General features: G+C 42.4%; 2 protein-coding genes across 2 annotated transcripts in view; one reads left to right on the top strand and one right to left on the bottom strand.

Moving 5' to 3' along the window:
* Positions 1-34,303: 34,303 nt before the first annotated feature.
* LOC113024604 (uncharacterized) lies at positions 34,304-42,428 on the bottom strand. The gene is made up of 4 exons (XM_080303219.1): positions 40,900-42,428; positions 40,438-40,754; positions 40,170-40,319; positions 34,304-35,251 (listed from the first exon to the last, which is right to left on the bottom strand). The coding sequence occupies exons 1-4, from the start codon at positions 41,526-41,528 to the stop codon at positions 35,187-35,189; spliced, it is 1,161 nt and encodes a 386-aa protein (XP_080159345.1). The 5' UTR covers positions 41,529-42,428; the 3' UTR covers positions 34,304-35,186.
* A 19,832-nt stretch (positions 42,429-62,260) lies between these two features.
* Positions 62,261-72,089, top strand: part of LOC113024601 (somatostatin receptor type 3-like) — an 11,714-nt gene continuing 1,885 nt past the window's right edge. Inside the window, exon 1 of the mRNA XM_026171781.2 lies at positions 62,261-62,395. The gene's annotated coding sequence lies outside the window, so the exon portion shown is untranslated. The remainder of the gene's footprint in view (positions 62,396-72,089) is intronic.

The following is a 72,089-nucleotide window of genomic DNA, read 5'->3' as shown; positions in this document are numbered from 1 at the left end:
TAGTTTCATCATTTTTATTTTAGTTTGTTGTTTTTGGTGAAGGAATGATGAAATTATACCTTCAGCAACGACTAGTGAGGCGAAAATGAAAAGCTGTTGTGTTTCGGTGTGACCACACGGGGCAGTGCTGTATAAATGTTGTGTTTTCTTACCAGGCATGGTCTCTTTAAAAATGCCCAACAGAGCAACAAAATGACTTTAATTATATGCTCTGTGGTCAGTTGTCAGTTTGTGTTGTTTGTTAAGCTTTTTGTATGTCAGTATGTCCAGATAAACTTTGTTCCTCGTGGTTTACTTGATACAAACCGTCGTATTATGTGTCCTTGCATTAGTGTGATCAGGGCCGTGCAGAGAGGTTTAAAGGGGCGGGTGCTCAAAGTTAAAAAGGGGCACATTGAACCAGGTTGAATAATAACAACACACATTCATCAAGAATCTAATATGGGAAGGGCAGGGGCCTGTTCTTCGTACCTCGCTAAGTAAGTTAGCTGGATTAGATTGTTGACGATTTCGCGTGATCCTGGATCGTTCGGTTCCCCGAAGCTCATCCGGGACTTGCTGTCATAGCAACAGAGCCGTAAGCGTAAACCTGCTCGGGAGCAGGTTCACTTTATGTAAACAGGATTAGATCGCGGCCACGCAGGTATGTCCGCTTCATTTATACGAAAGCAACAGCGATATTCCACCACTGTTTCACCATAAATAAATAACATCAATGTAACTAAAGATAATGCAGCACCTGATCCTTTTATTGATGTCACACAGATACATACAGGTCATTTCCTAAAAAAGGGAAATGTACTATTAACATTCTATTACATGTATGTGATTATTACAGATGTAATTCATATTTCAGAGTAGTAATTGTAAATTACTTCGTGTAATCAAGATGAGAGACCACGGCTATAAAAGCGAAGGTGGATTTGGGAAGTCTGTCGCAGTCATATCCTGTCCGTTTACGCGAGCAACCCATTGCGGAAGGTCCAAGATTGATAAGGAGAGTTTTCAGAATTCAGCGTATATTGCGGGATAGACAGGATCCTTTAGCTCAGCGCGACAGTGTGCTCATTGAGAGATATCGATTTCCCCGTGAGGGTATTATTTACTTAACCAACTTGTTGACGAGGGGGTGCAGGACCACCACCTGTCTTTTTTTGCTCTGCCCTTTTCTTGGTTGCTGTTATGAACAAACAAACAGATTATTTCAGGGTCTCTTTCCAAGAGACAACAAGCAATATAAGTGATGGATATTACCATTCTATAGAATATTCTTATATTTCACTTTTACTTGTTCCCATGTTCTAGTGGGTCCTGTTGTGGCTCTAATGTGAAAGAGGATATAATATAACAATATAATATAATGTAATATAATATTGGATAATATGGTGTGATATGATAAATCTACCCTACCGCCTACTGGTGTTGGCCAGAGGGGCCGATGGCGCGATATGGCAGCCTGGCTTCTGTCAGTCTGCCCCAGGGCAGCTGTGGCTACAACCGTAGCTGCCTCCACCAGTGTGTGAATGTGAGAGTGACTGAATAGTGGCATTGTAAAGCGCTTTGGGTGCCTTGAAAAGCGCTATATAAATCCAATATATTATTATTATTATTATTATTAAATTACTTACGAGTTTAATTTGTCAGCAACTTTCTGCCAGCCCTCTCTCCTTGCTTTTGCAGCCTTTGCAGTGTTCCCTTGCGTTCTGATTTAACTCTGAAACTCCTGAAATCCCTCACTCAGGAGTTCTTGCTCTGCTGCCGAAAAATACCGAGCCGAGCGCGCTCCTTCGACATTTTCGCCGACCAATCAGAGGGTTGCCGATCACTGTTTCTGCTATCGATGCGTATCCCCTTTTACGGCACCCAGTGATCGCACATTACTTCATCCAGCTGTACTAATCGTCAACAGCAGGTGTGTTCGGGGAACCGGATTAGCGCGCTCACGGTTAGCGCGATGGTTTGGTCTTGGATGTTTCATTTGATCTTGGATGTAGTAAGCGACGTACGAAGCACAGGGCCCTGGGCTGTGTTGATCTGAGACTTTAGACATTAAAAAGTCCATAGGAGAGATGGTAGCTGATTAAACAAGTGTCATGAGATAATAACAAAATGCAAAGATTGGTGACAGCGCTTGGAACCATAAGGCAACAAAAAACTGTGAGAAATAATTTAGGCTCTGCCTGTGAATCACTCTTTGCTTCTCTTCTTCCTTCCATCCCATCTTTTCATATATCACTCTCCACTTGCTGTCTATCTGAGAACAAGGCACAACTTGCTATAAACTACAATCTAATTATCCACACCTAACAACTCTTGCACTTAATCTATAATAAAATGATGACAGTTTAATGTTATAGCCCTGCCTTTAGTAGCCTCACACAGCTCCTACTGTTTCCTCCTCATGTCCTTACCAGCCATGTCTGGACAATGTTATATCATGAGTAATATTTTTTTTTAAATCCATCTAAATAAAACAAACACATGCACGCACACACAGTGACATTTTAGATCTTCTTCAGAATACTGTATATACTATGGGCATCATGGTGCTGATCCAGAATCCTTACATTATTATTTATTACTAGAGCTACAATAATAAAGCAATGAGGAGGGGGAAGTAATAAATATGAAATAATGTATTTATGATGATTCCATTTGTTTCACTATCCACTCTGTGCAGGGCAAAGCTTATTACATTTTTAAACTGTAGAGATACAATCATTTTACTGCTGTAAAATCCAACTTTTGTCTTATTTAAAATATAAATCTAATATAATCTGCTTCTTAATGTATGTTCTTTAAAATACAGCGTGTGTTTTTTTAATATATTATAATTATAATAATGCATAATTATGTGGACATGCATATTAGATCGTTTTTTAGTGAAATATAATCCCTCCAGAAAGGCAGGAAAAGCTCTGTAACTTGCTTTAAAACTAAATATGTTTCTAAATACTTTAAAACTAAATATGTTCCCTAAAACGGTGACAGAGCTACAGACCCATGACAGCCTTACACAGGTAGCCAGCAGCTATGACCAGCACTACTTGTGCAGTTAATAAAAGGACAGGTAATGTTTGTCGCGCTGTTGCACACACAGCACGCTCGTTTGTTTCAGTTCGTCAGTTGCAACAAGACAGCTTACTAACGTGTACGTAATAAGCTAATACTCCTTTGTGCTACACACTACAGTGTGCGCTGTACACCTACTTACTGGTTTTGTCGCATCAGTCTGTGTCTCTGAGTTAACTTGTGTTTCTCCTACAGCTCCGGACCGCTAAAAATGCGCGTGCTCTTTGTGAGCTCGTTCCCGGCTCGTAACCAGCGCGTTCTGCCGTCAAGGGCGATCATTGGTTAAATGTGATCATGTGACTGATGCAAGCCAGATCCTTTTATTTAGCAAAACTGTGATTAATAGTTAAATATTATTGTTGAGGGGCACAGACAGGACTCCGCACGCACACACACATATAAAAAAAAAAAAATTTTTTTTAAAACTTGCCTCAACAAAAGGGCACTTTGGGCACCCATCAGGAAAGGGGCGGGTGCTCAAGCCCCTCTAGCCCCCCTCTGCACGTGCCTGAGTGTGATGGTGTCTGTGGCATGTCAAAATCAACTGAAAACAGAAACTTCTGACTTTCTGTTCCCCACAGATTTGCCAGCTACTCAGCTAATGTGATGCTGCCAAACAAACATTCTCATTAAACTTGGATGCACCAGTGGAATCACTGTTAGGAAATTTAGGAGTAAAGTAATCGCTTTCTGTGCCCCACTCAGGCATTGACCCATGTGCCTGTTCATCTTAGCCGCTATGATTCCTAACAGGAGCTTCAATGTGGTGCTGAGGCAGGTTATTGGTCGGTAGTTGAATGGGGCCGGTCCCTTCTGGGGTTCCTTGAGGATCAGGACTGTCCGGCCTTCAGTTAGCCATTCCAGGTGTCTCTCATTGACTAGCAGCTGGTTCATTTGTGCTGCCAGACACTCATGGAGTGCAGTCAGCTTCTTCAGCCAGTAGGCATGAACTATATCGGGGCCTGGTGCTATCCAACTCTTCATACTGGAGACCCTTTCTTGCCACTGTAATGGTTATTGGACCGTGCTTAAGGAGGTTGCTGTGGTCTGCTCTCAGATCCACTAGCTACTGAGCATTGCTGTGTCTAGACTTACATCTGATTGCCTATCCTGCCCCATGTCATGCTAGCAGCAGAGTTTCACTGTTACAGTTCAGTGTATTTTCCCGGGCTGCAGATCCTGAAGAACACTGTGTAATGTAAATATACAGCATGTAGGACTACTCCAGGATGGAATATCAACACGTGCCACTGCCAGAAGACACGTGTTGATGCCTTCTATGGACAGGGTCATAAAAGGTCCTTAACCCATCAGGACCAGTACAGTCTCCTCCTTTGTGCAAGGAAGAACAGGAGTCCCAACAGAATCTTACAAAATGAACTCCAGCAGGTCACTGGTGTGAAGTTCTCTGACCAAACAATCAGAAACAGACTTCATGAGGGTGGCCTGAGGGCCCAGTCTTCTGATGTGCCCTGTGCTCACTGTCTGCCACCGTGGAGCCTGATTAGCATTTGTCATAGAATAGGAGAGTTGACAGGTCCAGTACTGGCATCCTCTGCTTTTTCACAGATAGAGCAGGTTCATCCTGAGCACATGTGACAGACATGAAAGAGTCTGGAGAATATGCTGCCTCTAACATCGTTCAGCATGACCGGTTTGGGCTCCACAGAAAGTGAAGAGATCCATTGAAAATTTACTGTAGTTTTGTTATGTCATGTGAAATTTGTTCCCCATAAATATTATAAACATTAGAAATGTTCAGATTTTAATTGTGAATTTTTTTTACATGTTACAAACATTAAACCATGAATCGTGCTCTACAAGCTAGATTTCAAATGGACATGAGTGCAGACATCAGTCAGATTTATATTATATTATATGATATGATATGATATGATATGATATTATATTATATTATATTATTATAGTCTATATATAGAGAGACTAGATTCAATAGGAGTAAAATAAATTTGATAGAACTGAACAGGTTTATTACAACTTTACAATGGTGTGATAAACCAATGTAAATAAGATCAGATCCAGGATCACAAAAATCCAGTCTACCCATACAGTACAGAGCAATGAACAAAATAGTTCTTACAGTTGTTTCTAAATAAAATGAAATCTCATAAAGTTTTCAAAATCAAGTACACTGTTGTTTTAACATCTTTTCAGTTTCTATGAATTCGTATTGCTTTGCAGCATTACAATCAAATATATTTATAGATCCCTTTTTAGGGCATGTGTAATCAAATCATGAAATTTTTGTAACTTAATTAGTTTTAAACAACTTATTCATATGAAATAACTTATAACTGAAATGACAATGTCCCGAAAAGGCACTGAATAACAACTAAAAGAAAAGTGCATCTTGCATTATTTTGGTGCATTTGTGAAGGTGCTTAATCAAATAGACAATAAAATAAAACATAACACTCCATTTCACACACAGGTCAAGTACTCCAACTGGTTTTCGCTTCTTTTTTTTTTAGACATTACAGGGTTCACACTGTTGCAGTAGTTACCACGTGTAAAGTTAGCATAGGTTTTCCTGCTAGCTTATCAATTTTAGTAACTCACCATAGTTTCCAAGAAATAAACACACGCTCCATCTGGTTTGGTCAAGAGCAAAACACATAAAAAGCTTGCGTAGCTTGTTAATTGCTTTCTGTCTTGCTCTACCACTTTTAGGACTCCATAAGGGCTGCTGAAAGGCCAAAGGATGATGCAACTGTTCATCATTTTTTTAACATGGTGTTATATTGCTAACATGCTCTTAGAAACTAGTACAGGTTCCTAAGATCAGTGCAGTTTTACCTATAGTATAAACATATCAGACTAACATATTGTCTTTCCACTTGGGTTCCTTGGGTTAGGGTTACAGGACAGGATGTGTGTTATGTTGAGGATAGAAAGGCAAGTATGTCTGTGCACAATGTTTCTTTACAAGTGTAACTAGAACCACTAAATAACATGTAAGGATACTGTGCCCCTTCAATAAACAGAAAGATGGTGTTAAGTGTATTTTTATGATGAAAATTGTGCTTGTTGGCTCTGCTGTGTTTTACTTGCAGGAGCTACTTTACTGTAAAACTTTCTGCATTTCATTAGTAAAATAGCCTCTACTGCTGTTGGCTTATCAAACAGAGGCAAGCAGAGACAGTTTGTCACCTTCCTTGCTAAAGTTGATTAAATTTACCTCATTGTAATAACGTTCATAAACAGTAGTCGACGACAGAGAGACAAAAACGAGGTGATGAGGGAGTGAACAGGGAGTGAACAGGTTGAACACCTGGTAACAAACCGTCTATTTCTCATGACACTTCTCTCTCTCTTATTCTTTCACTGCCTGTGAAAACAAAAATTATTAGAGTTGTTTGTTAGCTTTTAAAGATTTTTATTCACTTCTGTTTGCGGGACTATTTTGGGATATTTTATTCATTAATTTACTTATTTATTCATTTTGAACTTTAATGCTGCACACTTTGTAGGAAGAGAAGGAAATTGTTGCTAATATTCTTTGTGTCAGACTGTGGCATGTATGTCAGCATAAATTCATTCAAAAGTCATGTGTACTTTTCTAAAAGGACACTCTATATGTGCACTTTTGTACAGTGGGTGCTGCACATTCTCCTGTTGTTACATCTAATCGGTTTCTTGGTGCTACATGAGTCATGCACACGAGCACCCCATTGTACTGCATGTTTATCTGAATCTATGCATATGTGTGGCTTGGAAAAGACATTCTATGACCACATTTACCTCCTGTCAGTTTTATAATAGGAAATGTGGGTGAAGACAGCGATGTGGCCTGGATGCTAGCTGGATCCAAATCCTTGAATTATAGGAAGCAGATTCCCTGGAACGTTAACTAATTTTTGGTCCATTTGTAACCGTCAGGTATTTATCAGCTTGATAAAAAGTTGATACACAAAATGAATACTTTGTCCTCCTGCAAGGTTGTGACCTCTCGCTGTCGGCATTAATGTTATAATGTCTTTGTAAAAATGCATGCTGTGGATGTTGACTTGCGAGATCTATTCTATTTATCTATCTATATTTGTTAAAGAAACATCATAAGTTCAATAACTGCAAAAGTTTGTTAAATTATCCTGATAACGACACTATAATAATAATAATAATAATAATAATAATAATAATAATAATAAATACCCTATAAATAATACACCATATATGGTGTCATTCATCATTCATTCAACATGTACACATAAGCACCCCATTGTGCGATCGCATATGTGCAATCACATATCTGTGATCTGTGATTTGGGGAAAGCAGATTACATTCCAAACTGTTCTGTGAGCTTATTATTTTGCATGTCTTATTCTACAGACTTGGAAATTTTCTCACTGAGTTTTGATTGTGAGAGAAGTTTTGTAATAAAAGTCTGCAGTGTGGCTGTGACACAGACCAAATTTGAAAAGCCAGTTCTCTTTCTTTTTGACAGTTTTAAAACTTTAAAGTTGCAGTTTGACTAAGACGTCCCAAAGGACCCACACCTGGAGGTGACAGAAACTTTATTTATCCCCAAGCATCAGACAGGGAAAGGCAAAGGGAGCAAAATCATTTAGCTTAACATACAGGGACAGCTAGATAGATAGATCTACATATTAAATTTTAGCTGTTGTTGTACACTGTTGTAGACACTATTGAAAGCAGTGTTCTGTCATGTTGTGTTGCCTTGACCTCACACACGTGTGCCTCCATAAAAGTGTTTTCAGTGAGTAAAGTCAAGAAAAGAAATTGTGAACAAATCCCACACACAGTAGAGACTGTTGAGGAAGTGATATTTTATATATATATATATATATGTTTTTTTATTGTTTTATTTTTTTTGGGGGGGGGGGGGGGGGGGTTGGAGAAATGTGCTGATCCAGTTCTTGATCCCAAGCAGATCAAATTTTACACACACTGATCAGGATAATTAAGCTGGATAGCTAGTTAGCTAGCACTTTAGTGAAGATGACTTACAGAGAATGTGCTGTTTTGACTTTTCATCCTGACTTGCAGATTGAACAAACAGATTTCAGATGAAGAAAAAGAAGAACAAAGAACAAGGAGTCACTCTCACAGAAGAAGTTGGCATTGAGCAAATGTTTGTCCACATCATAAGTTTTGCTTAGTCATCACCCAAATGTACAAAAATATTTACACATGCCAACAAATAATGAGAAATGCAATAAAGGCTGTAAATAAGTTCACAAATTGTTTTGATAACTTCTGCTGCCATGTTATAACTAAGCCAGAGTGGACACTAGTATAGATCACCAGGTTCAGTATGTGATACATATGCTGTAAAGCTATTGCTATTGCAGAAGCTTGGTACTGAATCTGCCCTGGGCCCTTTGCTGTGTTTCTTCTTCCTGCTCTCTGTCCTGGCTGTCTTTCCACTTTCAACTGACAAAGGCCCCAAAAGATATATATAAAAAAGAATTAATCCAAAGAAACTGGAAAAAAGTCAAAATGATTTGTGTCAAACAAATATTATAAAACAAAGAAATTCAAACTCTTGGGACATTTGGGATAATTCATTTAGAAAAGTACCATTCCTCTGGCATCCACGAAACTCAGACTTATCCATCGGTTGTCAAACGGAGAAGCGTGACTCATTGCTCCAGACAATACATCTGCACTTCTTTAGAGTCCAGGGTCAGTGTGCTTAACACCACCGCATCCAACATTTTGTATTTCACTTGGTGATGTGAGTCGTGAATGCAGCTGCTCAGCCATGGAAGCCCACATTCAATGAAGCTCTCTGCAACTGTTCTTGAGCTAATCTGAAGGCCACATGAAGTTTGGAGGTCTGTAGTGATTGTCTCTATTGAAAGTTGTTGACCTTTGCACACTATGCACACCAGCAGCATCCTCTGACCCCACTCTGTGATTTCATGTGTTCAACCACTTCGCGGTTGAGTTGCGTTCATTCTAAGTCACTTCCACTTTGTTATAATACCACTAACAGTTGACTGTGGAATATTTAGTAGTGAGTCAATATAATGGCATCTCAGTATCACGCTGGATTTCACTGAGCTCCTGAGAGCGACCCATTCTGTCACAGATGTTTGTAGAAGCAGTGTGAATGCTTAAGTGCTTGATGTTATACACGTGTGTACATGCAAGAGACTGTAACTCAATTCAATGATTTGGATGGGTGGGTGAATAGTTTTGTCAGTGTAGTATATATACATACATGGTGATTTGGATTTCTGTGTTAATGTTGTATTTTAGTTCCTCTTGTTTACAGCGAGCTTGAGAACATCTGCTGTTTATCTTACAGATTGAAGAAGGTGATATCAGGGGAGAAAGAATACCAAGAACTAAAGTACAGACACATTACACAGAAGTGAGAAGATGTTTTTAGAAAGAGGAAATATTCTGTAATTATTCAGAGATCATTCACATAAGAATGGACAGATGTCTAGTTTACCACTAAAAGAATGTCAGAACAGAGTAAAGAGGAGCTGATGTCTGATATCCAGAGGAGAACAAAGTTACAGCAGACATCTAATGTGTCATGATTTTTGAATGCAAACTATACCTAACTATAATGTGATATTTAGAATCTCCATATAACACAGGTGTCAAACTCCAGGCCTCAAGGTCCGGTGTCCTGCAGGTTTTAGATGTATCCTTGATCCAACACAGCTGATTTAAACGGCTAAATTACCTCCTTAACGTGTCTTGCAGTTCTCCAGAAGCCTGGTAAATCATCATTTGATTCAGGTGTGTTGACCCAGGGTGTTATCTAAAACTTGCTGGACACCAGCCCTCGAGGCCTGGAGTTCGACACGCCTGCCATATAACATTATCTGTCATAGGCCGGTGAGTGGCTGTGTTTCTCCATGTTTTGGCTGTGGTTCCACCTGTGGGCGGAGCCCTCATCAGTCCACCTGGCAACTCACCTGTCCATGATCTGGGATAATCAGCAAGTAGTATTTAAGAGCAGCATTCACAACTATTCTAACCCATGCTAGAATAGGTCGCCTTAGTTTTTTATCTTCAAGTTGACTTACCTCGTTTTCCCTGTGTCCTTAGTAGCTTCCTGGATAAACCATACTCATCATTTGCAGATGCTCACTCACCTGGACACTGGTCATCTTTGGAAACAGTATTTGCTGGTTCATGCTCACAACTCCACACCTACCTGTCTTCCTGCTGCTGCAATCCTGAATCACTGTATTATTCAGCTTGGACTGATGAATCAAACCCATCTGTCCGGACACTCACTCGGCCAAAACACTCTCCTCCTGGTCTTAAAGTAAGTCATAAAAGATCATAAAAGATCAGACTACCACATCTCATCTCGTCTCCATTCCCTGGTGCCCCTGCTAATCACTCTCTCCCTGTGTTTCAGAGACCCACGTTCGAGTTCCACACGCCATGCGCATTTCCCTCATGAACTGTTTATTTGCTGTTTTGGAAATAAAGTTTAGTTAAATCTGATTCCTGCTGTCCGTATCTGAATCTGTGTTTGGGTCCACGTTCACGTCCTGGCTTCCTGGCCCAGCTTGACAATTGTCATTTCCTACATGTTGCTAATATAAACAATGGCAGTTTAAGCACAATTTTAAAGATAAAAGATGTTTTATGAAAGTTTGACCTTATTTGACCTTGAAGAAGTGATCAGAAGTCCTAAGTCAGGGGTCGGCAACCCTGGGCATACATGCCACAGCTGGCATGCCAAGGGTTAACTGATGGCACAACCATAGCTGGACTGGCCATCAGGCATACCATTTGCCCGGTATGCCTGATGGTGATTTTTTGTTTTTATGGGCCGATGTGTTTTGGGGGGGTTTCGGTTTTTTTGTAACGGTATAAACAATGAAAGGTGGTAGATTGGCCAGATGCTGTCATGTGTTTCTTTGGTGTACTAAGAGTTTTTTCATGTGCTATGTGCAGAGGTGTTTTTCTCTGTTCTCAAACTGATCTCCCTGTTGGAGCTCAGACTGCGGGGAGTTATTTTTTTCTCCTTATCTTTCCTCATGTGGTGCATTTTCCATTGTTATACCTCTCTGACCTGTCTTCCCCATGTGATGTTTTGTGTAATGTATGTATGGTCGGAGGGTAAGATGGCACCGCCATTGCGTGCAATAGGTCGGCAGCCTTATGAAATTTCCCCTTGTGGGACTAATACAGGTATATCAATTCAATTCAATTCAATTCAATTAAGAGCAGGTAGAGAGTGCCTAGGAGTGAGAAGTGTTGGCCGTCTGAGTGTCCGGACAGATGGGTTTGATTCATCAGTCCATTCATCAGTGAATCTGCTGGACATTTGACAGGAAGTCTGTCAGCAAAAGATTAGGAGCACGTTCCTACAGCCCACTGTCATTTTAACAAACTCTAGACCATTTTTCCTGATGTATATATTCTCCTCTGGATATCTTCAGACATCAGCTCCTGTTTACTTGATATCAACTTCTTCAATCTGTAAGTCAAACAGCAGATGTTCTCAAGCTCGCTGTAAACAAAAGGAACTAAATTGCAACATTAGAAGAGAAATCCAAATCACCATGTATGTATATATACTACACTGGCAAAACTATTCACCCACCCATCCACACAGTCAGTGTGCTGCCCTGACATTAGCATTAGCTCATCTATTTGACAAACTAAGCAAGGGTCTTCCTCAGTACCTTCATGCTGATTTACCTGTGTTTATTATGCTAAAAGGAAATTATACCAAGTTTGTTTGATTGCTAATGGGCAGTTGTATTGTATTAAACATATTTAAAATGTATAAACATCTAATCCTCCCCAGCCCCCTTTTAATGCCAATTCAAATCAGTGCTGGGAATTACAGTTTACAAATAACCACATACTACAGCAACAGCATGGCTTCATCGGAGAGGAGCCTGGGTGCTGAATCGTCCAGCCTTCAGTCCAGATCTTTCACCTGTAGAGAACATTTGGCGTATCATTATATGAAAAATACATCAAAGATGAGCACAAACTCTTTAGGTCCTGGAAACTAACACTCCAGAAACTCATAACCTCGATGCCCAGATGTCTTCAAAATGTTTTGGAAAGAGGAGATGCTACACCATGGTAAAAATGGCCCTGTCCCAACTATTGTTAGAGATGTCTGACATTTACAAATCTTTTGGAGTGTGTAGTTAGTTTGTGTTTGCCTTGTGTAGTTAATGTGTAGTTTAGTGGTTTGTTCTGTTTTGTGTGTCAAAACAGTGAGGGAACTAGTGAATGTCACAGTTGTTAGCCAAAAAGCCACTAAAGACAGATTGCAATGCAAACGCTGAGTCCAGGTGGAAAACAGGAGTTGTGCACGGATCAAATTGCTCATAGCGACGGACCAGGTGGCTGAGGAGTGAGATCCCCCTCATAGTTGGAGCACACCCTCCAGACCAGCATTTTAAAAGACCTTCCTGATGCAGTCCTCAAAGGTGATTTGTGTTTCTGGCTGAGTGAAAATGTAAACCAGTACATTATGGAGGCACACAAGTACACGCAAGTATACTGAGTTTAAAATATTAAGAGTATTTATTTTTTGCTAGAATTAGGTTGGGATTGATGAGATTTATATTCCACCTGTGCATACAACACATTGAATATAAAATTCATTACATCTTATCTGCTTGGGATCAAGAACAGGATCAGCACATTTCTCCAAAAAAAAAGCAGGATCACTTCCTCAACAGTGTGGGATTCATTCACAATTTACTCACTGAAACCACTTTCTATGGAGCCACACGTGTGCATCACTGTCTAGGGACCCAGGACTCGTGTGTATTTTGTGTTTCATTGGACTGGCGATCCTCGCAGGTCGTCCAGCCCAGCAGTCTGGATAATGTACTATTTACTGTGTGCAGTGTTTGTTCTGTTCTCTCCTTCTCCCTCCATCTCTGCCTATGTTTATGTTCGCTCCCGGATGTTTTGGGTCGCCGGAGGGATCGTGACCCTGGAAGTGCTCCCTTACTGGATGCTGCCACACCTGCTGCTCATCACCCATAGCTGCAGCAGATGGCCTCGTTAGGAGCGCCCTACTGAAGAGCAGTGTTGGGGAGTAACGGAATACATGTACCGCCGTTACGTATTTACAATACAAAATATGAGTAACTGTATTCCGTTACAGTTACCGTTTAAAAAGGTGGTATTCAGAATACATTTACTTTGCTAAAATAAAGGGATTACACGGCGGTATTTTCCTGTTTCATATGTTTGGCTATGCCCTCTCTATTTTTGACAAAACACGCATTAAGAGGCTCTAATGTCTGTGTCTCAATCTTGCAGTCCATGTCACCTCTACTTGCGGCCCGCATAATGGCGTGAAGAAATATTTTTAAAAATTATTCACAAAAATTATTTAATATGAAGGCAACAGGCAGAGTGTTACAGGCATAGGCCTAGAGAATGTAGCATCATGGGCAATGTAGTCCGTGCTGCAGGGAGAATGGACTGCCATTCCCGTTATGGTGTCTGTGAGCGAGGGAGGGAGAAAAAGGAGAGTCAAAAAGTACGAGTTGCCACCGAGCAGAAGCGGATGATGGAACCATGCAAATATAATAATAACCACTGCAACCAAAAAGAGTGCCTGACGAGCCCAGTTGTAAGTAAGCTATCAAGACTCGACTGTACACTTTTTTCGTGTTTTTCTCTCACAGTCTGTTCTCTAAAACCTAAAAGAGGAATTATGGATTGGATCAACTGGTCCCTAAATGCAATTGACCCCCCTTTCTCAACAAGAAGTCTGGGCTTGGGTGAGCCTGAGTGCTGAAGATATTGTAACGATGGTTAAGTGTTACTGGACAGTGACATGTTGGTTTTCTCTGCACACTGTTGTTGTTCCTTTAAGATTCATGTTTGGTTGGGCTGCAGGAAGTAGTGAGGGTGGTGTACAGGAAGGGGTGGGGGGACCTGGTTGTTCTGTGTGTGTGCCAGGCTGAAGAGAGGTGTAGTTCGAGAGCGCTTCCCCCTGAGTTAACAACCCGCTGGCTTATGTGCCGAATAAACGGACAAACTGAGACCCCAACCGTCTGGTTCTTGTGAACGTTACATTGGTGTCAGAAGTGAAGAAAGAAAAAAGAACCCCAGAACGCCCGAGACCCTGTTGCCGGCGACGCTTGCCGTTACGAGACGAGGATGTTGCCGGGCAGGATTAAGAAGGAGACGGAGGAGAGGGAGGAGAGGGAGGTTCGTCCGCGCTCGCCCGCCCATGGAGTGAGGGAAACGGCGCTGCGGCTGTCTGCCGAGGCTGGATTTTCTCCAGGTTTGACTAGGCTCGGGAACTGTTCGCACAGCGGCCGCGATTCCGGCGGGAAGGAGTCGACCTCGCTTGGCGCGCCATCACGTGATGTAAACAAACATGGCGGCGCCCAGCAAGCTGCAGCGAATATAAAAACGCCTAAGTTCAGCGGCAAGACGCCATGGGAAGTGTTTATCGCACAGTTCGAGCTGTTAGCTGTTGCAGCTGGCTGGTCTGAGGAACATAAAGCTCTCCAATTGGCTTTGTGCCTGTGTGAGGATGCAGCTGCATGCCTGCTGCTGCTGACCGAGGAGCAGAGGGGAGATTATAATGCTCTGGTCGGAGCACTTCAGAGGCGCTTCGGGCAGTATAACCAACCAGTGCTGCTGAGGTCGGAGTTCCACAACAGACGCAGATTGCCAGGTGAGCCCCTCCGCATTTTGGCCCATGAAGTCGAGTGCCTTTGCCGGAGGGCGTATGACAGCATGCCACCATCAGTGCAGGCGGAGTTAGCTCGGGACCAGTTCCTGCAGGCCCTGAGCCCTAAAGAGCTCCGCATGCAAACTCAGCTTGCTCGGCCGGCCACACTCAGTGCAGCCCTGGAGCTAGCGTTGGAGAGGGAGATGCTTGCAGGATCCTCTGGGGGCGCTGACGACGCACACGTGGTGAGGGCTGTGTCAGCACCTGTGGAACAGATGGAGACGCCAGCGGGCCTGTGCAGTTTGGTGCAGACAGCTTCGCTGCAGTCGCCTTCCCCTCGGGCTGGCCCACACCGCCGACCTCAGAGCTGCTGGGGATGTGGACAAGTCGGACACCTCATCAGGCAGTGCCCCAAGCTTGCAGCGGTTCAGGGAAACGCCCACGGGCCCGTGTAGGCGGGAGTACACGGGCCTGGGAGAACGACATCCCCACACCACCGCCACCTCCATCCGGTGCGGCCATCACTGTGGGCTGGACCCAGGTTGGCGGCTTTTGCCATGTTCCAGTGACGATTGCGGGGGTGTCCTGTACGGCCCTGCTGGACACGGGATCCAATGCAACGCTGGTCCGACCCGATATTGTCCCAACCGGAGCTGCTGTACAACCGACTAACGTGCAACTTAAGACTGTGACCGGTGATCTGGCCCCAATGAGAGGGAAGGGAGTGTTCCAGTTCAAGGTGGGGGACCTCGGTGTGTCTTATGCTGCCTGGGTGGCTGACGTGCAGGACGCCTGCATCCTTGGGCTGGATTTTTTACGAGCCATTGGTGGTGTACTGGACTTAGGCAAAGGCCTCCTCGTACTCCCTGATGGGAAGAAGGTGCCGCTTATTCCTCCCCCGGTCTGCACAGCATCTGCCGCGGCGTCCACCTCCACCGCAGAGACCCCTGCAGACCCGCCAGCAGAACAGCGAGCGGAGGAGGAGGAGGAGGAGAGGCTCTCAGCAGTGAGGAGTATCTGGTCAAAGAACTGTGAGGGGCTGACTCCACAGCAGCAAGAGAGTCTATGGCAGGTACTAAAAGAGTTTAGTGACATTTTTGCCCTGAAAGAAAGTGATGTTGGCTTGACACACTTGGTAGAGCACGTCATTGAGACCGGGGATGCCCAGCCTATTAAAGTGCGCCCCCGCCGCCTGCCCCTGGCTCATCAGGAGGCTGCAGACAGGGAGCTGTGTGAAATGATGAAGGCGGGCATCATAGAACCATCTGATAGCCCGTGGGCCTCCGCGGTGGTGATGGTGCCTAAGAAAAAAAGTCCTAGGATGCGTTTCTGTGTGGACTACAGACCACTCAACAAAGTGACGAAGAAAGACTCTTACCCCCTTCCCAGGATTGATGAGTCCCTCGACTTAGTAGCCGGGTCCTCCTGGTTTTCCACCCTGGACCTGCGGAGTGGCTACTGGCAGGTGCCACTGTCCCCGGAATCCAGACCGAAGACAGCCTTCTGCACTAACAGGGGACTATGGCAGTTCAAAGTCCTGAGTTTTGGCCTTTGCAACGCTCCTGCGACCTTCGAGAGGCTCATGGACAGTGTGCTGGCTGGCGTCCCACGGCAACGGTGTCTGGTTTACCTGGATGATCTTCTAGTGCACGGGAGCTCCTTTGATGCTGCCCTGGATGCCCTGAGACAAGTGTTGGAGAGGGTGGCGGCTGCAGGCCTGAAGCTGCATCCCGACAAGTGCCACTTCATGAGGAGGGAGGTGGAGTTTCTGGGCCACAAGCTGGGTCGTGAGGGCATCAGCACTTTGGAGGAAAAAATTCACACCATTACCGAGTGGCCCACACCAGCAGACCAGAAACAGCTCAAAAGCTTCCTAGGACTGGCGTCTTATTACAGGAGGTTTGTGAAGGGCTTTTCCTCCATAGCCGCACCACTCTTCCACCTGCTGCAGAAGGACCGTGACTTCATCTGGACCCAGGACTGTCAGCAGGCGTTCGACACCCTCCGCAGATCGCTGACAGAGTCCCCAGTCCTTGCCCCCCCTGACCCCGCCCTGCCTTTTGTCCTGGACACTGACGCAAATAATGTGGGGCTGGGAGCGGTGTTGTCGCAGGTTGGACCGGAAGGGGAGAAGGTGGTGGCGTACTTCAGCCGGGTCCTGAACAGGAGCGAGCGGCACTACTGTGTCACACGACGAGAGCTGTTGGCTGTGGTGGCGGGGGTGAGACACTTTAAATACTACCTGTGCGGCACAGCATTTGTTGTCAGAACTGATCATGCTGCCCTTCAGTGGCTGATGTCTTTCAGGGAGCCAGAGGGACAGGTGGCTCGCTGGCTGGAGGAGCTCCAAGCCTTCAATTTCACAGAGCAGGGACGCACCATTCTAACGCAGATGCCCTCTCTCGCCGCCCATGTGCTGCAGCTGGCTGCCGTTACTGTGAGAAGCGAGAGGAAATAGAGCGGGAACTCACGACAATAGACGGAGCAGCACAGCTCGCCTGCAGGGTTCTTCTGGTGGTGGATGCAGCGGAGTGGAGGGCACGGCAGGAACAAGACACAGACCTGCTGCCGGTCCTGCAGTGGCTGGAGAAGGGGGAGCAACCCCTTTGGGATGAGGTCACTGGGTTTTCCATCTGTACCAGGGGGCTGTGGGCCAAGTTTGCAGCTCTCAGGCTGAAGGAGGGGGTGTTGGAGCGTGCCTGGAAGGATCCTGCCACGGGGGAGGAGAGGTGGCAGGTTGTGGTGCCAAGGTCGCTGAGGTCAGCTGTGCTGGGAGCCTGCCATGGGAGCACTGGCTCTGGCCACTTTGGGGTCTCCAAGACTCTTCGCCACCTCCGCCAGGGCTATTACTGGGGTCAACAGCGGAGGGATGTGGAGGACTTTTGCCGCAGCTGTGATGCATGTTCCTCACACAAAGGGCCACAAGACCAGTCCCGGGCTCAGCTTCAGCAGCAACCAGCAGGAGCCCCAATGGAGCGAGTAGCTGTGGACGTCATGGGCCCATTTCCTCGCACAGACAGAGGAAACCGCTATGTTCTTGTGGCCATGGACTATTTTACCAAGTGGCCGGAAGCATACGCCATCCCAGATCAGGAGGCTGAGACGGTCGCTGATGTATTAGTGGAGGGGATGTTCAGCCGCTTTGGAACAGCAGAGACCCTCCACAGTGACCAGGGGCGTAACTTTGAGTCCAAGGTATTTGCTGCCATGTGTGAACGCCTTGGGACTAAGAAAACCCGCACCACCCCACTTCACCCCCAAAGCGATGGGCTGGTGGAAAGGTTTAACAGGACGCTGACCCAGCAGCTAGCCATCCTTACCTCAGAACACCAACGGGACTGGGATTACCATCTTCCCCTTACCCTCATGGCCTACAGGTCGGCAGTGCAGGACTCCACCCAATGTACGCCTGCCCTGCTCATGTTAGGGAGAGAGCTGAGAACTCCTGCAGAGTTGGCTTTTGGGAAACCCCCGGACGCGCCAGAGGCACCACCGGGCCGGGACTACGCAAGGAAGCTGCAGGACCGGCTGGATTCTGCACATTCCTACGCCCGAGAGCAGCTGGCGAAGGCAGGCCTGCGCCAAAAGAGGAATTACGACATCACCACTAAAGGGAGGCACTTCCGTGCTGGGGAGCTGGTGTGGGTCTACAGCCCAAAGAGGAAGAAGGGACGGTGTCCTAAACTGGATAGCAGCTGGGTGGGGCCTTGCAGCGTCCTAGAGCGAGTGGGGGAGGTTGTTTACAGGGTGCAGTTGCCTCCTAGGGGGAGGATAGTAGCGCTGCACAGAGACCGGATGGCCCCCTACAGAGGACAGTCCCTCCCCTCCTTTCCAGAGGGACGTGTACAGAGCGTCCATGACCCTGCTCAGAGGGGCCCCCGACCGGGGCTGCGTTCCCCCCCCCTCGGACTCTTCACCCCAAAGCCCCGAAGCTCCGCGTCCTCCTCAGGGGCTCAGGAGGTCAAGGAGGGAACGTAGGCTACCGCCCCGCCTCAGAGACTGTGTCGTTCCCTCGGGGACGAGGAACTTATTGCTGGGGGGGCAGTGTAACGATGGTTAAGTGTTACTGGACAGTGACATGTTGGTTTTCTCTGCACACTGTTGTTGTTCCTTTAAGATTCATGTTTGGTTGGGCTGCAGGAAGTAGTGAGGGTGGTGTACAGGAAGGGGTGGGGGGACCTGGTTGTTCTGTGTGTGTGCCAGGCTGAAGAGAGGTGTAGTTCGAGAGCGCTTCCCCCTGAGTTAACAACCCGCTGGCTTATGTGCCGAATAAACGGACAAACTGAGACCCCAACCGTCTGGTTCTTGTGAACGTTACAATATCTACCTATTCGGAACCATGGTAACAGGGTTCTGGCGGATCGGAGCTGGCTTGGCCCTGACTTATCAAAGAATTAAGAAAGCGTAACCGGCTGTTCAAACCTCTAACTAATTACTGATTACTTCCCCCCAAAAGTAATCCTGTTACTTTACTGATTACTTATTTTCAAAAGTAATTAATTACTTAGTTACTTTTTAAAAACACGATTTACAACCTGAATAGGTGATAAAGCGATAGATCTTTCAGCCCAATTCTACTTTTTCTGCATAATTCATCATACAAAATGTAATCAAATGGAAAAGTCTCTTTTTAAAACTTGTTTTATTAGTTTTAATCTTTTAAATTTATGCATCAAACAAAAATGTAATTATATGCAACATTCTCTGACTGGAAGAAATTAGTTTAACATTTAAACTTATTTTCTGCACATTCCAGCACATAAAATAATTTTTTGTGTGTGTTTACACTCAGTCTTTCAAATAGATGCAAGTAAAACACAGCAGAAAATAAATAAAATCAAAGACTTGCGGTCCTGTTGCTCTATTTTCACCTGTAAAGCAGGAGTGGGGTAGGCGGAGGTTTACCCTGGTGCAGGTGTGCCGCAGCGAGTCCAAAAACAAAACATGCGTAGAGTCCACCAATAATTCAGGGGGCCGACCGTGCAGACGTGCCCACTTTAACCACGTGCCCAGCGTTGATACGACTTGTTAGTATAATGACCTCTTCTTGGCTTAATGTATGATGGTGGATAAATGTAATGTACAAAGAAAATTTACTATATTACAAAAGAACATCTATCTTGGTAACATCAAATGACCGGAGTATAATTTGTCAACTAGTGTGAAAATAAGTTATACAGGAACAGTCAAAGACACGCTTTCTCATGTGTCACATTTCTATTCATTCAAAACACCATGAAGACATCATCATTTTTCTGAGAGTAGGTCGTGGAAGCACCGGTCGACGAAATCTTGGAGAGCGTCTAAACTCTCCTCATTGTCCTCCAGGGTGTTGGAGATAGTTGGACAAATGTGGTTAGTTAAATGACAATTGATTAGTGTATTAGTGTACCTGAAGTTTTAAAGCATTTTTTAAATTCTATGCTACCATTTACTTTTTTCCGCCAAATCTCCGGCGTCTGACGTCACCTACAGCATAATTCGCTTACCTTCTCCCGTCACTTCTGTCACTTACCTGTCACTCGCCTTCTCTTCCGTCACTCGCCTTCTTTTTAAAATATTAAGAGTACTTAATTTTTGCTAGAATTAGGTTTGGATTAGGGAGATTTATATGCCACCTGTGCGTACAACACATTGAATATGAAATGTTATCTGCTTGGGATCAAGAACAGGATCCAGCAGCACATTTCTCCCAAAAAATAAAAACAATACAAAAAAAAAAACCAAAACAAAACTGTTAGATTTGTATTGTTGATTGTCATTTATGCTTAGAAACATTTACCCACATATGCTTAGAAGTGTATAATCATTTGTAGATTGAAAGAATGTCTCATCCTAGGAGGTCTGTAACAGCTCTGAGTAGCATGAAGGGGGAGGGTGTTCACTCCCTCTACAGAGTGTTCTGGCATAGATCACACACCTCCTAGGAGAGGTCGTATCTTCTCTTGCTGATATATGGTATAGCAAACACACGTATATCTGTTTAAGTATAAGAGTCTTTTGTTCAGATGGACCCGCTCCTGGCACCAGCGTTTGGGGAGTCTTCACAGGGTCACACCTTGACCACACACACACACACACACACACACACACACACACACACACACACACACACACACACACACACACAGTATTCTTTGTTCACATGTATACCTATGTAAGATGTCATATGTTAATGACCCTATGCATATTCATGTAACCACAATAAAAGGAGTGCTATGGGGAGCCTGGCTGAGACTGACGGGGGCTAGGTGGTGGGACGACACTTGGCCCCAGCCAGGTTTCCCTCATGCATGAGTAAACCAGCCTGCTTGTGTCTTGCTTTGCAGTGTAACTATATTGTCTTCAACGTTCCAGCGGATAGGTACAAGCTACAAACCTATCAAAAACAAAAAAAACCCCTCACAGCAGCAGCTCAGGATCACTTCCTGAACAGTCTCTATGTGTGTGGGATTCATTCACAATTTCTTTTTACAACTTTACTCACTGAAAACACTTTAATGGAGCCACACGTGTGTGAGGTCAAGGCAACAGAACAAGACAGGACACTGTTTTCAATAGTGTCTACAACAGTGTACAAAATAGCATGTTTCCCCTCCTCTTCCCCCTGTTTTTATCTTAGCTCATCTCTGTCCTGACATCATCCCTCCTCCAACAGACTGATCAGAAACTGTCTGACTGAAACTTATCCATCCATCCATCCATCCATCCAACCAGCCAACCAAATAAATAAACTGGGTGGTTAGGAGCTGTCCCTGTATAGATGGATAAGCAGCATCGCACACAGTTCAACTTCATACATACTTAAATGATTGCATTCCCTTTTGCCTTTCTCTGTCTGATGCTTTGGTATAAATAAAGTTGCTATCACCATGTTTTTGGGTGTTCGTATGTCATGATGTTAATTTACATAATCATTTAAATGATTTAATTAACATTATATTACAAATTTTTATTTCTTACACACATTCTTGTCAAAAAAGCCATATTATACTCACAGTAACTCCATTCATAAAAATGATAAAAGAGCAAAACAAATTTACCATGAAAACAGGTTATAAATAAAGTAGATGTAAGATATCAAATAGGTCAATTTAATTACAATAGTTTATAAATTACTGCAACTAAAAACAAACAAATCAATCAGCTAACCAAGTGTGTTCATATTATTGTACAAACACCGCGTGTTACCCATGATCACTGCTGGAACATCTCCAGCTCCTAAACTCTGTTTCCTTCATAGCTCCTCTGGGATCACAGGCCTCGCTCCAGGCAGTAGATCTGTCAGAGTGAAAGTGTAAAGTATGGAAGGTGCAAGTAAATTACAGTATTACATTATAAACTACTTTTCCCATAAATATTATTCCCATAAATATTAAATAAATACATTATAGATAAATACATAAATAATATGTATTTTATTTTTAAATGCACATTCATTTATGTGTTAATGTTTCACAGCAAGACTGTGACTGAAGGGGACTCCAATAAAAAATGAAACAAATAAATAAATAAAAACTCTAGAAAGAATCAGCTGTGCTGCACATTAGCTGCAAGGCAGAGTCTGCTGTTGTTATCAGACACAAATATAAATGTGCCAAATTCTAAATGTTGCACACAGGAAATATTTCTAAACCCACAGGACATTAGGAAAGAAAATGGGGCACTCAACATGTTGGCTGGACTAAATAAATAAAGTTGAAGTCTTTAGAAGTCCAAGGAGCTTGGAAAGAAAAGCAACTGGAATTTTCTTAGGACATCTCACGTCTCATCCGAGAAACTTCTTCAGTTCTAGACCAAATTGTCATGATCTGAGTGAGTGGTGGGTGTGCCTTCAAGGCTGGCTGTGTTTTCCCAGGATGCACCTGGAGGCAGATCCCAGGAGAATCTGTTTCACCTGTGTCTCATCAGCTGCAATCAGTAGGCTGCATATAAACCCAGGTGTTGTCTTCTCTCCTTTGAGAGTCTGTCAGCTACTAAATGGTAAATGGACTAGTTCTTATATAGCGCTTTTCCACTCTTCTGAGCACTCAAAGCGCTTTACACAACTTGTGCATTCACCCATTCACACAAGCACAACTGACATTCACACACATTCATACTCCGATGAATGCATCGGAGAGCAATTTCGGGTTAGTATCTTGCCCAAGGATATTTGGCATGCAGACTAGGGGAAGCCGGGAATCGAACCACCAACCTTCCGATCAGTAGATGACCTGCTCTACCACCTGAGCTACAGCCACCCTAATGGTGGTATCAGGCCACATACCTCAGGTGTTTTCTTTGGGTTCATGTGCATTTGTCTTAACTCATCTCCTTGTGTTCACAGTCCTGGTTTTACCACTCGCCCCGACAGTAGTCTGCTGCCTCCAGCACAACACCACATCAACCGTCTAGCCTCGCTGTCTGAATTTAGGATTCTCTTCACCTCAGCTGCCTGCCCTCCTGCTCTCCAGTCAGCTCTGGAAGTTCTCCACCTCAGGACAGACAAACTCACTGCACAGCCAGCTACTCACTCTGTTTGCGATTCCCTCCTCTAGCCGGAGAACATCCTCCACTGCAAAGAAGCAACCTCTTACTCTCAAACATGTCCCAGACTCTGGGACTCCACCACTAATCCTGTTTTCCCTGCTTTCTAGCCATTCTCTGCTCCAGCTCCGTGACAAGTCAGTTACTTCTCTTCAGTCCCAGTGTTCAGTCTACCTCACCCCATTCATTTCCCACACATTCTTAGTGTTGTAAATAGTGTGTTCAGTAAGGATTTGTGAATCTGATCGCTGTTCCTGCATTGGTGTCTGCACTTCTCAAGGTGGCCTTCGGGCCGTATGACACAAATGGTGGAGAGTCCCAGATTTTAAGATGTGAAAAAGGGTGTGGTTCATTATCAGCAGAGAGGTTTTGGGTGAAACCATTATGAGACCTTGCCTCACCCTATCATGTGACTTGCTGAGGTCAACTGAGACAAGATGTGAGTGGGTGTTAAGGTGCCTGGGTAGGGATCTCAAAACTGGATTATAAGTGGCAGACAGCTGGTGTTTTAGGCCACCCCCTCTGTTCAAAGATGGTCATTCACAGTGGACAAAAAAGGCTTGTTTCACTCCTTTTTTCAAACTATCTGCCTTCTCTGTCCAAAATGTGAACACTGGCACCCTTGAAAGAGTGACCCTCCTTCCGACACATCTTCACTCTAACATGGGCACACATTCAGTCGATTAGAAAAACTTTTTTTTCCCCTCAGGAAACATGCACACCACCAAAAGTTCTTGAAATACTCCTAAAATTGATGGATTTTGTGATATTGAAATATTGTTTTGCTGAAACTTTCCTGAAACATAGATGAGTTTAGACCTTTTGTGATATACAAAAACAAGATTTATGGTGTGCACATAGCTAATAATTACACCAGCTGCTTCTGTAAATGTGTCACGTGGTGAGAGGAGGACGACCCAAATGCAGACACTGAGGTGTGAGTGAGTTCGATCAGAAGGTGAGCCGTTTTTTTGGGCTGATAAAGAGTGATAAAGGTGTGGATACGAGGAAACCTGGAGACATGGCGTGAACATAAGAGATGACCTGACAATCACTGAATGATAGCTACACACAAATACACACGAGGGTGATGAGGGAAAAGGGAACACAGCTGGGATAAATGAGCGTAATGGGAAGGAGGAGGAAGCAAACTGGACACACTGAATATGGGACGCAAGACTGTCAAAATAAAACAGGAGACAATGGAACGCAAGACTGACACACGAGCTTGACACAGGAGTGGAGGAGAGGCAGACGAGAGGGAGCGAGGGGACACGAGAGAGAGAGGATGAAAGAGACAGGACGAGCTGGAGAAACATGGATGAAACCCACTGAGGGGAACACGGGAACAGAAGATGGAACGCAAGACACAAGGAAATCCACAAGAACACACAGAGAGGGACGTAGAGGACAGAGACACAAGCAAACCCAATAAACAGGGAACTAAACAGAGAATAGAAACTCAGAAAGCTGGGTGAAAATGACCCAGAACCATGGCAAAATGTGTGTTCTTACATTGTTTGGATAAATAAAGAAATTAGCAAGTAAATGAAAAAAATAAACATTCATAATAAACAATCAGTTTACAGAAACAACAAGTGTGATATGTCCTGTTTAATGACCAACCAGGCACATTAGCCATTATATTCTGTTTGCAACCTCTGGCTTAGTGCGTCTTTTCTTTTTATTAAAAGTAACAGTGGAACAAACGAGTTCTGTACGAGAGCTCTGCTGCTGACAAACACCATGTGCACTAGCTGCATGTTAGCTGCATGCTGTGTGCTTTTGGTGCCCATAACAACAACTGTGGTTTTCTTGTTGTCCCTGCTAGCATATGTTGGAGCTTAAACTAATAACGCTCAATCAGTCATTTCGTTTTATGTCCACAGCTGGACTTCACATGGAACAGTCTCTGAAAAACGTTGCTGCCTCACATTGGTGAACCGTCGTCCTCTCAAAGTTCTCATAGTTTGGTTTCATGGGAGGCTAAGTCAGCCTCTGATTGTTGCTGTTTGGTTTTACTGAAAACACGAGGCTGAGGAGTAGCAAAAGATTGGGAACACGTTCCTACAGCTCACCGTCATTTTAACAAACTCCTTTAACAAATTTCCTGCTGTATTTATTCTGCTCTGGATATCTTCAGACATCAGCTCCTCTTTACTCTGTTCTGACATTCTTTTAGTGGTAAACTAGACATCTGTCCATTTTATGTAAATGACCTCTGAATAACTGCAGAATATTTCCTCTTTCTAAAAACGTCTTCTTACTTCTGCGTAATGTGTCTGTACTTTAGTTCTTGGTATCCTTCCTCCCCTGATATCACCTTCTTCAATCTGCAAGTCAAACAGCACATGTTCTCAAGCTCGCTGTAAACAAAATGGCCCAGGGCAGATTCAGTACCAAGCTTCTGCAATAGCAATAGCTTTACAGCATACGGATCACATGCTGAACCAGGTGATCTATACTAGTGTCCACTCTGGTTTAGTTATAACATGGCAGTGGAAGTTATCAATACAATTGGTGAACTTACTGACAACCTTTTATTGCATTTCTCATTATTTGTTGGCATGTGTAAATATTTGAGTACATTTGGGTGATGACTCAGCAAAACCTTCTGCAATGAGAACAAACATTTGTTCAATGCCAACTTCTTCTGTGAGAGTGACTCTTTGTTCTTTGTTCTTCTTTTTCTTCATGTGAAATCTGTTTGTTCGATCTGCAAGTCAGGATGAAGAGTCAAAACAGCACATTCTCTGTAAATCATCTTCATTGAAATAAAACAAAGGTTGTTGTGATTCACTGTGACACACAAATACCTTGTTACTCAGGAGCCTCACAGGCTGTGAGGCTCCTGAACTCTCTGCCCCCCTCTCACGGACAATAACCATATCCAACTACTTAATAGCAATGAACTGGTCTACATTGGTGCATCATATCTTTATTCTCTTCCCCCTCCTGCCCCCCCCCCCCCCCTTTCTTAAATAGATAACTATCATATCTGATATCATATCTCACAGTACAATAATATTGAATGGGTTGCATTGTTGTATTTTGTCATGTTTCTCAGGTCTTTGTCTGAATTTCTACGAACATTATTGCTAAGGATTGTCTTATTGCATTGGAGTCACACTGGGTTAAATATGTACACTTGGGTTTTAAGGGGTATTTATTATTTTCTTCTCTTTTTTTTTGGGTTGTATGGAAGCCCCAAACGCAATTTCATTGTTCTTGACAATGACAATAAATAAATAAATACTAAATACTCATTAGGAGCAGCAGCAAAGAACAGAGTGAACGACCATTTTAGCTAACAGTAACAGTGCTTGCTAACTAGCTAGTGATTCACTGTAGAAAACTATAGATTTATTTTTCATTTTTTGGAAGAAATTTTCTATATAACTTCAAGATGACTGCAGGTACATTAAAAATGAAACTGGATCTTTAAGTTAAAGGATGCTCTTAATGAGATGATGATGTTAGCAGTAAATCCTGCTGTTTTGAGAAACCGTTGGTTTCAGTAATTCAGTGTGGATTCTCATCATTCAGTAAATCTGTTTATTGATTAAAGCTGTTTACTGTTTTGTTGTGCCTTCCTTATTTAATAAGCTACAACAACTGAGTCATTGAAGGTTAAAGGGTGGTTTTGTCTGCTGCTACCTTCCTGTTACAGTCCATGCCCGTCTAGTCTTTTAGGTGAGGGATTTCAGCAAGAGCTGAAAAAATCAAAATGTCTGCTGTGTGAAATGTTTACGACTCTGAGTGATTTGGTGAAGAAGATGATGAAGATGAAGAAACATGTAATGTAATCATGTAATGATCGCTTATATCAAGCTGACATCATGCCCTCTATAACCTCTGCCAATGAGGAGATGTTTTTGGTAGCATAGCATCTGTGTCATTCTGCCTATAAACACGATAGCTGGAAAAGTTTTGATTGAATTCTGATAAAACCTTGTAGGGATGTAGAGTGGGCTGATGTTTACAATGCATTAAAATTTTCTTTGCTTCCACTGAGATTGTCAAGATCTACATGATCATTTATTGGTCACAAATGGACAAAAGCATCATAACTAAAAAAAACAGTGATTCTTACAGGTGTGGTGAGTATTGTCAACATGTCAATAAAGGTCATACAAAGTTTTAAAATGTCATGTCATCATAACAAACTCCATGGCATTTTTCCTGATGTATTTATTCTGCTCTGGATATCTTCAGACATCAGCTCCTCTTTCCTCTGTTCTGACATTCTTTTAGTGGTAAACTAGACATCTGTCCATTTTATGTAAATGACCTCTGAATAACTGCAGAATATTTCCTCTTTCTAAAAACGTCTTCTTACTTCTGCGTAATGTGTCTGTACTTTAGTTCTTGGTATTCTTCCTCCCCTGATATCACCTTCTTCAATCTGCAAGTCAAACAGCACATGTTCTCAAGCTCGCTGTAAACAAAATGGCCCAGGGCAGATTCAATACCAAGCTTCTGCAATAGCAATAGCTTTAATATCTTTATTAAATGATCTGTGTTGCTGCTTAGGTGTAACAATTAAGTTTAACATTCAGGCATCCATGAAAACAGAATTTATGAAATTTAACGGAGTTAGAAGTTAGCAGGAAGTTAGCGTGCTAGTTTCTACCTAAACATGATATACCATGTTCTGACTGAGAGATTTCTGAAAAAAATAAAACGTACAGCTCTGCTATCACTTCCAACATAACCCATATGGAAAATATATGTATAAATCTTATAAATTTTGTATCTGTCTTGTGTGAAACTTGTATGAAAAGCACACAAGAGTGAAAATAGATATAAGATCCCTTGAAAAATTCTATAAATGAAACTGGTATGTTTTGGATACTTACTAAAACAATATATGAAAGTAATGAGAAAGTGGCCACTTTCATGAGTTAATCATATAAGCCTTATATGACTCACTATATAAAGTAGGCCAAATCTGATGCAAGTCTTTTATAAGTTTTTCCTATTTCTTTTCCATATGGGAAATGAAGACAGAACACTAAACAGCAGTGACTTTTGTAGGGTTACTGAAGTCTGACTAGCTGGTATATAATGATGTGCTACATGATTGCTAGCGACACAGCTTTGTTAGCATAGAAACACAGTGAAGCTGTAAAAGTTAGCATGAGGGTTTCTGGTGGTCAGGGACAAATGCAATCGCATGGCAGGATGCTGTAAACAGATCAAACTTCAGTCAGGAGAATAACTGAGATAATCCATCCACAAAACGAGGTAAGTCATTAATATACTGCAACAACATGGGAATAGAGCAGCTGCGAGAGAATTCAGCATTAATTAATTAATTACAGTGTGATAATGGGGCCACATCCTGAGCATCAAATAAGTTTGTTTCTTATTTCGGTCCAATCCAATCTGTCTTTATTTATAAAGCACTTTAAAATACCCGGCACAGGATGAAAGTGCTGTACAGTAAATAAGTTAAGAACAATGGAATAAAACAAAACAGTAAAAAATAAAACATAATACATAAAAATTAAAACAGCCCTATATTTAAAAACAAGATAAAACAGCATTGAATCAACTAAAACAACTGAAGTAAAACTAAAACTAAAAACCAACATCTCACAAGGAGTGAAAGGCCAGGGTGAATAGATGGGTTTTCAGGAGTGATTTAAAAACAGGCAGAGAAGGGGCCTGTCTTATCTCTAAAGGCAGATCGTTCCACAGTTTCGGAGCTGCTACAGCAAAAGCACGATCTCCTCTAAGTTTACGCTCAGTCAGATGCATTTAGGAGCAGCTGATCAGCTGACCTGAGAGAGCGGGTGGGTGTATAAGGCTGCAGCAGCTCAGAGAGATAAGATGGGGCTAGGCCAGAGCTTCCCAAAGTGTGTGTGTGTGTGGGGGGGGCAGAGCCATTGCAGGCTGCGGGGGGGGGGGGGGGGGGGGGGGGGGGGTATGAAAAGGGGAAAAAAACAAAATCCTTGGACACTGCTAGCACGGGGCGCCTACACAAACGCAAAGCAGGAGATGAAGCATCGCTGAATATGTTTCCAAACCAACTTTATTCTAAGCCAAAGATGAGAAAATATGGTGAAGCATATCTTCCCTTTGGTTTCACCTGCACAAGTGCTGAGGTAGGTCTCCCCTGCAGAATTGGTTTTCCCTTCGTCGGGAGCAGTGCTGGGCTGTTCAAATCACGGACAAACAGTGTCCCACGTTCTTGATTTTTAGTTCACAAACACTTGTAATGACTAACTACTCCTGACATTTTGGAGATGTTAGCTCTTTATACAGTAAAGTTAGAGTGCGATACAAAAAATATCAGGCTGATCCTGCCACGATTTGTTCCCCCGGTTCAAATCACGGAATAACACTATCCCACAGTTTATGTTTTTAATCCCATTTTGCACAGAGAAGCATTATTTGAATAATGTATTGATAGCAATGCTGAATATTATTACACAGTAAAAAAACAACTACATGTAAAATTACACCGTAGGGGTGTATGTCTAAGGAGCTCAATGAGGTAGCTTGGAGCTATATCGTTAATAATTCGGAAGGTGAGCAGCAGGATTTTGAATTGAATGCGATACTTAACGGGAAGCCAATGCAGGTCGGCAAGGACAGGGGTGATAGAGGCATTACATCGGTCTTTCCATCACATTTGTGGCTTCTTCTCCGCTGCTTCTAAGTGGAAATTGGTACATTTAACTTCCCACGTGTGGGACTAATAAAGGTTATCTTACTACAATTATCTGACATCTTTAGTTGTTATTTTACAGATGAAGATTTGTGCTCATGAAACACATGAAATAAAATTTTGTTTCTGTAGTTGATCAATCAGTTATTTGACTTGCATGAATTTAGCAACTATTATTATATGTTTAATCTTTAAAAGTACTTACTGTTGATATTATTTACTGTAAATTGTTCAAAATCATAAATGTGTGAGAAGCACTCAATCAGGGGCGACTCCAGCATCAAACCTTTAGGAGGGCTCAGCTCAGTCTTAATGTCATGCTTTTAGTGTTGCCTTCAAAAGAAATGTAATTTTTGGATGACCTACAGCAGTGTCTAAGAATAACAGATTTTAATATAATACATCAGCTTTACGGTGGTCACTTTAGTTTAAAACCCGATGCAATGGCACAGTCATGTTGACAGTAAATTTCAAAAACAGTTTAAGAAAAAGCAGATCAGAGGAGAAACCTGCACGGCATTGTTTCAGTCTCTTAACCACATAGAGGCCAGTCCACCAAATCATCAAGTATTTAAAGTACCATTATACAATACAGACAGTTCAAAATCCCCCTGCGACTCCACCTGCACAAGAAGCAAACTGGTAATAGAGCTGGTTTTAAATGACAGCTTTTGAATTCATGCAAACCCAAACACTTTGTTGAGCAGACTCAGCACAGAGACTCGTGTACACCAATTCAGAGAGTGGAGAACAGATTTGTAGTCTGTCACATCAGTATAGTAGCATTCATCCTGTTCAAGTTTACAGTGATGTGAATGCTGCTAAATGCTATTATTCACATTAATAGCAGAGTGCTACTGAAAAGCACACAACGCATCCATTTAATGCATGTAGATTGTGTGAAAAATCCACCTGATCTCTGTTAGTTCCAGTCTCTCTGTCCGCGCTTCCTCTTTGTACTGACAATCACACACAAACATTTTATATTCAACTAAAACAATAACGAAAAATATATTCTTGTAATAATTATTTTAAGAGCATCGTTTGATAAGAGCATAGCACCCTGCTTAGTTATGAGCGATCACCATAGATGAATGTGGGCATATGTAATATCAGTTTGCTGCTGCTGGCGAGGGCGTTGCTAGGATCTTGAAGCATACAGGGCTTACAACAGCCCTGAAGTCTTTTGAATTTTCACTCAATAACAGCACCTTTTAAAGTTATTTGTTTTTATTCATTTAAACATATAGTAAAATTAATATAAAGTGGTAAATGTTATGCACTACCTAAAGTGTGAAGTCACAGAATGATACTATTTAGTGCAGTTTTTAATCATTACCAGTCTTCATCTTAGAGCTTGTGCTCTTATTGTGCCATGATGTCTCCTTTTAAACTGTGTGGATGTTCACCTCTTCTTCATCCTTCCTGTTCCTTTCACCAAACTGCTCACTCTTGTTCTCCTCTGATCTCACTTCCTGTTCTGGTTATAAGAAGAATGCAGTCAGCATGTGTCAAAGACACTCCCTCCAAATATATGATTTTTGATATGATGATTAGATATTTAACATTTTATTTATCAACTATTTTATGCACTAAATCAATTATTAAACAAATATCATATTGTAGAAAAGCAAATAATAATGCACTAAGCAGTTTCATGTCACAAGAGCTAAATGGTCACTTCACTGTATTTATTTCCCACAAACTACTATACCTAGGATCTTCAGGTTTCCACTATATTTCATTAATCTGCAGCGACTGTAGAACATAAAGTATATTGACCTCTATTGTTTTCTTTATGACTTGGCCTGAATACACACACATACACATCTTTGAATAGCACAACAAATGAGGTAATTTTCCATGTGTTTTAATAGGTTTAAGTGATTTATGGGTTTTATGTATGTGTGTGTATTTTGGTCTTCAGTGTAAATTTATACAAACTGTAATTATTTCAGATGAAAGATCCGTTATTTAATGTTGCTTAATGTTGACTCTATGGAGAATAAAGCCTTACATGAGTGTTGCTATTTTTAATTGTGGAGTGGAAGACCTACTGTACTTGTTTTTTAGTCTGTAATCTGAATGATGAATTTAACCAAACTAATAATTATCATGTAACTGCAAGAAGACTTAATGAAACTGAAACAATGCACCCTAACACAGGCATTTGAACTGTACGCTATTGAGTGCATGAAGTGTACCTCTACAGCTGAAAAGAGTTTGACTGTATAATTTCTGGATCTACTGATTTGTTTCTGATGTATCTCTTCTTTTATTTAGCCTGTATTTATATAGCGCTTTACTAGTCCCTAAGGTCCCCAAAGCGCTTTACACAACCAGTCATCCACCCATTCACACACTGGTGATGGCAAGCTACATTGTAGCCACAGCCACCCAGGGGCGCACTGACAGAGGCGAGGCTGCCGGACACTGGCGCCACCAGTAGGCAACGGGGGAAGTATCTTGCCCAAGGACACAACGACCGAGACTGTACAAGCCGGGGCTCGAACCAGCAACCTTCCAGTTACAAGGCAAACTCCCAACTCTTGAGCCACGATCGCCCCATTATGAACAGAAAGATGATGAAATCCTCTTTATTTGAGAAAGTGTCCTTAAACTATTTTTCCTCCTTCTTACTGAGTTTCCGAGCTACCTCTTTGTTAAGTGAATAAACTATTTGAACAAGAAAGATATCATGGCATTTATGATGATACTCTCTCTGTGTGTGTGTGTGTGTGTGTGTGTGTGTGTGTGTGTGTGTGTGTGTGTGTGTGTGTGTGTGTGTGTGTACGCTCAGCAGAGGGGAGGTCAAGACAGGAGCTGAGTTGACCTGGTACATCAAATTTGGATTTCCCCAGTTGTTGATAAACAAAAAAGATTTAAACTTAAAAGATTTTGAGTTCATGACACTGGAAAAAAATTCTCTTCATCACAATCATTTGTTTAAAAATATGGCTGTTTTACTGATCTATGGTTATTATTAAAGAGGAAGGAAAGAAGAAGAGGAAGCCTGAGCCCAGGTTCTGTCCATTTTCATAACAAGTGACAGCACAGACATCTGAGCTTTTTCGTCATAAAGATTGTGATGTGAAGCATCAGCAGGTAAAGTGTCGTTAAAGTGTCACTTCAATAATGCTGCTGGCAGAAAGAAGTGTTGACACATACTAGCTTTGAATAAAAGGCTTAAAACACAAACAGTCTAATCCTGGGTGTTGCTTTTAAGCTTAAAGAATATAATAAGTTCTAAGACAATTCAGTTTACTTCTTACTGTCCATGTTGTGTTGTGGTATTTACTTTATCATGAATGTACGCTACTTTGTTCTAGCGACTGTAAAAAATAATTGTATTCATGAAATAAACTAGACTTTCACAGTCTGCATCTTCCACAGTTTTCATGCTTTTGTTCACTCCAAGTTTGACACAAACCCACAGACAACCAGAGTTAACTATGTGAAGCAATCACAGACACTGTAATGGATGATTTTTCTAATAAACACAATCAGGTTAACATTAAGGTTTAACATTGAAGGAGATTTGTTCCATAGTCACAGTTATACTTGTATTTCCTTTACTTACATCCAACACTACTATGTTCTGTTTCAGTCCAGGTGCTGGCAGTTTATCCTTTGTTGTTTGGACAAATAAGCTTAAAGCTAAACCTTCATGTTTTTGATGGGAAAGTTTGTTAAACCATTGCTCAACTTATGTCTGCACAGAGCAGATAATTATGATGTACTTGTAAAAAGACTTGATAAGCAGGTCACAGCTGAATCAAGGGGTAATAAAAATAAGACCACGCGGTCTCAGCACGACTACACATGCAGTGGGTTATCGCACACATTTGAAAGACTCATTGTGTAACTCAGGATGTGACCCCTTATAAAGGAGACAGAGAAGTTCTGTTGTTCAGTCAAGTAAAACCTGGTGAAAGCGCAATTCTAAGACTCTGGTCGTTGCTTAAGTGTATAGATAAAAAATCTTTTTTTCATACATTATGTTCTTACTATATTAGTATAATCACCAAATCGATCATTTCATATTTATCTCCTGAAACGATCTACATTAACTTTTCTATCCCTAGAAATGTGTTTCCAGAGTCCCAGGTTTAGTGACTTCCTGTCCACCATCACATCAGCTGAGTAGTTGTCAAATTTGAGGGGAGCAGAGAAGATCAGACACCAGTCAGCAGGTCAGAGGCCATCTCTCATTTTACAAATCAATCACTTGATTTATAAATGGAACAAACACCCCATCAGACCAGGTAATGACCCATTATGAGACAACAGCCGTCTGAGAGGAGATGTTCTGTATCACAAAACATGGGAAACAAACAAACTCTAGGCATTCTGAAATATATAAAGCTCAACAAAAAAACAAAACCATATCAGATCCTGATGTAATTCATTTTGTTGTTGTCTTTATTAGTCATTTAAAAAGGTCTAGAAAAAGTGTCCAGGAAGAGATTCTACTATTTATGCAGCACTGCCCCCGTGTGGCAACAAAGACACACAACAGCTTCATTTCTCAGCCTGTTGCCTTCTTTTTCCTTCATGATGTAAACAGTGAATGAACTGAAAGAAGTCAACCCATAAACTGTTAAACTGATACAACAGTCATGATGATTATGTAACAAGTTGTAGTTGACTTTCTGGTGGTGGTTTTGGTATACAATTTAAAAGCCATTTTCTTTTATAAATACACCATACACTTTGTTCTTGACCATTTCTTTTCCTCATATCCTTAATGGACAGTGGAGGAACACTACATCTAGCTTCTGTTTAACATTTATCCAGGCGCCCCCACACTGTACCTCTACAGAAACCAAGGGAGAGAGACAGACACACAAAGATTTCCACTTGAATCTTCATCTCAAAATAGAAAAAGTTTTATCACAAAATAATTACAAGAGCACAAATAAAAACCAAAGACAAATGAAATAAAAGGCAAGGCCCTGCGACTGAACACAGCACATCTTGCACCTTTAAAATTCACAAATTTCAGTTTTCTTTGTCAGTCTGTGGTATTAAAAAAATCTCAACATGATGACCAATGTTTGACCTTTCACCTCTAGCATAGTTTTCTCTGGATTTCAATCTGGCCACTCCAGAAATGACATTTATCAGTGTATGTACAGCATCCATTTTTGGTTTAGACAGTCTGACACAGACCGTCTCCATGGCAACCTCCGAGACTCTTCTTTTCCTAAAAAAAAAAAAAAAGTCTCTATATGACCACCAACAAACCTGTTACACCATATTTTTTCACCAGCTCACCTTTGCTGAAGGTTCTCATACAAATCTAAACATCTTTTGAGAAAGTCCACATCACTCTGATCTGTAATGAAAACAGAAAAACAATGACAACACCAGCAGAGGCCTCCGACATAAACCTGGCAACATAAATCCAGATAACTTTGCTTATTTATCTCTTAAAACATTCAACAAAGATTACATTTCTAACAAATATACCAATATCAATATATATTCCAGAAACAGGACGTTCCAGTTAGATCCTCTCCAAACTTACACTGGGCAGCTCAGCCCATCATCCACTTTTACAAAACAGAAAGCCGCCTGATACAACAGCCCCAAAAGTGACAAAAATCCACCTCCAAAAAGCAAAACTTCTCATAATGGAAAAACAAAAAAGATTGTCAATCCTATCAAACACTTTCTCTTAATCTAAAGAAATTATTCCAACATCAAACTGTACAATTTACAAATAACTACCAAGTCTCTCATGAGAAAACTCTTGTTCACATTAGAGCTGTGTGGTACACAGTACGACTGATCTCTGTGAGTGATTCATTTCACAAAGTGTTTCGGCCTGGTGGCCAGTACCTTTGAAGGAAGTTAGTAATCTGTGCATAACAGAGCCACGTCTCCAGTTCTAAGCAGAGACAAATCTCTGTTTTTTAGGGAGAAGAGAGAGCCCCACACGATGACTCGATGCCAGTAACAGTCTTTTACAGAAGTCTGCAGGCAGCTCACCCTGTGCAGGAGCCAGCTGACCAGCAGCAGCACTAATCTCCTCCAAAGAAAAGTTAGCATCCAGGACAGCTCTGTCCTCAGAGCTCAGCTGAGGAAGCCCCTGCAGCAGCTTCTCCACGCAAGCTTTGTTACTTTACTCCATCCCTAACATGGTGGTGTAAAAGTCCACGGCATACTGACCTGCTCTGCATCCAGGAAAAACCACTAACGCCACATAAACTACACTAACAACACCATACACAATTACACTAACTCATCATCAGCCTCACAACACGCCACACATAAAAAAAACACAACTTTCAGCCAGACAAACCACACAGTCCACCAAACTTCCATCATTCACCAGAGAGAGGGAGAGATATAAAACGAGAGAGTTTAGTGGATGTGTGTTTGTGTGTGTGATACACACCATTTATGAATGTACTCTCCAATAAAGGTTATGTAGTTGATGAAAAGTGGGTTAGATTAAATGCTTACATTTCTTGTGCATGAAGTAAACTATAATATTTATATGTAAAATTCCACACCTACACCTGTGCGCCCTCACACTGCAGCACATTTTACTCCCTTGGTTGCAGAAACCGTTCTATATTTTGTCACAGCTGCAAAAGAAGCTCCACTCAAAGAAACTCAAAGATGATGGAGAGGAAGAGATTTCAGAACATGAGGCAGGAAGGTGGGGAGAGAGTGAGGCGGTATGGCACACAGGAAACGGTCGAGGGCAGACTCAAACCCAAGCTCCTGCAGTGGGAACTCTAACATTTAGTACATGTGTCCCCACTCAGCCAGGTGAGATATAGCAGAACCATCAATTCAGAGTCTGACAGTAAGGGTGAAGACGAGCCTGACTGTTGGTCTGCTCCAAAACAAGCCCATAAGCAAGCTTTGAAATAATATGTTACAAAATTGTGAAACTGCGACATGAAATTTGATTTGAAAATGAAATTCATCCTGATCAGGAGCTGTTATGATCTAAATGGTGTTCTAGATCCAGTAAGCATTCATTCAACTTGTCTGCAGCAAAATTAAAAAATAAGTTACCACAAGTTGTTTTTTAAATTGGTAAATAATTGATAAAGTGTTAAAAGTACTGTTTGTGTTTGACCTCATCACCAGGATGAGTTGGAAATACTTCAAATTCCCTCAGGTGGCCTTTTGCTGGTTGGATTGCCACTACAGTCTGTAAACTGTGGAGGTAATTTTGTGAGCTCATTGGATGAGCAGTTTCTGAAATACTCAGACCAGCCCATCTGGCACCAACAACCACGCAATCTCTTTCCCCCATTCTGATACTTGCTTTGACCTTCAGCAGGTCATCATGAACATGTCTGTATGCTTAAATACTTTAATTTGCTGACGTCTGATTGGTTCACTAGACATTTGTGTTTAACGAGCAGGTGAACAGGTGTACCTGGCAAAGTGTGTGTAACCCTCAGTGTTACTGACATGTTCCACACTGATGCACAACAATACTCTGTGCCCCACACAGTTTTATTAAGTATGTCTAATCACTGTGGACATTACATGTACCTTCTTAGAGGAGAGGTCAAAGGTCAGTTACCTTTATAGGTTCCTGCTATATGTTGTGACATATACACAGCACAGTTGTAGGAATGATAGTTTCTAAGTTCTAAAGCTTTTTGTCAATTTTCAACCAATAAATCTTAAAGTTGACCTCGAAGACCACAAGTTTGAATGGATTGTTAACATGACCCCACTCTACAGCACTGCAACATTTTAACATGAGTTATTTAAGACTTTCCAGGTATCCTGGTTACAGAAAAAGATTGATGAGCAGAAAAAAAGAAACAAACTTTAATTGTTTCTGATTAGAAGCTGTACAATCCGGACTGACTTTAACAAATGTGCTATAGGCTCAGCTGGAAAATAGTGAGCTTTACAAGACTGATTTTGTTCCAAAGGCTTTCACAGACCTCAACCAATCCTAAGGCTAATTAGCACGGCTAGAATTTTAAAAACATTTGTTAAATGTTGTCATTGCTAACATATACCTGTTTTAGAGCATGGTGAGTAGCGAGAATGCAAAGTTATTGTTACCTCTAAAAAGAAAAATGTGAAGATGTGATGTTAGCATGAGCTATATAGTATCTCCAAAAGTTGATTCTGTTCATCTGGACTTTACGTTTTGTGGGAAAAACGTTTCGTCACTCATCCAATTGACTTCTTCAGTCTCAGCTGACTGCAGGTTTCCCCAATCTTACAGGGAGTGCAGAATTATTAGGCAAATGAGTATTTTGTCCACATCATCCTCTTCATGCATGTTGTCTTACTCCAAGCTGTATAGGCTCGAAAGCCTACTACCAATTAAGCATATTAGGTGATGTGAATCTCTGTAATGAGAAGGGGTGTGGTCTAATGACATCAACACCCTATATCAGGTGTGCATAATTATTAGGCAACATCCTTTCCTTTGGCAAAATGGGTCAAAAGAAGGACTTGACAGGCTCAGAAAAGTCAAAAATGGTGAGATATCTTGCAGAGGGATGCAGCAGTCTCAAAATTGCAAAGCTTCTGAAGCGTGATCATCGAACAATCAAGCGTTTCATTCAAAATAGTCAACAGGGTCGCAAGAAGCGTGTGGAAAAACCAAGGCGCAAAATAACTGCCCATGAACTGAGAAAAGTCAAGCGTGCAGCTGCCAAGATGCCACTTGCCACCAGTTTGGCCATATTTCAGAGCTGCAACATCACTGGAGTGCCCAAAAGCACAAGGTGTGCAATACTCAGAGACATGGCCAAGGTAAGAAAGGCTGAAAGACGACCACCACTGAACAAGACACACAAGCTGAAACGTCAAGACTGGGCCAAGAAATATCTCAAGACTGATTTTTCTAAGGTTTTATGGACTGATGAAATGAGAGTGAGTCTTGATGGGCCAGATAGATGGGCCCGTGGCTGGATTGGTAAAGGGCAGAGAGCTCCAGTCCGACTCAAACGCCAGCAAGGTGGAGGTGGAGTACTGGTTTGGGCTGGTATCATCAAAGATGAGCTTGTGGGGCCTTTTCGGGTCGAGGATGGAGTCAAGCTCAACTCCCAGTCCTACTGCCAGTTTCTGGAAGACACCTTCTTCAAGCAGTGGTACAGGAAGAAGTCTGCATCCTTCAAGAAAAACATTATTTTCATGCAGGACAATGCTCCATCACACGCGTCCAAGTACTCCACAGCGTGGCTGGCAAGAAAGGGTATAAAAGAAGAAAAACTAATGACATGGCCACCTTGTTCACCTGATCTGAACCCCATTGAGAACCTGTGGTCCATCATCAAATGTGAGATTTACAAGGAGGGAAAACAGTACACCTCTCTGAACAGTGTCTGGGAGGCTGTGGTTGCTGCTGCACGCAATGTTGATGGTGAACAGATCAAAACACTGACAGAATCCATGGATGGCAGGCTTTTGAGTGTCCTTGCAAAGAAAGGTGGCTATATTGGTCGCTGATTTGTTTTTGTTTTTGAATGTCAGAAATGTATATTTGTGAATGTGGAAATGTTATATTGGTTTCACTGGTAAAAATAAATAATTGAAATGGGTATATATTTGTTTTTTGTTAAGTTGCCTAATAATTATGCACAGTAATAGTCACCTGCACACACAGATATCCCCCTAAAATAGCTAAAACTAAAAACAAACTAAAAACTACTTCCAAAAACATTCAGCTTTGATATTAATGAGTTTTTTGGGTTCATTGAGAACATGGTTGTTGTTCAATAATAAAATTATTCCTCAAAAATACAACTTGCCTAATAATTCTGCACTCCCTGTATGAACAGTGCATGTATATGGTTACCTGCCCCCTTGCAAAACTTTGCTAGACCCGTCCCTGCACAGTTACCAGCTGTCAGTAGAAAAGGATCCTGATGTTATTTGTCTCTTAGAAACAGTTCATAACTTCCCTTCAACTCATCCATGTCACCTAAAAGGTAAACCTGTTTCTCCATCACCTGTTCAGCTCTGATGATTCAGTAAGGACATCTGCTGGTTTCATCTTCACGTTTCCCTCTCACCACATATCCAAACCGATATCAATGACCAGCAGCTGTTACAGCTGTGGCTCCAGCCAACATCAGCTGATACTAGAAAGCAATATTAAATTAATTCTAGCAGCAGCTGATCAAGCTTTAACCTGCTGCTGTTGTTTAGAGCGACCACCGCTGGTTTCCTCTTTCTGGCTCGAAATGTGTGATAAACAAACAAGAGAAAAGCAGGCAGAGCTGTGTTCAGTTTAAGAGAGAGGTTTTTGATACCTGAGAAGGAGTGCAGCAGCTCCATGGTGTCTGTGGCACAAGCAAGGTAACCATCAAGCTCAACTGCACTTTGGAGCCTTCTGGAGATTGGTCTGGAGAAGAATTCATCTTCATCAGATGACTCTCTTTGCTGATCCTCACTCTCATGCTCTGTTGTTTAGTATTCAGGACAGACCATCAATAACTTACAATGTATTAGGTGAAATACTCACTTAAGCATCTGTTCAAATGTAAAAATACACAAAAATGGGATCACATGAATCCTTACCAGCCTCTGTTACATCTGCTCTGTCAGTCCAGGAAGTCTTGAACTTGGATAAGAGGACTGCAGCTGCAGCCAACTCTGGATCCTCCATCATCGCTCCAAAACGCTTTTGAAGGCCATTTTGCAGGGCTCTGATGAGTGGCACGCATGTCTTGCTTGATGTCTCCAGCCTGCTAAGTTTGGACAGTAGTTGTTGGATTACTGGCAGGAGCCATCCCATAAAGGAAGTGGACTCAGACTGAAGAATGTTTGAAGCTTTCACCAGTGGCTTCATGGTGGTACAGTACTCCCTAAGGAATGCAACTTCTGCAGGACTCAACCTGTAAGACACAACAACAAAACCCACCATGACTATAATAGGGATCTTCTGATTTAATATTAAGAGTCTGCTCACGTTTTTAACCATCCATTAAGGAAAATTCACAAAATTTGCAACCATATTGGTAGGTGTCCAATTTTACTCACATTTTCACCTTGAACTCCTCACAAATGCTCCTGATGGCATTTTCACCCTTCTCATCAATGATGCGTATTATCCTTTCAATGGCAAGGTAGGTTGAATTCCATTGTGTTGCATTGGGACGAATGATCTGTAGTTCACACTTGTCCTCTACCACTTCATTAGCCAAATGAGTTTTGTTCCAAATGGCCTGGCATTTTGCAAAGCTTGCACGGGAGAGCCTCTTGTAGGTTTCATTCATGCTCTCTGCTAGGGCAGCATCAGATGTTGCCACAAGGTTTAGCAGGTGACATGCACATCGCTGATGAGGCGGGAGTTGATACTCCAAACCAGAGTCTTCATCAAGAATTGCACTTGCCTCATGGTAGTCAATATGGTCAGTCAGGTCAATAGTTTCTGGGTCTGCTTCATCTTCAGCTTCATCTGCATCATTTTGTGCCCCAAACATGTGGAAGGCCTTGACAAAGTTGGATCCACTATCAGTTGTGGTTCTTACAACTTTGCCTCTAATCTTGTATTGGCAATGGATATCATCAAGCGCACCAGCAAGCATGTCAAATGTGTGAGACCCTCTCAATCTTTTGCATGCTGGTGCTGCAGATCTTCTTTCCAGGGACTCTTCCTCCAATGGCATGTGACTCCAAGGTAATTTTTCTGATGAGCTGACCAACAATCAGTAGTGGTAGCAACCAATTTGACTTTATCCAATGCTGCAACCAAAGTCATCTTCATGTGATCAGCAGCTTCACAGATTCTGGCACAGACAGTGGGTCTGGAGATGACTTTGGCTTGAGGTTGTAATGTGGTAACCAATTCTTTGAAAGATGGCTGTTCTACCACTGCAAATGGCTGTAGACCCTCACATGTGAAATTGATGACAAGCATGTCAACAGTTGCTTGTGGAACATGTTTGTTTGCAGCTCTCAACATCAGGTCTGGTAACTTGGCTTGTGTATTTGCTGAGAGCTTGTTTGGTGTGGCTGTGGTCTTTCGCTGACGAGATGTTGATGCCACAGTGATATTGTACTGCTCAATCTTCGATGGATGTTTCCTCTGTAGAGATAAATATTATCATACGTCAGGTTCATACATTACTTCATAACATCACTGTGATTAACACTACAGGAAAACACATTTTTAAAACATCATTCAACTAGACATGAGCTAATCTTTGATTGTTTAGCATAGTATAAAAGAGTGGTGAATTTGGTCAAATCTTGCAGATATATTGCTGTATTTATTTACAAATGTAAACCAATTTTGAACGATCATTGCAAAAAACATGAATTTCTGTATACATTCTAAGTTCTGTAATCTGTATACTATCTGTAAAAAGAGTATCGACCAATGTATCAGTATCTAAATTTTTAACTCCTTTTTATCAGTATCACCCTAAAGTTTTCAGTATTAGTCAGGTTCTAAAAATACTAAGAGAGCAAAATATGTGTATATAGCAAATGTAATTTAAGAAAAGGGATCACATACACAAAAATGCTGCCCATACAGCTAACAAATAAAATCAATCCACATTATGTTCTTTGAAAAATATATCATATTGGGAAACATATAACCCTACTGATTAAGAGCCACGTCACTATGATAGACCTATATCAGGCCAATGATCCTGATCAACTGATCCATCAATCGGGCTCTGGTACATGTCAGCTGAGAGCTGGAAGATTAATTTGAGATGCAGCTCAGCACTGTGTTCAAATTTTGTTTTTGTTTTTTATATAGGCCAGCTGATTGTAGGCCTGTGAGTTTTAAATGACTACAAATTTAATTTATTGTAATGACGGTGGTTATCCAAATAATAAGCTAAAACATTCCTACGAATTTAGCTGTTCAGTGGTGACGCACGAATCCTACTTCCGGGTCTAAAGTAGTCTGCGTTTAATATGGCTTTTGTATTGTTAACATGTTTAATGTTATGTATTTTCTTCTATTTGATCTCAAAAAGCTCCTAAAACAGTCAGTGATCACTGTTGACCTCCCTCGGCTTTTATTACCGCTAATCATTTATTTAAGCTCAGTTTTTAAAACCTTAGTATGTAACTACAGCCCAGCCCATGCAGCAGTATATGAATGACTAACCTCGTATTGTGGATGGATTATCTCAGCATCCTGCCATGCGATTACATTTGTTCCTGACCACCGAGAACACTCACATTAACTTTTATCGAGTGGAAAAAAGTTAGCTTGTTTATATTACGCTAACATAGCTGTGTCGCTAGCGGTCACGTAGCACATCATTATATACCAGCTAGCCCAACTTCAGTAACCCTACAAACGTCACTGCTGTTTAGTTTTCTGTCTTCATTTATGCTGGAAGTGATAGCAGAGCTGTACGTTTGAATTTGTTTCCAAAACCCTGCAGTCAGGACATGCTATATTGTATTTAGATAGAAGCTAGCGAGCTAATGCCCTGCTAACTTCTAACTCTGTTAAATGTCATAAATTCCGTTTTCATGGATGCCTGGATGTTAAACTCAATTGTTACACCTGGTAGAGCAGAACGCTGATCATTTTATTAAAGATGAAAGACTTTAGACAGTTTTTCAACTCTCAGTAATGCCATAGTGATCGTTTGATATATGGACCTGCAGCGGAGTTTAGACCCAGACACGGCTAGTGAGGTCAGACTGAACAACCGGATAGTTCTATCACGTGCACGTGTACACGTTGACAACCGTAACCATGGCCGCCGAGGGTATATAAATGCTTCACAAGGTTCCAAACGTCTGTTTACACTTGCTCGTGGACTTGTTTCGACCTGCTCCAACCTCAGCCTGTGGAAAGCTAAGTTTTGCAAAACATTTTACTGGAAGCGGATATAACTTGAACGCATAACAAGTACTTCATCTGTCGATCGTTTGTACTTGTTTTTGTTTTTCAAGTTTGAAGATGGCTCGCCGTGGACCCGGACTCCCCGACTGTCACCTGGACTTCGCTGCAGGTACCTTTGAAAATTTCTTTAAATGTAAATTACTGTAATAATTTAACAAGTTCCAGTGTGAATATCAAGTTTTAACGTGATCAAATATGTGTATTCAAGATTGTTTCCCGTAAATTGTTTGTATGTTTTAAATTTTCCGGGAGAGGTGTAGAAATTATTAACGACTGATGTATGAATATGAAAAAAGGTGTTACTTTGATTTGAAGGCTTCAAATTTGACACTTTTCTTTAAAATGAAATGGTTAAAAATAGCTTAATGGACTAAAATTTGTAAAATGCCCAAAAATCAGTTTCTGTGGTAACGGCATCTTCAAGATGTCACGGGTCAGAACACGCAGGCGTAAACACACAGATCCAGGTCCCCTCCTGACATCCTTTTCTTCTCCGGATCAAAGGCTTTATTGACATAAACTATATTTTTTCTCTGCTGCAAAACACAAAGATAAAAAAATACAAATAAAATAATATCAAAAGAATATGAAAACAGTAGTAATAATGGCATTAAGACCCATCTTCTGTTACGGTAATGCTTTTAACCTTATTAGATAGCAGAGAGAGATATTGTACACAGGGATATTTACACAGGGATAGCATGTTTACCACAGATTAGATGTATCTGTCCTCACGGCACATTTCTAAATATGTGGATTCTGAGTTAAGAGTTTCTGTTTGTTTGTTTGTTTGTTTGTTTGTTTTTGACTTGACCATCATTTTCAGACATACCTGCAGAGCTTTGTGTGTGCAATTCTTACTCTTGCCAAGGAGGTTGTGTTTTTATTTTAAAAAATAAATAAATAAATAAATAAATAAATATATATATATATATATATATTATAGCTTATGTATATATATATATTATAGCTTTGTGTATATATATATATATATATATATATATACATATATATATTATAGCTTATGTATATATATATATATATGTATATATATATATATATATATATATATATATATATATATATATATATATATATATATATATATTACATTCCTAATGTTATTTTAAAATTGTTTCCTCACAGGGCGTCTTGACTATGTGGTTGAACGCCCTGCAGAAGCTCAGGACACTGATACCCAGCGTATCAGCGAAGGTGAGTATGGTGAGTATTTTATCCCTCTCTCACCCTCACCTTCTTCTCATGAAGCATCAGATGCTGATGTCGGTGAACAGCAAGGTGAGTATGGTGAGTACCGCCCCTACTTACCTGTAGATGATGAAGAGGTGAGTGAACAGACTGACAGTTCATCTGACTGGAACGACTCAGAAGAGTGGGGGGATTGGCTTAGCGATGACTCTGGGTATGACACCATGGATGAGAGAGATGATTCCCCTCTCATCCGGGAGCACCCTCCAGAGCCGTTTTGGCACGATTGGCAACGTCCTATTGCTCCAGGTGCTGCCCCCATCGCCATGCCGCCTTTCGGCCAGGCCAATGCCCCACTCTTCCCTCGAGTTGTTGCCCCAGTTGGTGATCCGCCAGCTGCTCCTCCCTCAGCTGCTCCCTCTGCTGCTCCCTCTGCTGCTCCCTCTGCTGCTTCTTCCTCAGCTGCTCTCTCTGCTGCTCTCTCTGCTGCTCCCTCTGCTGCTTCTTCCTCTTCTGCTCCCTCTGCTGCTTCTTCCTCAGCTGCTCCCTCTGCTGCTCCTTCCTCTTCTGCTCCCTCTGCTGCTCCCTCTGCTGCTCCTTCCTCTTCTGCTCCCTCTGCTGCTTCTTCCTCAGCTGCTCCCTCTGCTGCTCCTTCCTCTTCTGCTCCCTCTGCTGCTCCTTCCTCAGAAAAGAGAAGCAGAGAAGACATCTGCACCGAAGAGGTAAGTGCAAAGAGGTGCAAGGTGAGTGACCAGTTTGATGCCCCTTCAACATCCTCAGGTAGTTTTGGAGTCAGATGTTTCTGGGAGAGGCTTTTTAACCTTTCCCTTGATGACAGTGACTCTGATTAGTTTATGTTAGAATGTGTTTTTAAACTTTGCCTTTGTGTTTTTACAGATATAAGAACATCTGACTTGCACATGTGAAATGTATTGTTTTTTTCTTGAATAATATATGTTTTTCCCAAGCCCTAATTCACCATGCAGGACAAAGGTAAGTCTGTACTTAATCTCAACACAAATAAGTAGAAAAGGTTTAAAAATGATGCAGTGAACTGACTGTAGTCTCTTGTTTTTACATAAGATATAGCCTGTGGCTAAGAATTCAACACTTCAGACACTCAACATCCAAGATGGAGCAAACACCCCACCCAGAAGACAGCCTTACCCCGACCAACCCGATGAGAAGGATGGATGACCAAGTGAAAAACGGGAGAGTGGTGCTGTGTTCCAACTATGTAAGTTATCACCTCACATTGACAACAAACTGTATTGAAGACAAAATTCTTCCAATAGTTGGTATAAATCATCATCCTATGTCAGCAGCACTGTAGGTTTAGCTTTATTTATATTTTTCATGTGTATACGTTGGGTTTAAAATTGCTTTTTAACAACATACTGCAGCTACCAACAATGAAAATGCTGTTTTGTGTTAAAATGACGTCTTTCTTGTGTTATTACTTTGCAGGGCAGCTGAGAGTGGACAGAGCTGCACAGAGGACCAAAGATCCACTCTCAGCACTTCATACCTGACTGGCCACAGCACCAACCCTCCTCACCCTAGGTGAGGAGGGTCCTGACCCCGCCTGCACAGAGGGAGTTGTGAACATGCACTTCTGTGTCGGTGGGTTTAGGATCCTCCTCACACTCACACTGATGAAGACTGTCACTGGAAGATGTCTCCATTGCATCAGCAGGACGTAAGCATTTGTAAAATATTACAGTTTGTGATGTTTTATACATATTTTTATTGCATCATTTAAAACTATGAGATATAAAATAAACCAATTTTCATAAAATTTTCTGTGTATTTAGTTGTTTTCTTAATAAGTTCTTTGGAACATCATTGCAACCTGTCAGCTTTTTATTGAGGATTTAGAAAGTTGCTGGTGGCCCGAGTGTGTAGAGTGGGGTGTTGTTTTTGTCACATGGTGAAAGTGACCTCATGGGGAGCAAAGAGAACAACTGAACAATTTGGGGATTCACAGACTTTCGTAATCGCTAAAAACAATTAATAAAAATTGTTCTGTGTGAACTAAAAGCTCAAATATAAACCATCCTGACACTGACACAAATGATCTGCTGTTTATAAGCAGGACAGTGTTTTCATGAGCCTGGATGAAGCTAATTTGCATGAGTTTAACCTGCTGGTCAAAAACTTGCATGACTCTGATATCACTCTAACTTTCTTCTGTTTATTTATTCATTTTTGCTAATTGTAGTAGATTAATATGTTCACCAACTGATTGTTGGCCTGAATGTTTGAATGTTTGCAGTTTCAGGTCCTACTGATCAGTTTTAAGTATTGTAGAAAGTGAGCAGCAATTGAATCAAGTCCTGGGATGAAATGGGACAAAAGGGTAATGTGACAGCCACATTAGTTCCCTTCCCTCGTTTAACAATGTGTAAGCAGACTGCTTTAACCTGCAATTTACTGCATGTTGTTAGGCTGCATGGTACAACCACAGTCTGCTAACCACCCGTGGTGATCGAAGGTTTTGAGGTCTTGCTTGAGCTACTGATGAAGTTTTATCAAAGCTTGTTAAGTTTCCCAACCACATTTTATCCTGATGGTCCAAGGCTTACATCTTTATGCTCACAGACGTACTTCTGTAATTAATCAGTGACCGATTTATTACTTTAAGTTACAGTGTGAGGGGCATTAATAAACATAAATCAGATTTAACTGGATTATGTGTTTAGGTCAAGAGACACAGACCTTCATTTTTAAGAGGCTCTTCTTGAATATCTAATCACGATGTTTGCCATGCAAGTACACTGGGCGGTTGTTTTTAACAGAATCATTTGATGATTCTGATGAAATGAAGTATTGTTTCAATGAGTTGTGGCACCATTCTTGCTTTAGCAGTGAAAGGAGTCAGGTAGGGCTCCATCAGGAAGAGGGCCCCAGAGGTCCTATCCCCCCGCCCACTTCCCTGGGGCTTGAACATCAGTGGATTTCCACTTAAGCAAAGCCTCATCAAGTTCCTGCAAACAGCACCATACACACACTATCATGTACAGAGTGTGGATGCTGTGTCTAAGACCACGATCATTGTGTTTCCACCATCTGGTGCAAGCTTCATCTGTCTCACTGTGTTCTCCTAAAGGCCAAGACAGCAGGACAGTGAACTCAATCTCACTTATAGGTGCCAGAAATCAGAGGATGTGAGATGGTGGTAATCAGGTTATGCATTTGTTGTCTTCTCAGCAGGTGGGAAACATCTCTCTTTATTTATTTATGTACATGTGTATCAGAAATCTATTTTCCTGTACAGCTCAGGATTAAGGCACAATGTTGATCTAATCTAATGAAGATCAGTGCCTTTTTAGAGTCAGTGAAAATACTGACATTAGTGACGTTAACCCTTGACTAAGAGTTTCTTAGTCAATTGTTAATGGGAAACACATTTCCACACCACCATCTTCTAAGCTGTGATGCTACATGTGCAGCAGCAAACGTCCAATTAGTACCGATCAGAAGGTTGGAGGTTCGATCGCAGCCTGATCTGATCTGTATCTCAAAGTATCCTTGGACACGATACTGAACCCCAAACTGCTCTTTCATGTGTCCATCAGAGTATGAATGTTAGATAGAAAGAACTTAGGTACAGAAAAGTGCTTGTATGAATGGGTGAATGAGGTGTATAAAGTACTTTGAGTGCTTGAGTAGAAAAGTGCTATTTAAGAACAAGGATGTGCAAGAATTTGCTAGACACGCTCTTCTTTTTCCAAAACTAAAAATGTTATTTCAAATTTGGCAGCCTGTGTGTCAAAGAGACTGAAGAGTAACTAAAGGGCAAAGTCCAGGAATACAGCCAAACTCAGGAGATCAGTTAGGAGCACAACTGAGCAAAGGTGATTCAAAAAAATGGAGAGAAACTCTGCCATGCAGTGCCATGCTGAGCAGACTGGTTTACAGCCACAAGAGAGACTCAGCGTTCACAGATCATAAAATCTTCAGGGAGCAAAGCTCTCAGAGAAGCTATAATGCAATCCACAGATAGAATACAGTCAATAAGCTCCAAGTGAAATGTTAAACAGTGCATGGATAGCTTTTTGTTCAGCTTTTTCGTCGTATCCTTTTTCCCCCTTTCTAAAGTCTCTTCAGAGGCTTTGCAGTTTGTCAAACAGCAGCTGGTAAAAAGGCTTTTGCAGTGAGGCAGGGAGCCTGTTCAAACCAGATTATGCTTGATTTGATGACTGCAGAGAACTTGGGGCTGACAGCTCAGATTAGGATCGGTTCTCCCTTGAAAAGGCATTAGTGTGTTCTGTAATGGCAGGATTTCTGTTCAATGTGCAGGTAGATTGAAATCAAAGGGCACCAAAGACACCCAAACCTGAGGGATCATTACGTGACACCCAAAGCATCTGAGCAGTCTTATTCCTTCATCTGTACCAAATTACTCAGATTCACAGACGTCGTGCACAGCAGACCTGCAATACAACAATGAATAACAGGAGTTACGCCTGCGTTTGACAGGTCAAAATGTCACAGGGAGCAGTTCAGTTAAGTTTCATTCCCCTCCAGAAATCACTTCATGCATGATTATCAGGAACCTTTGAGTAATGACAGCACTTAAGTGAGTGTTTCCTTACCATATTCCACTTTGTCACCAAGTTTTAGGATGAGAACGTTTTTTTTCTACTTCTATTTTTTTTATATCGTTGTTATTATTTCTGTTGTAATTTGTGTTTGTTTTTTGTTTGTTTGTTCAGTTTTTCAGCCTTGTTGCATTTTTTTCTATTTCCGTTGTGTTTTATTCAACTTCTGTTACATTTTGCAGGATTTTGCAGCTTTTTCTATTGACGGGTGTTTTCTTCAGGGACACCATATTATCATTATCTTTAAAACTGCATTTGAAACTTAGTGCTGAGTTTTTACTTTCTGCAGTTGAAGTTATCTAAAGAAACTGTGTGTGGGTGCAGCTGAAAAAACGTCTTTTGGCAAATAACACAGAAATTCTGAAATCCTCTACTGCTTATATCAAACAGAATAAAAGAAACCAAAGCTAAACTCTAAAAGATTATTTATTTCAGCTTGTTTACAGTTATCCACACCTCACAGCTTTTTATGGGTTGATAGTTTTCCTGATCCAATCTGCATACTCAGGATCACAGAGGTCCATGAAGGCAGCCGGTGCTCTGCATACAAAGTCCGGATCTCCCACAAAAGAAGAGACCCCATAAATCCTGCCATTATGAACCACTCCTCCACCAGAGTCTCCCTGCAAGACAGAAATACAGTTTCCCAGTTTTATAAAATCTTTCTGTATTTTGAATGTTTAATAAATGCAGCTGTGAGCTGAGGGATCATGCAAACTCACTCGACATATATCTTTCCCAGGACTTTGTCCACAGAACCAGTGCTGATAGCTCCTGACTCGGTGGACCTCAGGGAATTATTTCAGTAAAATATCATTGAGCTCTGTACAGCTGACAACCTCAGTCTCTGCACAGTGAAGAGAGGGTGATTCACCAGGTTCTAGAAAAAAGGGACAATTAGTTCAGCTTAAAGCACTTTTTTAAAAAATGATGCAGATTTGTATTTTATGCAGAAATGCAGCAGAAAGAAATAAAATGGTCTGAGCTCACAGGAAAAGCTTGTTTTTGCTTTGAACACATTAGAAATGAAGAAAAATACAATTTCAGTACAAATATCTGCAACATCTCTTTACTAATAAAGTAACAGTTTGGATGGTTTGTTTTCTTTTTTCTTAATACAACAAATTTGTTAAAAATCATCTTCCTTCTTTTCTCATTAGCTAGTCCAGTGGTGGCACCATAACCTGCGACCTCAACTCTGGAATGACACAAGAAGTGTTTGGACACTTTTCTCTCCTTTTTTTGTCAGTTACATACAAATACATATATTGATTGTTTTGCACGTTAACTTTGAAATGTTGCCCTGAGGCCTGTACTATGAAGCAGGATCTCATCTCTCCAGGTAACTTCAGAGTTCTATATGAAGGATTTTGACTTCTTACCAGAGAAAATTGTAAGAGTAACCCTGACCTGCTGTTATATTAGTTATGTCCTTTATAGAGTTTTAGTCACCACTTTATCATCACGCACCACACCTGGCTAGCATGCTTGGACTGTGCTTGCTCAGCGCATTGGGACACCATTCAAGCTCACTGCAGCACATGCTACTTCCTGTTTTAAAGGGCCTTGTAGCAGCCCTTGTTACATGTGTGGGCACGGAGCGTGAAGCAGAAAGCACAGCTTAAAAGAGAAGTTGATATACCCGGCGGCGTGACACTGACTGGTGTTTTACACCCTTTTTTGGCTCCTACCTCAAAGCACACTGTGCGCTGTCGATCTTACGTGCTGCACAGTAATGTTTAATATTTAGTATTTACAGTTATATTCCCATATATCATCGTGATGTTGTTTATTCTATTGCTCTCGTTTTCTTCTGCTTGTTTTCTTTTTTCTGCAAATGCAAGTATCCAGAGTCAAATGCTCCTATAGGCCATAGCAGTGAATACCACATGGCACCATTCCTACCTCTGCATAGGAACAGAGACTTCTTCATTTCCAGCAAAGACCTGGGATATGAATACACCCACCTGCTAGATGCTAGTCAAAAGCTAGCAGAATCATTGCACCCTTCCCTCGATGAGTTGCGGGACGTGTGGCCGTGGCTGCTTCTTGCAGGGCTTTGTGGAGGAATTTTGACAATAGCCATAGCTGCTGCGGTCCTAACTACAAAACGATGGTACAAAGGATCATCCTGGTTGCGTGCTAGAAGCTGGAAACATGCATTTGCTCTCCCTGAAAGACAACCACTTATCCAGAGCAATGAAATAGAGGAGGCCAACCAACATAACTACCAAACAACTATGTGAAGGCAAAGCCTGTCTAGCTTAGCCTTATCGATCTATGAATTTTAATATAAAAGCACAGTGAATTTTTACTTTGAACTATATGCTGACTAAAAACAACTTCTATGATATCTGATATTTCCAATATATTTAACCGTATTACAAGTGGGAATAAAAACCTGTGCATGCAGTAACTTTCAAAAATGGAAAAAAAAATGTTCAGACCGCAGAGATCAAATGTAATATTAGTGCATTCCATAGATTATCAGCCAACAGCCTTGAAGACACACTTAGTCTCTTTTGGTTTTCAGCCTAGAACGAGGAACCACCAGCAGGTTTCTGTCAGAAGACCTCAGTGACCTGCACCTTATAGATGGAAGCAAATGAAGTTTGATCTCAGCTTCATGCTCTTGTTCTGCTCGTGCTCTGATTTGAATTACATGTTCTACACACTTCACTGTATCTCACTGTCAGTTTGTCAATTTGTGACATTAATTCAGAGGAATGTGGTGTAAACCAATGATTTATAAACCTAAAACAGCTCATGATCACTAACCAATGCTAACTTTGAGAAGCAATGCAGAACATATTGTGCCCTCTGTGTGGCTAATGGAGCTCTTAAGAGTAGAAGAGCAAAACAAGAGAAAAAAACAACCTCACTCACGAGTCTGCGACTGCGTGCTGACAGAGAGCGAGTGGGTTACCTCTGTGTGACTTCAAGCTGCAGAGGGTAAGGCTCTGACTGTGGTCTGCATATATGTGCCGAGCAGCAATTCAGAATACCCAGCGTGCACAGTTTCTGTGAGGTTTGGCATAACTCGATGCATTGAATCATTTTTATATTATACAGACAGAATTATGCAGTAAGAACCAGCAGTTAAATATAGAAACTGTTGTTGAATACTCACTGATACACAGAGGCAAGAGAAGAGGCAGCAGACACAGTGTTCCTGCCATTCACCCTCTAACAACTGCCTTTCTGTCTGAATGGTGACCATTGTATAGTCACCAGTGTCATGATGAAGCCTTATCATGCTGCATGAAAAGCTGCAATACTCCACACATTGATGCAAAGTTACTCATCAGCAGTTTTTGCTTTTGCCTTTCATAAAGTGCTGGGAGGGAAATGAAGCTGAGAAATGAAACTTTGAGTATTGTGTAAACCGTCGATTTATTATAGAAGATCTACAGTATGAACTGACCATAAATGTATTTTGGTCAAGACCTGAATTAAATTTCATCCAAAGGCTTGTGGCTCAAATTTGAGCAGGGCCTGACAGCTTCAGTAGAAAGACGCTGAGGGTCCTGTCACTGTTGTTGATGTCTCTGTCCTGAAAGATCACAGACTGCCCTGTGATTTGTGGTGTTTCTTGTGGACTCGTAAAAGGATTTATTTATATGATATAGTCTTTACAGATGTCAGATCTCAGGCCAGCTTGAAAGAATTTTGTTTCATCATATAATTACAGTTCCTGATAGTTGGACCAATCACAGCCAAATGAAGTGAAGCTCTTCTGGTGATGGCCCAACACCATCATCTGTACTTCAGCAAACTGTCTCTGTTCTCTGCACATAAACTAAAAATATGACTATATTGTCATGAAAACGTACTAAAGGAATTAATAGTGCCCTATGTCTCCATGTGACTGTAATCTTATTAAACTATATTATTATATTATTTCAATTTCATTTTTATTTATACAGAAAACAAATCACAACAACAGTCGTCTCAAGGTGCTTTGTATTGTAAGGTAGACCCTGCAATAATACATACAGAGAAAAACCCAATAACCACATGACTCCCTGTGAGCAAACACTTTGGCGACAGTGGGAAGGAAAAACTCCTTTTTAACAGGAAGAAACCTCCAGGAGAACCAGGCTCAGGGAGGGGCGGGGCCATCTGCTGCGACCGGTTGGGGTGAGAGAAGGAAGACAGGATAAAGACATGCTGTGGAAGAGAGACAGATTAATAACAAGTATGATACAGTGCAGAGAGGTCTGTTAACACATAGTGAGTGAGAAAGGTGACTGAAGAAGAAATACTCAGTGCATCATGGGAATCCCCCAGCAGCCCACCGCATTGCAGCATAACTAAGGGAGGATTCAGGGTCACCTGGTCCAGCCCTAATTATATATTTTGGAAAGTTTTAAGCCTAATCTTAAAAGTAGAGATAGTGTCTGTCCAAACAGGAAGCTGGTTCCACAGAAGAGGGGCCTGAAAATTGAAGGCTGTCTCTCTATTCTACTTTTGAATACTCTAGGAACAACAAGTAAGCCTGCAGTGTGAGAGTGAAGTGCTCTAATAGGGTGATGGTACTACAAGGTCATTAAGTTAAGATGGGGCCTGATTATTTAAGGCCTTGTATGTGAGGAGCAGGATTTTGAATGTGTCCAAAGCCTCCCTCAGAATGCTGTCAAACTGGCAGTTAAAGGGTGTCCAGCATCCTCCCCCACCACCTGACCCAACTCACCATCAGGTGACCATCAGTTCATAGCTCAGCTCTGTTCTTCACCTAAGTGTCCATAAGATACAGTTGAAGAACCCAAGCTGTTTGTTGAGGTCAGTATCTCTCAAGTAAAGTAAAAGCAAGTGTCTTTAAACAAAAGCTAAACTCCAGATATTTTCTATTTTGAGCTTAAGATGATTCGATCGGTTAATTAAGTCCATTTGAGTTCATTTGTGGCACACTTGTGGATGCATGTAAAACCACACCCCCAAACACAGAGCCTCTTTCTTTGACATCATAGGAAAATCAACCAAGACATCAGGAAATGAATTGTAGCCTCCACAAGTGTGGCTCATCTTTAGGTGCAATTTTCAGATGCCTGAAGGTCCCACATTCATCCATTCAGACAATAATACGAGAGAATAAAAAGTACAGGAACGTACAACCATCATACCGCTCAGGAAGGAGACCTACAAACCTGACCCAGTTACACCAGTTCTGTCAAGAGCAGTGGGCCAAGATTCCAGCAAACTGTTGCAGAAAGCTTGTGGAAGGACACCTGAAGCGTGTGGCCCAAGTGAAACAGTTTTGGGGCAATTTTACCAAATAATAAGGAAGTGTATGCATACTTCTGACTTTGATGAAAGTTAAAGAAACAAAAAACAAACAATCAGAATCAGAATCAGAATCAGAATACTTTATTGATCCCTGGGGGAAATTAACAAACAAACTTCTCTCTCTTTATTTTGAATGTGTAAACAGAATCCACAAAAAGATGTAAACACAAAGCGCGGCTCATTCACCCGGACATGCCGTCAGGTGCTGAAAGCAGACGTCCAAAGCGAAATAGTCAATTCACTTTGAGCACGTCATTTTCAAGCAGGACGATTAACCCTAACCCTGTGAAATAGGACGTTATCTATAAGGTTATAATTAAATTGCTACGCATATAAGCTACACAAAAACACCACTATGTGTTGGAACAGGAAGTGATACTCTACCGCAGAGAGAGCGAACACCAACTGGATGGCGCTGTAGTCTGCACTATAGCTTTGTATTATTTTGAAAAAGCACACACATTGCAGCTCTTCCTGTTTGCTTACTGGATCTAGAACACCATTTAGATCATAACAGCTCCTGATCAGGATGAATTTCATTTTCAAATCAAATTTCATGTCCCAGTTTCACAATTTTGTGACATAATATTTCAAAGCTTGCTTATGGGCTTGTTTGGAGCAGACCAACAGTCAGGCTCGTCTTCACCCTTACTGTCAGACTCTGAATTGTTCTGCTATATCTCACCTGGCTGAGTGGGGACACACGTACTAAAGGTTAGAGTTCCCACTGCAGGAGCTTGGGTGTGAGTCTGCCGCACAGGTGTAGGTGCTTGAAAAGTAACAATGTTGGAACTGTGTGCTGGAATGACAGACAATAGAAGAACACACACATGCAGGCACACCTTCAGAGTACTCTCTAAGGAGACCCAAACTACTTATGCACCACTCAGCATATCTCACACTGTGAACATGACATTTGCTTCAGCCATGTTCATGAAGCCCATTTTCACTATGCCTTGGGTTGAACTGCATTTTTGCCTTAGTTATTGCTAAGGAGGAAGGTGAAATGCACTGGCTGACGGTCGTAAAGTGACTGCCTCGTTCAGTTAAAAAGTCTGGTCTGAACATGGACTGTTAGTCAATGGCCCCTCCATTTTTACTTACAGCTATTCACAGAGGCAGAAAGACGAGAGAGCAAAGCAAAGTGCCTGCTATGTTCGTATGAATCTCTATTTTTGAACACTTTGTTTGCATTTCTGAATCAGAATTAAATGTCTAAACAAACACAGCATTTTAAAATTGCTTTGTGTAAAATATGTGACACTGTGATTGCACTATCCCTGTACTTTGTTATACAGTACTTCTTACCGCCAATTTGTCTTGAGGACTCAAATTTAAGTGCACAAAAAGTAAAAAATGAACCTATGTTAATGGCACTTGTTTAAAAAGCATAAAGTGATGGTTTTCCAAAGCTGCTGCTATGAGTAATGGCTCCAGAGATTCAGGTGCTTAGCTGTTTGTTCATTTGTGCACTCCCCGCAAAGGTATTAACAACTGATTAGTGTAATGGGAAATTTTAAGACTGTGTGAAGCTGACCTGACTCAGTGAAAGGCTCCATGTTTTGTCATTCTGTCTTCATGCACTCAGAAAATATTTATGCTCAAAATGCTGATTTTAATTTAATTACATTCAACTTTCTGTGTCTTTGTTTTTTTTTAAGTCCATGAAAAAAAGTTTAATGGAATCTGGCCAAAAGAAATGTACTTGATTGGTATGTATTCAATTTATTATGAGCATATCTTCCTAATAATTTGAATAAATAAACAGATTTTATTTATTGTTATGAGGGCAAAGAATAATCTTTCAGGTATACCACACGCTCATGCATCAGTTATCTTTCGCACACAGTGTTCTGACCGTATTGTAACGATGGTTAAGTGTTATTGTACATGTTGGTTATCTTTGCACACTGTTGTTGTTCTTTTAAGATTCATGTTTGGTTGTGCTGCAGGAAGTAGGGAGGGTGGTGTGGAGGAAGGGGAGGGGGGACCTGGGTTCTGTGGTGTGTGTGTGCCAGGCTGGAAAGAGGAGCTGTACGAGGGCGCTCTCCCCGGAGTTAGCAACCCGCTTGCTTATGTGCAAAATAAACGGACAAACTGAGACCCAACCGTCTGGTTCTTGTGAACGTTACATTGGTGTCAGAAGTGAAGACAGAAAAAAGAACCCCAGAACGCCCGACACCCTGTTGCTGGCGACGCTTGCCGTTACGAGACGAGGATGTTGCCGGGCAGGATTAAGAAGGAGACGGAGGAGAGGGAGGTTCGTCCGCGCTCGCCCGCCCATGGAGTGAGGGAAACGGCGCTGCGGCTGTCTGCCGAGGCTGGATTTTCTCCAGGTTTGACTAGGCTCGGGAACTGTTCGCACAGCGGCCGCGATTCCGGCGGGAAGGAGTCGACCTCGCTTGGCGCGCCGTCACGTGATGTAAACAAACATGGCGGCGCCCAGCAAGCTGCAGCGCATATAAAAACGCCTAAGTTCAGCGGCAAGACGCCATGGGAAGTGTTTATCGCACAGTTCGAGCTGTTAGCTGTTGCAGCTGGCTGGTCTGAGGAACATAAAGCTCTCCAGTTGGCTTTGTGCCTGTGTGAGGATGCAGCTGCATGCCTGCTGCTGCTAACCGAGGAGCAGAGGGGAGATTATAATGCTCTGGTCGGAGCACTTCAGAGGCGCTTCGGGCAGTACAACCAACCAGTGCTGCTGAGGTCGGAGTTCCACAACAGACGCAGATTGCCAGGTGAGCCCCTCCGCATTTTGGCCCATGAAGTCGAGTGCCTTTGCCGGAGGGCGTATGACAGCATGCCACCATCAGTGCAGGCGGAGTTAGCTCGGGACCAGTTCCTGCAGGCCCTGAGCCCTAAAGAGCTCCGTATGCAAACTCAGCTTGCTCGTCCGGCCACACTCAGTGCAGCCCTGGAGCTAGCGTTGGAGAGGGAGATGCTTGCGGGATCCTCTGGGGGCGCTGATGACGCACACGTGGTGAGGGCTGTGTCAGCACCTGTGGAACAGACGGAGACGCCAGCGGGCCTGTGCAGTTTGGTGCAGGCGGCTTCGCTGCAGTCGCCTCCCCCTCGGGCTGGCCCACACCGCCGACCTCAGAGCTGCTGGGGATGTGGACAAGTCGGACACCTCATCAGGCAGTGCCCCAAGCTTGCAGCGGTTCAGGGAAACGCCCACGGGCCCGTGTAGGCGGGAGTACACGGGCCTGGGAGAACGACATCCCCACACCACCGCCACCTCCACCCGGTGCGGCCATCGCTGTGGGCTGGACCCAGGTTGGCGGCTTTTGCCATGTTCCAGTGACGATTGCGGGGGTGTCCTGTACGGCCCTGCTGGACACGGGGTCCAATGCAACGCTGGTCCGACCCGATGTTGTCCCACCCGGAGCTGCTGTGCAACCGACTAATGTGCAACTTAAGACTGTGACCGGTGATCTGGCCCCAATGAGAGGGAGGGGAGTGTTCCAGTTCAAGGTGGGGGACCTCGGTGTGTCTTATGCTGCCTGGGTGGCTGACGTGCAGGACGCCTGCATCCTTGGGCTGGATTTTTTACGAGCCATTGGTGGTGTACTGGACTTAGGCAAAGGCTTCCTCGCACTCCCTGATGGGAAGAAGGTGCCGCTTATTCCCCCCCCGGTCTGCACAACATCTGCCGCGGCGTCCACCTCCACCGCAGAGACCCCTGCAGACCCGCCAGCAGAACAGCGAGCGGAGGAGGAGGAGAGGCTCTCAGCAGTGAGGAGTATCTGGTCAAAGAACTGTGAGGGGCTGACTCCACAGCAGCAAGAGAGTCTATGGCAGGTACTAAAAGAGTTTAGTGACATTTTTGCCCTGAAAGAAAGTGATGTTGGCTTGACACACTTGGTAGAGCACGTCATTGAGACCGGGGATGCCCAGCCTATTAAAGTGCGCCCCCGCCGCCTGCCCCTGGCTCATCAGGAGGCTGCAGACAGAGAGTTGTGTGAAATGATGAAGGCGGGCATCATAGAGCCATCTGATAGCCCGTGGGCCTCCGCGGTGGTGATGGTGCCTAAGAAAAAAAGTCCTAGGATGCGTTTCTGTGTGGACTACAGACCACTCAACAAAGTGACGAAGAAAGACTCTTACCCCCTTCCCAGGATTGATGAGTCCCTCGACTTAGTAGCCGGGTCCTCCTGGTTTTCCACCCTGGACCTGCGGAGTGGCTACTGGCAGGTGCCACTGTCCCCGGAATCCAGACCGAAGACAGCCTTCTGCACTAACAGGGGACTATGGCAGTTCAAAGTCCTGAGCTTTGGTCTTTGCAATGCTCCTGCGACCTTCGAGAGGCTTATGGACAGTGTGCTGGCTGGCGTCCCACGGCAACGGTGTCTGGTTTACCTGGATGACCTTCTAGTGCACGGGAGCTCCTTTGATGCTGCCCTGGATGCCCTGAGACAAGTGTTGGAGAGGGTGGCGGCTGCAGGCCTGAAGCTGCATCCCGACAAGTGCCACTTCATGAGGAGGGAGGTGGAGTTTCTGGGCCACAAGCTGGGTCGTGAGGGCATCAGCACGTTGGAGGAAAAAATTCACACCATTACCGAGTGGCCCACACCAGCAGACCAGAAACAGCTCAAAAGCTTCCTAGGGCTGGCGTCTTATTACAGGAGGTTTGTGAAGGGCTTTTCCTCCATAGCCGCACCACTCTTCCACCTGCTGCAGAAGGACCGTGACTTCATCTGGACCCGGGACTGTCAGCAGGCGTTCGACACCCTCCGCAGATCGCTGACAGAGTCTCCAGTCCTTGCCCCCCCTGACCCCACCCTGCCTTTTGTCCTGGACACTGACGCAAGTAATGTGGGGCTGGGAGCTGTGTTGTCGCAGGTTGGGCCGGAAGGTGAGAAGGTGGTGGCGTACTTCAGTCGGGTCCTGAACAGGAGTGAGCGGCGCTACTGTGTCACACGACGAGAGCTGCTGGCTGTGGTGGCAGGGGTGAGACACTTTAAGTACTACCTGTGCGGCACAGCATTTGTTATCAGAACTGATCATGCTGCCCTTCAGTGGCTGATGTCTTTCAGGGAGCCAGAGGGACAGGTGGCCCGCTGGCTGGAGGAGCTCCAAGCCTTCAATTTCACTGTGGAGCACAGAGCAGGGACGCACCATTCTAACGCAGACGCCCTCTCTCGCCGCCCATGTGCTGCAGCTGGCTGCCGTTACTGTGAGAAGCGAGAGGAAATAGAGCGGGAACTCACGACAATAGACGGAGCAGCACAGCTCGCCTGCAGGGCTCTTCTGGTGGTGGATGCAGCGGAGTGGAGGGCACGGCAGGAACAAGACACGGACCTGCTGCCGGTCCTGCAGTGGCTGGAGAAGGGGGAGCAACCCCTTTGGGATGAGGTCACTGGGTTTTCCATCTGTACCAGGGGGCTATGGGCCAAGTTTGCAGCTCTCAGGCTGAAGGAGGGGGTGTTGGAGCGTGCCTGGAAGGATCCTGCCACGGGGGAGGAGAGGTGGCAGGTTGTGGTGCCAAGGTCGCTGAGGTCAGCTGTGCTGGAAGCCTGCCATGGGAGCACTGGCTCCGGCCACTTTGGGGTCTCCAAGACTCTCCGCCGCCTCCGCCAGGGCTATTACTGGGGTCAACAGCGGAGGGACGTGGAGGACTTTTGCCGCAGCTGTGATGCATGTTCCTCACACAAAGGGCCACAGGACCAGTCCCGGGCTCAGCTTCAGCAGCAACCAGCAGGAGCCCCAATGGAGCGAGTAGCTGTGGACGTCATGGGCCCATTTCCTGGCACAGACAGAGGAAACCGCTATGTTCTTGTGGCCATGGACTATTTTACCAAGTGGCCGGAAGCATACGCCATCCCAGATCAGGAGGCTGAGACGGTCGCTGATGTATTAGTGGAGGGGATGTTCAGCCGCTTTGGAACAGCAGAGACCCTCCACAGTGACCAGGGGCGTAACTTTGAGTCCAAGGTATTTGCTGCCATGTGTGAACGCCTTGGGACTAAGAAAACCCGCACCACCCCACTTCACCCCCAAAGCGATGGGCTGGTGGAAAGGTTTAACAGGACGCTGGCCCAGCAGCTAGCCATCCTTACCTCAGAACACCAACGGGACTGGGATTACCATCTTCCCCTTACCCTCATGGCCTACAGGTCGGCAGTACAGGACTCCACCCAATGTACGCCTGCCCTGCTCATGTTAGGGAGAGAGCTGAGAACTCCTGCAGAGTTGGCTTTTGGGAAGCCCCCGGACGCGCCAGAAGCACCACCAGGCCGGGACTACGCAAGGAAGCTGCAGGACCGGCTGGATTCTGCACATTCCTACGCCCGGGAGCAGCTGGCGAAGGCAGGCCTGCGCCAAAAGAGGAATTATGACATCACCACTAAGGGGAGGCACTTCCGTGCTGGGGAGCTGGTGTGGGTCTACAGCCCAAAGAGAAAGAAGGGACGGTGTCCTAAACTGGATAGCAGCTGGGTGGGGCCTTGCAGCGTCCTAGAGCGAGTGGGGGAGGTTGTTTACAGGGTGCAGTTGCCTCCTAGGGGGAGGATAGTAGCGCTGCACAGAGACCGGATGGCCCCCTACAGAGGGCAGTCCCTCCCCTCCTTTCCAGAGGGACGTGTACAGAGCGTCCATGACCCTGCTCAGAGGGACCCCCGACCGGGGCTGCGTTCCCCTCCCTCGGACTCTCCACCCCAAAGCCCCGAAGCTCCGCGTCCACCTCAGGGGCTCAGGAGGTCAAGGAGGGAACGTAGGCTACCACCCCGCCTCAGAGACTGTGTCGTTCCCTCGGGGACGAGGAACTTATTGCTGGGGGGGCAGTGTAACGATGGTTAAGTGTTATTGTACATGTTGGTTATCTTTGCACACTGTTGTTGTTCTTTTAAGATTCATGTTTGGTTGTGCTGCAGGAAGTAGGGAGGGTGGTGTGGAGGAAGGGGAGGGGGGACCTGGGTTCTGTGGTGTGTGTGTGCCAGGCTGGAAAGAGGAGCTGTACGAGGGCGCTCTCCCCGGAGTTAGCAACCCGCTTGCTTATGTGCAAAATAAACGGACAAACTGAGACCCAACCGTCTGGTTCTTGTGAACGTTACAGTATTGTGTGATCGTGGCAGTGATGTGTAAATATTGGAGGTGCTTTGTAAAAAAGCACATGGACCTGCTGGTAATTTGAACCAATGCAAAGTCAAATAAAAGTCGCAGAGAAAACCTGATTTATTTCAGATTTCCACAACATTTGCTCTCAGCTACGAGAGAGGATAATACAGGATGTGATTAAGCCGAGCATAACCATTATAATATAATGTATATATAAAACATCTAAAACTGTTTCTAGAACTAGGGTTGTGGTTTCTATTGGGTAAGAGTGTTGCTAATACGTCGTGTCTGCAGGGTCCTCGAAATTCCAACAAAAAACAGAGAGAAAGAAAAAAAAAGAAACACGGGCGCGTGTGTGCGCGCGTGGGTATTGTAGGTGGAGGCTGTTCTTACAAACCCCCTCAGCTCTCAGAGCTCTGAGACAGTCTCCGCTGTTCACGGCTCCGAGTGAGTCTGTTCTCAGCTGAAGTGCAGACCGGTGAAACACAGTGAGCGGATAGTTGTAAGTATTTTTTTCCCTTCGTCATGTCTTTAGTCTCTGTTTAGAGTGTGCAGGACAGCCTTTTTAATCCACACTGCCGCTAACACAAGCCTGTGAAAATGAAGCGTCGTTAAGTTTGTCTTACTTAGTAACATAAACTTGATGGCTCGTCCAAACAAAAGCAGCCATTGCCGTCAGCTGGATACATTTTTATTTGCAGAATTCACCTGTGATAGCGGACAGCACACAGCCATAAACTCGTGCTTACATGTAAATACATCAGCTGAAGCTGGCTGGTGTCGTGTTTAGGTTCACTTTAGCAGTCTGTGCTTTGTGTGTTGCTCGTGTCTTTCTGTTTTGTCCTAGTTGTTGCTGTGTATTGGTGGGATTTATTTTAATCTCTAATACTCTTTATTAATGTGAGATATATTTCGCGCCGTGTCTCTGGAGGTGCAGCAAGCCAAAAACATTATCAGTCACGGTCTCATCTGTCTGCTGCTGATACAGAACTCCTGGAATTACTGTAAAAATGAGGATTTTTGTGTATGTGGCTTTTAAAAACGATACAGGTGGAAGTGGAGGCCTTGATTTGCTCTAAAGGGTCACACATACAAAAAGGGGACTGGAATAGAAACTGAACTCAAACTAAAAACAAAAAATGCAGAATTAAGAGGAATAGGAGACACGAGAGAAGAGATGAGGAGAAACCAAGTGAGATGAAGAAGGGTGACATGCAGTGTAGGAGATAGAAGAAGAGATGAGGGGAAAACAACAACAGGGTAGAGAGGAAATAAAAGAAAGAGGAAAGAAGAGGAAGGAATATGAAATCTGCTCCACTATCACTGATAAGGTTTAGAACACTGTTATTGAAGCCCTGCTGCTTGAATTAATGGACTGCTGTGAAACAGGTAAAAAAAATAATTAACCTCTACGTGACCCTTTGTTTTCTCTTTCTTTCACTGTCCGAGGAAACAGAGCTTTTAATTTAATTGGTCACCACTCTTTAGCTTTTAAAGCTTTTCATTCTCGTCTGTTCACCTGTGGTACGTTTTTTTTTTCATAAACTGCATGTGTCCTGCACGCTGTGTAGGAAGAGGATAAAAGTGTTGCTGATATTGGTTTTAGCAGAACTGTGGCAATGCATGTAAGCATTAATGCACCCCCCACAAATTCCTGTATACCTTCCCAAAAATCTACCCTGCACAAGCAGTGTGACACTGTGGGTGCTGCAGAGTCTCCTGTGTTTTTTAACTTCAGTCACTGCCTTAGGGCCAAATGACTCATGTGTGCACACGAACACCTCCCTGCGTGTTTATCTATCCATAGATAAGTCCATCCATATGTGTCGTTCGGAAAAACTAAAATACAACCAAAACCATTCTGTGACCATGTTTGCATTTGCAGATCTTTGATCCACATGACATGCTTGTAAGATTATTGATCACACTCTGTGCAATCTGTGAGCACTTGTCAGCTTTGTAATAAAAAGTGTGGAGGCGGGCAGCGGTGTGGAGGTGACTGGATCCAGTCCAAATCTGTTAATTAAACCGCAACAGAGGAAGTAGATTCCCTGAGGGAGTAGGACTAATGGACAGCCAATTAGCTGATGGTGTATCTCTGCTCAATCTATGCTCTCCCGCTTCGAGTGAAATTGCTTTAAAAAAAAAAAAAAGAACATTACTGTGTATTACATGTCATAAACAGTGTACACACATCACAAACCCACTATTTTCCCCAAAGAAATATGACAAATGAATATTTATAGTCCAAATATTTGCCTTGCTGAAAGCATATGTGTTTTTGTGAAAATACAAGCTTAGGATCTTTGTACTTTGGGCTAAAGTAACTCACAAATGTTTACTGGTCTATCTTGCAAAGATGGGGCTTTAGTAACTGTAGATATTGAATAGGCTAAATTTAGTAAACAAAAAGTACAATATTTCACACTGATAATATTATCACTATTTAAATGTTACCTAAAGTCAAACACTGTACATAAAATTTGGACCCAATCACAACAAGAGCACATACTCTTTTGTGGACTACTGCTTTGAAGCTTCAAGTTTGGCATTTTGGCTGTCACCATTGTTTTTCTTTGGAAGTAAACAATGGCCATATTTAGATGAGAGGCTGTAGTGCTAGCAGCTAGTTAGCAGCTAATGTGGTTTATCTTGATTAGCAACTTGCATACATAGACTGAAGCATATTCATACAGTATTACAATTTAAGTCACAGACCTTTTTGTGACAGAAGACATATAATTTGCCAGATAAACTCGTTAAAATGGTCCAAAAGAGCACAAACATGTTCAGTGATTTTTAACTAGCTGAGGCGTTACCTAGCATTTGCTAGCAGCTTTAGCGACCCTAACCCTGGAGACTGCTGCCAACCTAGAATGTACTGACTTTGGTAAGCTTTTTTTAAATGTGTGTGTCATTAACATTATTGTTGTATTTTATAGGCATATAATGCAAATTCACAGATGCAGGAGTGTGTTTCAAGCTCCAGTCTCTAAATGTTTTGTCTACACGAAGTGTACATATACTTAGGTGTGTTCATGTCCAAGCTCAAAGCGTCGCAGCAAGGAATTCAAGTGATGATTTTGTGCAGCATCATCGTCGTGTGATGATCAGTTGTATCCACAATTATAACTAACATTATAAACCATATGAAATAAATGGACAGATGCACATAAATGTATATAGTTTATGCTGCAATTCCTTGGCACCTTCTTAATGACAGCGTGATAAGTAAGGCTTTGAAATCTATTTTGTGCAGTGAGTGATGGTTACTCTTCCCCATTACCCTTTATGAGATACCCTCTGCAGCCTGGTGGCCACACCACCAACAGTCTTTGCTTTTTCCTGTCCTATTTTTTATATGCTAGGAATAAGGGTGGCAAAAAAAGAAAAGACCAGACTGACATTAAAAGAAACAATGGAAATGCCCTAAAATGCACTTAGTGAATGTAACAATAATGAGCGGCCCTTTGGGCAATCAGCAGGCATTCACTTCCCCAACGAAACAGTTGCCAGACAGGCGTCTGTGTTAATGGGTACCTTGTGGCCTCTAGATTGCATCAGGAGGTTGTTTGTTCCAAGCTGTGGATTGAACAATTACGAGGTATTACGCAGGCGTCAACAGAGTTTTCAGTGAGGAGGAAACATGTATTTACCACCAGTATCAACCATGTAATCATCACCAGGCCTCTTACAAAGAGAGTCACCATTAATGTTTGTATAAATGCTTTCCAATAATTCAACTATTGAATTTTATTCAAGGACATCTCTTTTCCATCTCTTATGCTCTCTTTTGTCTTTATGAGAGGTTAATCACACCAGAAATATGAGAGGTTAAAGCCAAATTGATGGTTGTACAACACGTAATGGTGATAGGAAAAAAACAAAAACATTAAAAAAAAACATGGAAACTGATGTTAAAAGTGTTTATTAAAGCATCGTGCACCAAACCGCTGTCAGCATGAATGTGGATTTTTGAAAGTTTTCAGCTTGTTCCTTTGAAAGACACAACAGCTGAAGCTCACAGCAGGTGCAAGCTATTTTCATTAGCAGAAACCATAACAATAGTATCCAGGCTTATTATGTGCCAAGCAATTGTCGCTTCACCAGCTAATCTCTAAGTACAATACTGCTAGTGTCGCTTTGCAGTTATGAGCAAGCATCATTATGGAAATAACTGAATTTGGGATTCAGTGATGTTGTGGATGAACAGCTGGAATGATCGATATGGGAGTAGAGAAGTGTGTTGTCCTGCAGTGTCAGCCGTGGCATCCAGTTATGAGTACACACACCTTCAGTGAATTCCATCGAGGGACAATAACTGCTGAGGTGGTGCATGACTCAGTATAATAGTCTTTCCTCTGGAAAAGGCTCTGAAAATCTCAAGATGACATCTTGGCTTCAGCTAATTCAAAGGCTAACTGTAAAGCCTATGCTGAAATACACTGAGGCTTCAGTGAAAGTGGATTTTATTTTCTACTGATTCATGAGGAACAAAGTGACATGCATTTGTTGGTAATCACAAACTGAGTTTGCAGCATTGAGTTTAGTCAGAGTTGAATTAGAGCAGTGAGAAAGTCTCTGACGTGAAAGCCTAAAGGTGTTCAAGCCAGCACAGGAAAACATGGGACTGATGAGATTAAGAAAAAACACATTGAACTGTAATGTCGTTAAAGTGTGTAGTGAACAAGTGGATAGAAAGGACTGCTGCTTAGACCACCGACAGTTTGAAAGCGTTGCATAATTTTGGTAGGTTATGAACTGCTGCTGTTGCCTCACATTATACTGTACAAATGGACTGATTCTTATATAGCTTTCGCTTTTCTACTCTCCCGGAGTACTCAAAGCGCTCTATACAACATGCCACAATCACCCAATCTCACAAGCACTGTCTCTAAACTGAGTGCTTTCTATCGACATTCACACACATTCATGCTCCGATGGATGCATCGAGAGCAACCTGGGGTTAGTATCTTGCCCAAGGATACATGAGCCAGGGATCGAACCACCAACCAGGCCTCTCATTGTACTGCCTCAGCAAATAGGTACAATTTCACCAGTTCATTTGTAAACCCTGTGCTGTCTCACTTAAACAGAGTTTTTTTCTAGACTTTTTTCAGTTTTTTAAATATATTTACATTCAATTTATTAATTAAAAAAAACAAAACTGCAAATCAAGGTTTTAAATTAAATTTTTTATTCTTTTTCATTGTGTCACTTTGTAAAATTAATATATATTATATTTTTTATTCAGTCTCATATGTGGCATATGGCATTCACTTATTATTAATAGTTAAATTACTGTAAATGACAACCAGTAAGTTACCATTAAAGTTTAATGATCAGGCAAAATACATATTTCAGTTACACGTGAGATTTTTTTCTATATTTATTTTTTTCAGCACAGCTTCAACGTCATTTAAGTTTTTTCCTGCTTGCACAGAATGATAAGGTTACGAAACCACAGAAGATTACCGTTTCACGCCCTCGATCCAGTCTTGAGTCTTTTCCAAATGTGTTTGATATTCAAATTTGTATGCTTGGCATTTGCTTTTCCCTGCTGCAGCCACAAAATGAGGTAAAAAGTGGGGAAAGTGAACCAGAACACTGAATTAGTAAGCCATATGACTGTATAACCTTGTTTGCTAGAATGATAGAGTAATCCTTGAGATGTGAAATAATAAAAAAGTAAGTACCTTCCTATTTTTAACAAACTTTCTAGTTTCTGTTTCTCCGGATGTCTGCATTAGGAGAGAACAGACTATGCAAAATTTGCCAAAGCAGCAGCTCAATCATATTTTGTGTTGAACCTATTATTTTAAGATTTGCTTTGAAAACTATACATATTCCATTCTATGCCACAAATGGCACATAAATATAGATATGTATAGCAAACAAGTGAACATTTAGAATTGTAATCATCACTTCAGCTAGCATCAGACTTTAAATAACAACCAGTTAACATAAATTTACCCTGAGATCTCTAAGACTATATTATCTTCACTCTGCAGATGCACAGAGGGCAGGTTTTGTGTACACACATGCACAAATGCATTTGTCACACACCTGGCCTCTCACACACAATACTCTTTGTATTTGAATGTAAATGCAAGGACTCTTCAATCAGCAGTCATTCAGACTCTCACTTATCTCGTCAATTTGCTCCATGCAGGGACCTTTAAGCCTTGTCTTGACCTTATGTTACCATAGCAACACCTCCTGGGAGGGTTTTCACAGAGCTGCTCGTGCAATGGCAGACGAGAGAAGTGATGCACTTCAGGAAGAAAAATTGTCAGTCTGCTCTTATTGTGTTTATCAGAGATTAGGGTGGGAGGCAATAGCAAAGGCAAAATGAGGAGAGTGTAGGGGAGTGTGTGTGTGATTAGGTTAGCCTTGCTGACTGTTCACATCTCAGTGGGACATTCAGTGACTATCTAATGTATGGTGTGAGTAAAAAAAACAAAAGATACCTGCAACCACTCCAGTTTGTGTTATGGAACCATTAAACTTCTTATTTCCCCTTTTATATATTAATTAACATATATTCTCGTTATGACAGTGATGTGAAGCCTGTGATATGTTAGAAAATCATTTGTCTTCACTAACCATGGATGTGAATTGCATTACTATAGTTTTTATATGTTCAATTCCATTTTATTATTATAGTGCCAATTCACAGCCACAGTTGCCTCAAGGTGCTTTCTATCACAGGATAAAGATCCTACAATATCATAGAGAAAAACCCAGCAATTCACTGTGAGCAACCACATGGCAACAGAGGGGAGGAAGAACTCATTTTAATAAGAGGCAAAATGTGGCAGAACCAGGCTCAGGAAGGGGCAGCCTTGTGCTGTGACTGGCTGCTGAATGAGAGGAAAGAGAAGGAGGAAAAGGGAGCATAGAGAGACAAGGACAGAACTTGAAGGTAATTGTGGATTTTTTTTTAAGCTTAATAAATGATGCACATGCTAGTAGGGCTGGGCGATATGACCCAAAATTCATATCTCGATATTTTTTAGCTGGATGGCGATATAAGATATATATCTCGATATATTTTTTTACAGTCATAAAGTAAGAACAAAAAGAGAGTTCTTAGTCAAAGCTGTGTCCCAGATGTCACACAGGCACTTTTATTAACATAGAGCAGATGTACATAAAATTTACTCAAAAATAAATTATGAGCATTTATTAAATAATAATGCTCCATAAATAAAAGAAAACAATGTTGTTTTTGTGCATAACAAAAAGCTCACAATTGTGCAGTCAAAATGTAAACTAAAAGACGCTGAGCACAATAACAAAGACAGATTTCACAGCTGCTCTGTTCCCAACTTGTACTGCGTGACTGACAGCCTGGAGTTTGAAATCCGCTTCGCAACCACGTCTCTTAACAGGTGCCATTTATGGTCCTTATACACAGTAGGGTAATATTACGTTGAAGCACAGTACGTATCACTCCGCGAGGCTCAGCCGTAATCCTCCGACAATCCATCAAGCGGTGCAGCTCCGTAGCTTACCAAAGTCGTACTAAAACATTTTTGACAGATTGCTGAGCGCCGTGTTCCACATAAAATCGGTTCGCGGCCATCAAGCACAACCAGAATTCATACATAAGGTGCGCTGTCAACTTTTGAGAAAATGAAAGGATTTTAGTCCGTGCAGCCCCTCTGGGCTGCATGGCGTTAGCGTGGTTAGCTCGTTAGCGTGGTTAGCTAGCTAACACGTTGACGGCGTCCAGCCCCACACACGGGGCGATGCGCAGTAACTCGTTAACGGAGATTTGCCGTGTCCATCTTGTCGCTTCCTGCAGGTGAAGCGATGGGGGAGGAGGGGGAGTTGTGTTCAGTGAAGGAGAGGCGAGGCCGAGTAACGTTGCGTAAAGACGAAAGTGGACGAAAGAGAGGCAAACTTGCGGCTCCACAAGTATAATTATAACGTAACATAGACTATATCGATATAAAGGATATTGTCACATCTTATATCTCGTATAAAAATATATCGATATTTTTTAAAAACTCGATATATCGCCCAGCTCTACATACTAGCCACAAGGTTGGATTACAAAGAGAATGCACTTCAAATAGTCACAATGTGTAACCACAGAAAGGTTTTGGTTTCCTACTATTTGTTCATTATCTATCCAAAACTGTTTTTTTAATAAATGTTGGAACCATAAAAACCAGAACGATAATTTTATTTTTTTTATTTATGGAGACAGGATTTAAGAGTGAACACTGGCTCTTGTGCCTCAGCTGATTTTTAATATTTTGCTGAACCACTTTTACTGCATTACAACATTCTTTTCTTTTGTGTACTCCTGATACGCTTTATTGAAAAGGACTTATTGAGACTTTATACGTCACTCAAGTTCGCTGACTGGAAAAAAAAAATCAATGACTGAGGCCAGAGAAATAATTGGTGCCTCGATTTAATCTGTTGAACCATTTTAGCTCCGTGTCTTTGTACAGTGTGACACCTGAACATTGTATAACTCCATATTCACAATCACAGCACTGTTTGTGATACAAAGCCTGTCAAAGGTTAGTCAAGAAGACTGTCTCACGTTTATACCACCCATTCATGTTCCCTCTCACACAGCACCTAGTTTATAAAGGCGACTGACTGATGATGTTCCTCTCTGTGTTTATCATAGTTTCTGTCTCTTATCCAATTTTTTGCACTGTGGTCATTTAAAAAATGTCTAAGCCTCTGCTGCTCTCTGTGGTCATTTCCTTGTCAGATTGATGGAAAACTCTTCCACCCCATTCATCCTCACTTTTAATCAGGACCTCTGTCCTCAGGTCCATCCATTAATCTCACCATTTGTCATGCTCCACATCACATCCATCCAGATCTCCAGCATCATCCTTCACCCCTGCGCTGCTATCACCACCGTCTAGACTCCCTCCAGGGGATTTTTCCAGTACAGCTCAATATATCACTACTCCCTTATATGATGATGTCACAATAGGATCTCTTCACTAAAGACTCCTTACACAATGTGCACACATTATAAAAAAATCCATCTTAGCCTTCTTTCATTTGAATAATTTCTGATTTAAACATGAGGTTTTAAAAGCCTAAATAACCCCAAGTATAAGTGTAATTCGATATTAGGTACAAGTTAATATTTCTATATTTATCGACTTCTTGTCTTTACCCTGTTGCTTCATAAAAGCAGTAGCAGCATTAAGCAGTTGAGATCCACGGCATATACCATCCTCTGGCATTCACATTTAGTAACTGAGGTCATGACCTATGGATGGCTCTTAGGTTTGGTCTAAAAACTGTACATAAGGATTGACATTCACCATGATTTGATCACGTGTTTGACCAGTGAACACTGTGGTCTTATTCTCCACTGGTGGTACTGGTGCCCTTTAGGTTGTAATGAATGAAATGTAATTAAAGCAAAGCAAAAAAAAAATCTCCAAACACTGAAAGAGAATTCAGTCATGCTTCAAAGTGTGTACATTTCCTGTGTGCTGCCAATATTTGTACTTATTTTAATCTAAAGTAACTGTCTCTGGGGGATTCTTTAGTGGTGTATATAATTCACCTTACCTTCCCCGCTCTTCCGCTCATCTTCACATCTGCATTAATGTACTTTACTCAGTTGAGGTCGCAGAAGATATGCCTCTGCTATTTTTCCCCCCATAGGTCAGTGCATTTTGTTCCACCAATTATTAACCATCGCTGTGAGGGATGAGGGTGTGCCTGTGTGTGGAACAGTGGTGATTAAGAAGCTGGGATGGCTTCATAAACAAGTCTCGTACTAATAAAACTAAATACCTTATGTCTGTGTTCTGGTGCTCGCTTGCTTTGTTGTGACGGAAGGAAGGTTGTTATGTTTATTAATAGCTTAGTATTCATCAAGCCACTGGGCAGATATGGCCAAACTTTTGAAACTTTTAGGTGTTGTCCAACATCAGCAGCAGTCAACGTTATGTGTACATAGAAAAGTGTGTCTTTGTCAATACATGTCGTTGCCTGTTCATTCTCTCTTACTGCTGTGTATGCCATTGTTTTCTATGTTTTATCTTTCTTTGCTACATATCTTTTAGAGACACAGTTTTATATTTTATTAAACTGGCTCACTCATTCTCTTGCCAATAGTCAGATGAAAAATGTAATAGTGCTTGCACGTCTATTTTTGACAGAAGCCTGTTAAAACATTTAAATATCCCTAAAGCTCA

Source organism: Astatotilapia calliptera, chromosome 6 (genome assembly GCF_964374335.1).
Source record: "Astatotilapia calliptera chromosome 6, fAstCal68.1, whole genome shotgun sequence".
NCBI lineage: Eukaryota > Metazoa > Chordata > Actinopteri > Cichliformes > Cichlidae > Astatotilapia > Astatotilapia calliptera.
Note: the sequence above shows the minus strand (reverse complement) of the source record. Positions and strands in the feature narration are given on the sequence as shown.

What these genes read in the sequence shown, in the direction of transcription:
- LOC113024604 (XM_080303219.1), bottom strand. Translation starts at nt 41,528, where the DNA reads ATGCCATTGGAGGAAGAGTCCCTGGAAAGAAGATCTGCAGCACCAGCA. An exon ending in GAGGAGTTCAAGGTGAAAAT is followed by an intron (nt 40,755 to 40,899) that starts GTGAGTAAAATT and finishes TGTGTCTTACAG; the next exon opens with GTTGAGTCCTGCAGAAGTTG. An exon ending in AGCAGATGTAACAGAGGCTG is followed by an intron (nt 40,320 to 40,437) that starts GTAAGGATTCAT and finishes ACTAAACAACAG; the next exon opens with AGCATGAGAGTGAGGATCAG.